General features: G+C 34.7%; 1 long non-coding RNA gene across 2 annotated transcripts; it reads right to left on the bottom strand.

Annotated features, from left to right (window-relative positions):
• Positions 1 to 7,139: 7,139 nt before the first annotated feature.
• Positions 7,140 to 55,718, bottom strand: LOC110743456. 2 transcript variants are annotated; one of them, XR_004183710.1, is made up of 4 exons: positions 51,054 to 55,718; positions 44,641 to 44,764; positions 24,019 to 24,174; positions 7,140 to 7,224 (listed from the first exon to the last, which is right to left on the bottom strand). It is a non-coding gene; the product is annotated as an uncharacterized LOC110743456 (long non-coding RNA). The 2 variants fall into 2 exon arrangements; XR_002522541.2 differs by lacking the exons at positions 7,140 to 7,224; positions 24,019 to 24,174 and adding an exon at positions 43,147 to 44,250 and having other exon boundaries at positions 51,054 to 55,713.
• Between the last annotated feature and the right edge of the window lie 16,371 nt (positions 55,719 to 72,089).

The following is a 72,089-nucleotide window of genomic DNA, read 5'->3' on the forward strand; positions in this document are numbered from 1 at the left end:
ATATTTCTGGAACATTAATAGTTGAAGCCATACTTAGGATTTAAAAGAAATGCATTGATTTTCTTATTTGGTTCACGTGCACTCTCATATTTTGCCAATCTGTATGGCTCTGTTGACAGAATTAAGTTTGCTCTGGATAAAGAAAGGGATAATTCTCTTTCTAACTGTAGGGTAATATGTCACCTCTCTTAGCATATTACCTCATAATCATCCTCAGTGACGGAGGAAGAGGGGCACGGCATACAGATTTTTTAAACAGTGGTGTTTAGTGTTTTATTATCGTATATTACACACAAAGGTGAAATACTTGAGATGAGGAATATTTCTTTAAGACTTCTGAAAAAAATACAAGAGAACAATCTAGACATTCTCTGTTTCTATACCTATTTCTATTATAGACTCAATCGTGTTCCCTAAAATTCGTATGTTGAAGTCTTAACCCTTAGTATCTCAGAATGTAACTGTATTTGAAGATAGGAGCTTTGAAGTGGTAACTAAGGTAAAATGAAGTCAGTTTTATGGGTGGACCCTAATCCAAATGATTGCTGTCTTTATAAGAAGACAGATTAGGACACAGAGACACACAGAAGGAAGACAATTTGGAGATACAAGGAAAAGATGGCCATCTGCAGAACTATGATTTCAAATAGATTATTTAGTACCATGTATAATACATTTTCTCATTTTATAGCACAGGACAATGGAAAAAATTGTGAAATAACATAGCACATTGCAAAACTATTACCATATAACATTAATGAAATAAATAAATCATAACATTGATAATAACAGTAGTGAATTAATCCAAATGCTCTGTGTAGCTGATGAAGATTGAGGGCCTATGCCAAATTTCCCAAACGTTATGTTGCTATCAAATTCAGCTCCATCTTGTTTCTTCAAGTTGACAATGAAAGAGTTCTAACAGTAATTGTTTTAGGAGGAGCCTTTTTTGTAGATAATTTTAATTGATATGCTTTCTATTAAAATGTCAATTAACCTTGATTTTCGTTCTTTATTATTTAAAATAGGTACTGAATACATTTGTTGCAGATATAAAACTGCAAACCTTTAATGAGGCAAATTGCTCATGGAGTTCCTGCTTAATGAGTTCAGTCACTTGCTGTCATTCCTAATTAGATAACTAAATTTCCTACGTTTGTAAAAGATCACATTTGGTATGAATTTAATGCTGAAAGGTATTGGTTTATATCCCAAGGCTATATCTGTGAATTCAGTTATCCAAACTCAGCTTTGTAAACATTTATGTTTCATTCACATTTCATTCCAACATGTAACATATTACTATTTTTCTTTAGTTTTCTGTGTCAATTTACGGTTTATTCAAAATTATCTTTATGAAATATGATTTTGTTACTGGAAAGTGGTCTTGATCTAAACCCCAAGAGAGGGTTCTGGGATCTCGCACAAGAAAGAATTCAGGGCAGGTCCATAAAGTGAAAGCAAGTTTATTAAGAAAGCAAAGGAGGCCAGGCGCGGTGGCTCACGCCTGTAATCCCAGCACTTTGGGAGGCCGAGACGGGCGGATCACGAGGTCAGGAGATAGAGACCATCTTGACTAACGCGCTGAAACTCCGTCTCTACTAAAAAACACACAAAAAACTGGCCTGGCGAGGTGGCGGGCGCCTGTAATCCCAGCAACTCGGGAGGCTGAGGCAGGAGAATGGAGTAAACCTGGGAGGCGGAGCTTGCAGTGAGCTGAGATCCGGCCACTGCACTCCAGCCTGGGCGACAGAGCGAGACTCCGTCTCAAAAACAAACAAACAAAAAAAAGCAAAGGAATAAAAGGATGGTTACTCCATAGGCAGAGCAGTCCCAAGGGCTGCTGGATGCTCGTTTTTATAATTATTTCTTGATTGTATGCTAAACAAGGGGTGGATTATTTATGCCACCCCATTTTAGACCACATAGGGTGACTTCCTGACGTTGCCATGGCATTTGTAAGCTGTCATGGCGCTGGTGGAAGTGTATAGTGAAGAAGACCAGAGGACACGCTCATCGCTATCTTGGTTTTGTTGGGTTTTGGCCAGCTTCTTTACTGCAACCTATTTTATCAGCAAGATCGTTATGACCTGTGTCTTGTGATGACCTATCTCATCCTGTGACTTAGAATGCCTAACCGCCTGGGAATGCAGCCCGGTAGGTCTCAGCCTTACTTTATCCAGCCCCTATTTGAGATGGAGTTGTTCTGGTTCAAACACCTCTGACAATTTGTTGTTTAAATTAAATGCAATTGATTGTTAGTTACTGAATTCGTTATTGAGATCTTTATCACACGATCACAAATTTTATAAAAATTTCTTATTGTTTTTTCAAGAAATCCCCTGGGATATTCACAATCTTTTTGCTAAGCACAAGTTTCTGTGTACCTCCTTTGATCTTCTAATTTCTGTCCTTTGTATGTATGCTAGATTCGAATCTCACCCTACCAACTCCTCTCAGACTCTTATTCATTTCTCTCATTCAATTTAGCTTTAATTGTCTAATGTAGCTGTATCTCACATTCTGGATCTAAATTATAGAAGAGACACATTAGATTAAATGCAACTCATAAAAGGAAATATAGAGATTGCTCTCTTATAGTTTTCAATTTTGGGATTTCATCATCAGCATAAAGAATAAAGAGATTACTTTTCAAATTTGAAGCTGATTTTTGTTTCTTATGAAAAGACAGAGAAAAACTTAAAAGTAATATCTTGACTGTTATCACGTAATTGAGAGTTCTAAAGACCCAGCTTATTCTCTCTAGCCATCATTGGTCTTGAGTGCTGGAAACACTATTCCTTTTCTCTCTAATTTTTTCAAATCGGCCATTTAATTACTTAGGTTTTTGAACTTTGAGTCTACATTATTTATCTATCTACAAAAACAAAAATATTTTTATCACTGCTTTACAAATTCTCACCCTTCACTTTGGTAGAGAAGCAAAATTGAGGATGGACAGGATTCCGCAATAGTGTGTCAAACATAGTTTATAAATTATATGATACATTTTATTTAATGATCTTAAATATGAGTTCTTCACTTTTAGATTACATAGTATCCTTATCTAATCTGGTTAAAGAGAAACAGTAGGAAAAAGCTATCTTTCAGAGTTAGCAATAAAAGTTTCAGATAAAGAAGTTTCATGTGTATATTTTTATTCCATATCTTATAACCTCAGAATAAGGTTTTTCTAAAATATGGCCTATTAGTTTTTAATTAAATATTTAAATACCTCTAAAACAACGTAGATTGATGTCATTTATATTTTTCAATCCAAATTCAAATAGAAGGGCAATTTCAAAATTACTTGGCATGGACTGTGCGTAACAAAAATGCAGAAATCAAAATTTAACTTTAATTTTCTGTACACAAAAAAGTATGTGGAAATGTTTGCATATTGTATTTGTTCCTGATCTCTTCATACTTAAAAATTCAATCCTTTTGTGAAACCATCTCCCTTCTGCAATCACATCAGGATGACTACCCTCTACTACCACTTTGAAAGCCTTTAGATTTAGAATGAAAGATTATGCCCAGGAAATGTATTCATTATGTCCATGCCCACCATTATTAAACAGAAGGAATAACATTTCTAACTTAGAAAGTAAAATTTTTTATCACAAAAAATACAGGTACATACTTATGTATAGTTATTTTTACTAAAATACTAAAAGAAAATCAGGGTTGTTAGTAAGCAGACAAAGTGGAAAATGAATTACATTATCAAACTAACTATTTTTATGGACAGTAATGAAACCTGGTTATAGTGATGAAAAAAAGAACAAAATATTTAAATGCAATCAAGAAAAAAAGGATTTTGATTATATCAATTAAGTGTTTGCCTTAGGAAAAGAGCTTAAGAGTTAAAAGAAATAATGAAAACCTAACTGACAATTCTTAGAATTTCATATCCCATCTCTGTGGCAGGATTTAGTCTAAAATGTATGTGTGAAACAACCATAATTTGGCATCATGATCACTGCCTGGCAGATTCAATTCCAACATCAGCTACTTACACTCAGTTTACATAAGATAATAAAGATTCGTCTTGGGTGTTTCCTTCTTTGGTATTGTGTTTCCTTTTTTCTAAACATGGATCTTCTCAGTAAATAGATTGACTTTATTGAAACAATGGATATTTAGTGAGCCTTAGATTTTAATGCAAGTATGAGAAACTCAAAAGACAGTTACTAATAACAAATACCATTTGATCATAATTTGTAAAACCAAATTTTGTTAAGAGAAAACTAAAAACCTAAGGCTCTTTTATTTTTAATAATCACATAATAATTTCCTCACATTTCTGCATTACCATTTTTCCCAAGAAATCACCCAGATGTATGAAACCTATGTGCAAGAAGCAACAATGCAAGTCCAATTCTCTGCTTACAGAAAATATCTACATATTTCACATAAAAATACCTAAAGTACTTCAAAAAAGTTAATGATAGTGTAAACAACTGACAATTGTGTTAAAATACAAAAATAAATGTAATCACTGGTATCAGAATTTTGATGTTCTCTATTAAATGAATGTTATTAACATTCTGTCATATTTTCCACCACAAAGCATTAATGCACTACAAAGACATTGGCTCATTGCAATTTAAAATTTCAGTTTAAAAAAAAAAATCAAAATATTGGCATTTTTATTGTTTTCTTAAAGTAAAGCATCATTAAAGTTTTCTCATTTTAAAGGATAGTTATTTTATTAGTAATAATCATTTAACTGTGATATATCATGCTTTTAAATATGTTTAGACACAATTTGGCAAATTTTGTAAAAAGAAAGTCTTTCTGCTGAGTAATAAATATATGTGGGAATTTAGTATTTTTTACAAACTTTTCCAAAAATAACAGTGTATATTTAACAATGTTAAAATACCTGTGTGTGTTTAAAATGTGTAAACAACTTTACAAATACATACATATGCATGTTATAAATATAAGCATTGTTAATTATCTTGCCATTTTTGTCAAATTAGAGACAGTGTGTATTGTGATTAAAAAGGAAGATATGTATAAAAAGAAAAACACTGAAAAGTTAAGCATCATTATTGTGGGTCTTTATGATTATGGGTAATATTTGTTTTCATTTTTGCTTCTTTGTATTTCAATATTAATGTTTCTCACATTTTGGACGCAGATTTTCTTGGAGAGACAATGGAAGGCACAGCAGATCAGGATGTCAAATTGGCGTTTAAAGGCGGTGGAGAACTTGACAATGTATGAATGAGGGACAGGTGATCTTTCTGAGGCAACTGGGCCTCATTTTGCTGGGTCTCATTTTGCCATGAACTGCAGCATTTACGTTGCACCACAATGCTGAAGCAAAGACAGAATCAAGGGATGCTTAAAATAAGAAAGTGAGGTGGGGAACGGCCTCCCATGAGAAAAGCTTTGAGGTTTTACTTGAATGAGCATACATAGTAGGGTTAGATTTAAGGCACTATGAATACCCCAGGGGAAAAAAGTGCTTAAGACCATTGCACTTTCACATTGGGATGTGATAGTTTGAGGATTTTGTTGCTGTTGTTGTTGTGTTTTTTTTTTCTCCTGTTTTAATTTGTTTCCCTCCTAATGTGGTAAAAGGCTTATGAATGAATACATTATACTTGCATCTATGCATATTCTTAATGGGGCTTAAACATGGTGAGGAGAGAATGGCAGGTAAAACACAATTTTTCATTTCCTGTATTATTTAAACAGTTGTGCATTTGATACCAATTTGACAAGGTCATAGTTGTGAAATAAGGGCCAAGTTTTCTTATTTCAACAATTCTGTGTACATTTACTATGAAATAAAAATTAGAAGATAATAATTTTAGTGACTTGTGTTTCTATACCATGCTATTTTGCTGTCACTGGAAAAGAATCTAACTTTACAAATTTAATATTAGTAAGTTATTTCTAAAATGAACTTTTAGTGCTTCTGAGAACACTCTTTCCTTCCATCTTTTATCTTAGAGGAATAATTCAGAAATTCAATACAAAAAAGCCCTTTTAAAATATGCATACATTATGTATATATTTAAAATGTCAGCCATTTGTAAACTACTTCAACACAAAATGATCACGACAAGACTGAAGGTAAATTGTTGGTATAGAGTGAAGGCTATTTTGAGGTCTGCAAATATGTACCGTGTGTCTGAGCTCAACTTTTGATCTAGCTTCTCTATACAAGTTGTATTTAACATCTTTGATCTCTGAGTTAGTGATCTAATCTGCTGTATAACTTAGCTTTTATTGATCTGTTCTCATGCTAAGCAAATCAAGTCTCACTTTTATGGGGTAGATTGAAAAAGATAGTAAAACTGCCTCTGAGACAGCAGTTTAAATCTGTGCAATAACAGTGAAAGCAAGAGATAAGACTTTTATTACACTGCCAAACTTCACATGAACTCAAAGTGTCATTAAATAGGTATGTGTCATTTGCCACAGATATTTATTTTACTAGAGATCATGGTTACCACCCATTTGGAAGCAATGTAGTATATTTTCTACTGTCATAGAATATATTGCTTGTCCAGGTACCTGTATTTATAGAGGCGTTTGGTGCACAGCATAGCATTCTTTTTGAATGAATTATTTATTCTGATTGAACAATGCCTGCATGTACTTCTTTTTTTCCTTTCAGTGTAGTGTCAAGAACAACAGAGAAGAGGTTTATGTTGGGTTGCCTTTGTAATATTGATTTTTAAAAACCATGTTCAAGAGAATAAAAGGCTAATAATATGCACTGGCTACTTTTAGTTATCCCCTATAATACTATTCCTTCTGTTCCAATTGATATTTTATCACAAAGATGGAAGAAAGTGATGTAAAAATTGAGGCTCAACTAACTGATATTGACAGATTATCACTTGCCCTGTAAAGGACACTTTTTCTATTGGAGCTGGAACTAAAAATTCAAAAGATGCAAATACAGAAATGATGGTAGTTCAAAGATACAATGTACTGTAAAAATAGCAGCAGACATATTTGAACGGCATTTTATGACTTTATGAATGTACTCTGACAATTATAATTCTACATTAACAAATTATAAAAACATGATTATAAAGCAGTAGCTATTATTGCATGGTGTACAATAAAAAGAAAATATTTAGAAATCAAAAAATGCAACCAACAGCAAAAACTATGCAACAGTTAGAACTTTATTCATTAGCAGTTGAAGGAAGGCAATAAAAGTAATCATGAGGTTTCACTCATCCAAGCCACCTATAAAGGGAGGAGAAAACAGAGAGAATACAGTGTAATTTTACCGTAATTATAAAACTCAGAAAAAACTACCATTAGAAATTTAACAGTTGAATTTCTGTTAATTTCCTATGATATTTAAAAATTAAAAAAATTAAATATTAAATATTTATTTTAATTTTCAGTTTACATTTGCTTCTTTAAACATTCAGATTCTTAGAAGGTCTATAATATTCTATCATATAGACACTAGAATTTACTTTATCATTAACCTTATGTTGGACACAATGATTATTTCCAGTTAGATACCGCTACAATAAACTTTGTCATGTCAAAATCTTTATTTAACTACATTTCAAGTTTTTACCTTAGCACAGATTTTTAGAAATGAAATTACTGAACGAAAGACTATACATTTTGATATATTTTGCCAAATTTTTTCCAAGTAAAGCTATATCAGTTGTTAATACCTTCAGGCTTTTGTAAATGCCCATTTTGCCCTACCTTTCCCTGTGTTGTACATAACCAGTTAAGCTTTCCTAATTTGAAAAATAAAGGGAAGTGTTTTATTTTCAAGTTAACATTTCTTTCACTCATATTAAGCTCAATATTTTTATATTTTCCTAATTACATTAGATATTTCTTCTCCTTTATGTGGATTACTTTAGTTACCTACTGGAATCTCATATGTACTTATGAATTTTTTGTTACTCTTATTTTAAGAATTCTAATTTTATTCTGTTTCAAATATTTTTCATTTTAATGTTTACCATTAATTTTAGTCATCTTTTTATTTGACAATTAGAAGTTTAAATATCACCAATATATTTATGAACAATATATTTTCCTTTAACACTTTAAAGCTAAGCAAGTATTTTTTCATCCAAAACCCAATTGTTATGGTGCCATATTTTTCTAGCTTTTATGCTCTATTTTTTTTCCCCAGTTACATTATATGATGTCATTTCAGTTTATTTTCTTGTATTATATGAGGTATGGAATCAACCTTCTTTGAATATTTAAAGAGTTAACCAATTTCCTAGTGCTAATTTTAAATCAAAATATTACAGTTAGCTTTGCTCTAACATAGCGATGTCCATAGTTTGAATATCATTTGTATACACTTTTTCATTTCCTATTATTTCAAAGCCAACAGTTTTAATGTCTATAAGGTGTTCTTTATAGATATAAAGCATATAACACAATTTAATAGACTCATATGTCTGGCCATTTACATTGCTTTCAGTTTTCTAACATTATAAAAATTATTGACATTAACAAATTTCTACATGTACTTTTTTCTCGGTTTGTGTTAGATTTATGTGCTAGCTTTCCAGAGGTGGTATAATAAAAATAAAGCATACAAACATTTTTTAAGATTTGAAAGATATTCACAAAATGTCCATGTAAAATGTTATATTAAATATATATATTGAAAATGCCATCAACAACGTAAGAAAATATCAATTTCACTGTATTTGCTCTTTGTTTTTTTCCCTCCCTTTTCAGGTTGATTGGATAGGTGAAACCTCGTGATTATTTTTATTGCCTGCCTTCATTTACTAATGCTGGTTATAATTTTTTACTTAGTTTATGTTGTTGGTTGCATTTCTTCATTTGTAAAATACATATGGCATTCATTTACTCATCTATGATTCAGTAGTTTTATTTTAGATCTTTTATGTATTTATGTTATGTATTTTATTTAGTTATTTATATAATCAAGCTATTAACTGTTACATTATAATAATTGTTCATATTTTCTACAATGTCTTCCTTTTTATTTTATATAGACATATTTGCTTTTGCATTTCCAAATATGTTCACCATTCTTTTAAACAAGGTATGCTATATCTGCCAAATAATGTGATAAGTATGCAATTCCATTCTCCATCTGTTTCCTCCATCAGGAGGAATTTTTACTGTGAGTAAAAATAAAAATGAGCTTTTAAACAAACTCTTGAATTGGCTAAAATTCTATAGTTTTCACATTTCTTTGATATAAAAATAATCATTGTATTTAATCTTTGTTATCAATGTGATGGCAAGCAAATAACCCAAATTTGGAATAAAATCAATAGTTTTCGTTCTAATGTAGTTTATAATCAACTCAATGTTGCTTAAAGTTTTTAACAATTAGGCCGGGCGCGATGGCTCAAGCCTGTAAACCCAGCACTTTGGGAGGCCGAGACGGGCGGATCACGAGGTCAGGAGATCAAGACCATCCTGGCTAACACGGTGAAACCCCGTCTCTACTAAAAAATACAAAAAAAACTAGCCGGGCGACGTGGCGGGCGCCTGTAGTCCCAGCTACTCGGGAGGCTGAGGCAGGAGAATGGCTTAAACCCAGGAGGCGGAGCTTGCAGTGAGCTGAGATCCGGCCACTGCACTCCAGCCTGGGCGGCAGAGTGAGACTCCGTCTCAAAAAAATAAATAAATAAATAAATAAATAAAATAAAATTTTTAACAATTAATTTTAGCTCATATACTTAGAAAGTCTAAAGGGATTAATGAATTAATTACTGAATTAGACATTTTAAACAGATTAAACTCCAGCTCTTGGTGTAACCTCTGGGGTCTAATCTCCTCTTGTTTTATTTCTAAGCCACGGGGATCACCCTGTAGTGATGATTTTATCTTATAGGAAGAAGTACCCCTTCTGGGCAGCCTGATTGAAAGTGCCTATCCCTGTAAGACAGATCAGCCAATCCTTAGGTTTGGGACAGGTCTAATAAGGAACCGATGTAGGACCCACAACATAAAGGATGTCTACTTCCAGTCAACACCTTATGTTAAGAATCACTGCATTTCTCCAAGACTCTGAGTTAAATTCATACACTTAGTTTTTCAATCTCGTATTAATAAGTAGTTATTGGTAAGTTCCACCACACTGGCAAGTCATAGGAAATAAAATTCAAGTTCAAAGTTCAATTTTAAGGTTGTCTAAGCCGAAGTAATCTTCAAAATAATTTTGTGGTGTTAGTACTTATATCACATTTTTGGTAGTCAATAAATGGATAGAGTGCACTACTTCAGAAATTCTTTATTCTACATTGAAAGTTTAAGAGAAGAAGCTTTGCCAAATAACTTGCAGCTTATAAGCAGTATCCATAATGCCACTTATGAGGTCTTGAAATTTTTAAGCATAATTGTCTGTTCTTAGGCTGCACAAGTTAATCCATTTAGAAATAACTTGCAAATATATTTTTCCATGTTTTTATTTTACTTTTAATGCTACAATCTAATTCATTTATTTTTATAAGGTCATCTGTATAGTCAAAAATATTTGCCAAGTAAGCCCACTTGAATATATTTCTCCCTATCAATGAGCTCATTCTCAATTTTATTTTTTATTTATTTTTATTTTTTATTTTATTTTATTTTATTTTTTATTTTATTTTATTTTATTTTATTTTTTATTCCTGCCTCAGCCTCCCGAGTAGCTGGGATTACAGGCATGTACCACCATGCCTGGCTAATTTTGTATTTTTAGTAGAGACGGGGTTTCTCCATGTTGGTCAGGTTGGTCTTGAACTCCCGACCTCAGGTGATCCACCCGCCTCGGCCTCCCAAAGTGCTGGGATTACAGGAGTGAGCCACCATGCCTGGCCTCTCATTCTCAATTTTAAAACAAATGTTTCAACTGTAATTCATTCTCATTTTAAAAACAAATGCTTCAACTGTAATCGAAGTAATTTTAGAGTTCTTTGTAAATAAAATGATCTTCTGTTAATATAAAATAGTTGTAAAATAACGAAATTATCATTCACTTGACCTAACATATATATACAACCAAAATAAAGGAGGACCTGGCCAAACTGAGGAATTGATGAAAAATTGAATAATTATCAATTACTCCATAAAGTTCTTGCTTCAAAATATTAAAGGGTGTCAGAAACACTAGAGCAGATGGTGTTATTTGACAGAGGCTTCGCTTTGGTGTTTTTTCCAATTACATTAAAGTATCTATAATTCCCCCCACCTCTCATTAAAAAAAAAACAAACAAACAAACAAAAAACCTATTTCCTCATCCCTTGAATCTGAGTTAGCCATGCGACTTGTTTTGACTAAGGGAATTAGCCAAGTAAAGAGAGGTTTGAAAAGACTTACCCATTGGGACTTCCCCTTTTGCTCTTCATATCCTACCACTGCTATGTGAGTGAGCTCGGTAGAGCCTACTAGACAGAGTTAATGCAAGATAATTGACCCAGTTACCCCTGTTGCTCCAGTCAACAGCTGGACTACTCTCAGACATTTAAGTGAGGCCATTTCAGAATATCCAAGTCCCGGCTGAGCCACCAGAGGACTGCAGACACATGAAAAAGCCAGCTGATACGAGCTGAGTCCAGTCCAGTTGAGAGAATCACTCAGTTCTCCTGTAGATTGATGAGTAATAATAAATATCAGAGATTTAAAGCCACTAAATATTGGGTGGTTTGTTGTATGTTTTCAGATAACTGATAGAATTCAGCCTCTGTACTAAGAAGTAAAACACAGAAACCATTTCAAGGGGACCTGGAAAGACTTTTCAATCACAAGATACTTTTCTTGCTCAATTAGTGAATAAACAACCTTGCACAAAGCTCCAGGACAAGATTCTTTTAATGGGATAAATCTCATCTCATCCTCTTTAGTAAGATCTTCTCTATCATAAAAATAATCTACACTTTCTCATGGACACAGTTAGGTTGTTCTTCCTATTGAATTTTCTATTTATCATTTATTTATTCAGAGACAGGGTCTCTGTTACCCAGGCTGAAGTGCATTGTCATGATCATAGCTCACGGCAGCCTCAATCTCCTGTGCTCAAGCAATCTTCCCACTTCAGCCTACTGAGTAGTTGGGACTACAGGCCTGTGCTACCTTGCCTGGCTATTTTTTTTTTTTCTTTTTTTCCCCAGACATGGGTCTTGGTGTGTTGCCCAGGCTGGTCTCAAACTCCTGGCCTCAAGTGATCCTCCTGCCTTGGCATCCCAAAGTGTTGGGATTACAGGCATGAGCCACTGTGCCTGGCCCCTATGGAATTTTGTAATGTTACTTGCTTATAAACAGTATTGATGATTTTGTGTTCTTTTGCGTTTTGTAATGCAAGTAAAGGACATACAAATGTAAATCTTACCTTTATCTTGACATTTGCCAACTAAGTTAGGCTGCTTTAAACAGATACTAGAGGTCAATAATTATTAGTAGGATATGTTTTCTTTTATTTTTGTAATAGGGAAGTATTCTAAACATCAAAGAAAAGAGATTGTGATTGGTAGTTACCTGGCTATGCATAATCGAGTCTCATACCACTTCTTATTTTTTCGAAGAGAAATAGTAATACCTTATTTGCATAATGTGATATAAACTATTTTTAACAAATAATTTTCTAACAAGAAGTATATTTGAGGGAAAAATATTTGAGGAAAAATATTTTTTCCTCAACAAGAAGTATATTTGAGGGAAAAATACTTTTTTGTTTACACGCAGTTCACAGATACTATGACGTTCAGTCATAGACCACAGGTAAAAAACTTACACTCAATATTTACCATTAAATAAAATGTTGAAAGTAAGTTTGAAATATGTTCCATCACAGAAGAGTAGGAAGATTAACTTAATATAAATTATCACTATTAACTTAATATAAATTATCACTATAATGTAATCTAAGATGGTAATATGGTATATTAATTTTATTTTTAAAAATGTAATATTTCCAAATTGCAAGACATCCTTAAAAATATAGACAAGGTCTTCCCAACTCATGATAATTTACTCTTTTGATATAGTTCATATCATATTTGTTAGTATTTTAATTACTATTTTACATTTATTACTTTTTCTCTATACATTTACCATCTTAGAATTTTTACATGATCAAGGCAATATTTGCTCAGTAAATGATCAGTTAGTTTTCTTTAATTTTACATTGACTGGAATGATTTTTAAGCATAATTATCTGTTCTTAGGCTGCACAAGTTAATCCATTTAGAAATAACTTGCAAATATATTTTTCCATGTTTTTATTTTACTTTTAATGCTATAATGGAATTCATTTATTTTTATAAGGTCATTGAAGTTTTCAAATTTATCAATATATAATTTTGCCAGTTATACAGGGTTCTTTAATTTTAATGATAAACCATACATTTGCTTTCATATAAAATTGCATTTTAAATTTGTTAGTTGCAGTTTTCTGTCTGTACTTCTGTATGTGTGTATTTCTTTCTACTTACCTGTATTTTTATCTGTTATGCATCAATCTTCCAACATATTTATTGATTTTGTTTGTATTAATTTCTTTCACCAATTTCTCCCCTCCCCACCTTCCTACTCTGCTTTTATTTTGATGTACCTTTTGTTCTTTAGAATTTTTTTCTTTATCTAGTGAGTTAAACATTTTATTTTATTTTATTGAGCTTTTAGGAATATTATTCTCTATACATAAATATATTTTTTTGATGCATAATAGATGTACATATTTTCAAGGTACATTGCTAATTTATTTATATAATTTATATAGATCAAATCAGTGTACTTGACATATCTATCATCTTAGAGAGTTCTACATTTTAGTTCATAAGTTTTTTTATTTTCCAATAGTGAAATCATAGTTGTCTGTTAATTTAAAGTTTTAGTATAGAAAAGCTTTCCAGAAAGTTATATGTTAATCAACCCATCTGCTATATCTAGCACATTTTCTTCTTTCTTCCTAGGAATACTGTGTTGCTGACTTTTATTTTTAAATGCAAATATTTGTTGTAGATTTTCAAACTTTAAAAATCTTTCCCCAACTTGCATACACTTTCCAGTATTTGTCATTCCTTTATGTTGGTATACATCCTACATTGTTTTCTATTACAAATGACACAAATGCATGAGCAAGAAGTGATGGTGACACCCTCCTGGACTATCATCTTGGCTCAGATTGGGTAATTTAATAGCTACAGTCTCATATGGTGGATAGCAGAAAGAATGGGAAAGAGGAGAATTTAAAAGGGTGAGAAAAACAATGTTTACAGAATATGAGTGTACAGTAAGAACACATTTCATGCCTATGAAATATGCAGAGGAAAAAGGTATTTATATCCAAGAGGAATAAAAAGTAGAAAGGCAAGGTGGGTACCTAATGATTACGTTCACCCAATTTACAATTTTGCATAGTCTTATAAACTAATATGCCTGTATATGGTTTACCTATATACAGGAAGCTGTGGTATGACAATAATATTTCAACTATAAAATATTCTACAGTAGCCTGTGCTATGAAATGACACATCAAAATGTTATGTTAATTAATAAATTAATGACACATTTATTTTATGCATTTATTTACTGATTTATTCTCACATTGACATGAATGCGTTAAAATAATTAACAAAGTTTTGTTGTCTTTCACAAGTCTCAAAGTCACTTATCTGGGTGTCCAAAGTGTCAGGGAAAATGGTTCCAGCTGTCGAATGTATAAATTATTCTGTGTTCCTGCCTGCTGCTGTTGGAGAGCCAATAAAAGTGTATGGCAACACTAAGTCTAGCTACTTTTATTAATCAATTATAAAGCACTTTCAGTGCTTCTGACACTTGACAAAGCACATGTAGGCTACAAACTTAATTGGCCTTCACACATTTTGAAGCAAATATTATGTTGTGTATCTTAAGCCCCTATAAGCAGTCCATCTCCTGCAATTACTAAAATAATGATCTATAGATATGGCATAGTAGGCAGCACAGTTTAAGAGAACAAAATGAAAATAATTTATTTTAATAGTGAAATGGAGTTTCATTTTGAGTTTACAAAGGTTAATGAAAGTGGTAGATTTTAAAGTTTATAATAATGTTTTAGTCAGACCAATATAGTGATTTTAATTCTAAGTACACATTAGAGTTCTTAACGAATTAATTTGCAAGTCATTCCTGTGAAGCACAGAAATATTAGAAATCTTATTTCTATTTCTAAGGGGGTTATAGATTACAATTCTTTCTGAATGAGATATAACTAGAATTTTCTCAAAATTCAGTATGTTTATTTATTTCTCTATAAAATTACCTAGTGACAATTTCTCACCCTCTCTAGCAAAGAAACATGTCAAGAGTGATCGGATTCAGAAAAGTCAATAATTCGTACAGAACACACTGATAAACCAGAGAGGAGAAGACTATTCTTTCATCTAACCATCTATCCATTCATATAATAAGACTAGAATCTGAGTTTAAGATTAACAGGTTTTCACCAGTACTATATCCAGGTGGAAACTGCAAATATCAAGGCAATTCTGAGCAAATATCAAGGCACTCTTTCCAGTTTTTGCCTGATGCATGGGTAACTTGCCAAAAATTTCCACTGAATGATTTCATTCTGATAATAGGCAACCCATATTCTTCATGCCAATAGTCAGAGACCTTATTCACAAAATTGTGCAGCAATTCTGCTCTTCTTCATCTCTCCTTGGCAGTTAATTTATCCATGCTCTAGTACTTGTAGTTCAAATGATCTTCCTAAAATATTACTTCCCATGTCAAATTCCTGTTCAAACATCACTATTCTAGGTGCCTTCATTTAGCTTTGAAATAATGAAAGCCAGCTCTCCTCTAGCTGTATGTATTATAATCTAGTGTATCAGTAGTTCATTCTTTTATATTGTTGAATAATATTCCATTATATGAATACATCAAAATTTGTCTATTCATTTTGCTATCACTGGCATTTGGCTTCTCCTACCGACACTTGAGTTCTTTCTATTTTTGGCTATTCATAATAAAACTGTTATAAATATTTTTGTACAAATGGTTTCATAAATATATGGATATATTTTAATTTTGCTTGGTATATAAATAGTAGAATTGCTTAGCAGTTGAATAAATGTATGCTAAACTTTGTAAAAAACTGCCAAAGAACTTGTCCAAAATGGATGTATCGTTTTACACGACCACAATCAATGTATAAGACTTTCAGTTGTTCCACATACTTGCCACCATTTAATGTTGTCCATCTATTTTATTTTTGAATTTTAGCCATTTATTGCTGCATAGTGTTTTCCATTTTCATTTATCTGGAGACTGATAATATTGAACACCTTTACATGTGCTTGTTGACCTATTCCTGTATTTTCTTTTAATTGTTTAGTACAGTTTTTTTCCATAAAGGGACAGATAGCAAATATTTTAGTCTTTGAAAGTGAAAGAGAATCTATGTAACATTTCCTGTTTAAATTTTTTAAACACGTTAAAAATGTAAAAATTATTCTTAATTCTTCAATCATATAAAAACAGACTGCACATCATATTTGGCCTGTGGGTTGTAGTTTACCAACACTTGGTCTAGTCCTTCATCTATTTTTATAATATTATATATAATATTATATATAATATATAATTTTATATATATATAGTCCTTCATCTATTATATATAATACATATAGCCAAATATTTGAGGATTTTATAGACTTCTTATTGTTATTGATTAAAATTTTACTCATAGACCTATTGAATAATATATTAAACACTCAAAATTTACTGCAGATTCTTAAATGAGCTGTCATATGTTCTGTCTTAGTAATTACATTTGTACTTTAAAAGAAAGCATATTCTGCATTTAGAGGTGTAATTTTTTGAAACATTAATTATATTAGGTTGGTTGATATTGTAAGTTCAAATTTTTTATATTCCTGTTGATTATTTTGTTAAAAAGGACCTATCTATTCAGTAAGAGAAAGTTGTAAACATCTCTAGCTATGGATATTAATTTCATTATTTATTATTTCTTCCATTAGTTTCTTCAACTTCTATTTTATTATTTTGAAGCTTTGTTAGTACACACATAAAAAGATGTCTTTCAGGGGAATTATCATTTTTATTAAGAAATGTCCTTCCTTATGTCTACTAAGTCTTAGTCTACTAATGTCTATTTTGTCTGATATTAATATAGCCATAGTAGCTTCCTTATACTTACTGCTTACATATGATAATGTTTATATTTTAATAGTTTTAAACTTTCAACCTGTGTCTTTATATTTAAAGTTTATCTCTTGTTAATAACATATACCTGGGTCTTGCTTTCATATTTAGTCTGACAATCTCTGACATTAATTAGAATACTTAACCCATTTATATTTAATGCAATTTTTGATATAGTTGAATATAAGTCTACCAATTTATTATTTATTTTCCCCTCAACCTTTCTGTTTTGTTTTTAAATTCCTCCTTTTGAGGCTTTCTGTTTCCTTTATCTGTGTGTCCATGAGTGCATACGTGTGTGTGTGTGTGTGTGTGTGTGTGTGTGTACAGGGGTGATAGGGTTAATGTTATTTATTTTCATTTCATTTCCTCTATTGGTATTTAGCCATACTACTTTGTAGTTTCATTGAGATTAAGGGATTACCAGATAAAACCTTAACATCACCTATCAAGTATAATTAGAGAAAAAATTTTAAAAGTCTTCAATTTATGATTCCATCCATTGTGCCATCATTGTTATCTTTTACTTCAACATACATTAATGACCACATAACACATTGCTACTATTTCTTTTCTTACATATTCAGTTTGTTCCTTAAATAAATTAAGAGAAGATAAACCTTAGTTTTATATTTACTGGCATATTTGCTACTTTAATGTTCCTTTTTTCTATTTTTTTTTGTGGTATTTATTTTCTTTAGCTTGTAAAATTTAAGCATTTTTTATAGTTCTATATCATCTGCGGCTAGACTCCCACAGTTCTTACTTATCAAAATACACTGTTAATTTTGAAAGATATTTTGTTTGATCTCCAATACCACACTGCCTTGATTACTATTGCTTTAGAGTAAATCTCAATGGAAGATAGTGTCAGTCTTCTGACTTTATTTTTCCCCATTGAATATTGTATTGAGTATTTGAGATCTTTTGCCTCTCCATATAAACTTTTAAAGCAATTTGTTAATATGCACAATGTAAATTGCTGGGATTACATTGGATCTATATATCAAGTTGGAAAGAACTGGCATCATGACAATATTGAGTCATCCTATCTATGAACATGGAATTGCTTCATTTAATTAGTTCTATGATTTACCAGAATTTTGTAGTTTTCCTCATTTAGATTTTGTACTTATTTTGTTAGACTTATACTTCCCTTTTCATTTTTGGGCACATTAAAGTCAATGGTATTGTATTTAAAATTTCAAATTCCACTTGCTCATAGCTGGTTGATATGGTTTGGCTGTGTGTCCCAACCAAAATCTCACATTAAATTGTAGCTCCCATAAGTCCTACATGTTGTGGAAGGGACCCAGTGGGAGATAACTGAACCATGGGGGCTGTTTCCCTCAGACTGTTCTCATGATAGTGAATAAGTCTCACAAGATCTGATAGTTTTATAGGGGGTTTTGACTTTCTTACTTCTCTCTCATTTGTTCTTGTCTACCACCATGTAATATGTGACTTTTGCCTTCCGCGTGATTGTGCGGCCTCCCCAGCCACATGGAATTGTGAGCTAATTAAAGCTCTTTTTCTATATAAATCATCCAGTCTCAGGTATGTCTGTATTAGCAGCATGAAAATGGACTAATACAGTTGATTGGTACCAGGAGTGGGGTGCTGCTGTAAAGATACCCAAAAATGTGGAAGCGACTGTGGGTCTGGGTAACCAGCATAGGTTGGAACAGTTTGGGGGGCTCAGAAGAGGAGAGGAAGATGTGAGAAAGTTTGGATCTTCCTAGAGACTTGTTTAAAGGTATGACCAAAATGCTGATAGTGATATGGACAATGAAGTCTAGGTTGAGGTGGTGTCAGATGGAGTGAGGAACTTGTTGGGAACTGGAGTAAAGGTGACTCTTGCTATGTTTTAGCAAAGAGATTTGGTTGCATTTTGCCCCTGCCCTAGAGATTTGTGGAACTTTGAACTTGAGGGAGATGATTTAGGGTAGGTGGTGGAATAAATGTCTAAGCAGCAAAGCATTCAAGAGGTGACTTAGGTGCTGTTAAAAGCATTCAGTTCTAAAAGGCAAACAGAGCATAAAAGTTTGTACAGTTTGCAGCCTGATGATGCAATAGAAAAGAAAAATATATTTTCTCAAAAGAAATTCAAGCCAGCTGCAGAAACTTGCATAAGTAATGAGAAGTCAAATGTTAATTGCCAAGACAATGGGGAAAATGGGAATGTCAGAGACCTTTGCAGCAGCACCTCCATCACAGGTCTGGAGGTCTAGGAGGAAGAAATGGTTTTGGGGCTGGGTCCAGGGCCCCCCTGCTGTGTGCAGCCTAGGGACTAGGTGCCCTAAATGCCTGCCACTCTAGCCATGCCTAAAAGGGGCCAAGGCACAGTTTGGGCCATGGCTTCAAAGCCATGACAGCTTCCATGTGGTGTTGAGCCTTCAGTTGCACAGATGTTAAGAACTGAAGTTTAGGAACCTCCATCTAGAACTCAGAGGATATATGGAAATGCCTGGATCCCCAGGCAGAAGTTTGCCACAGGGCAAGGCCCTCATGGAGCACCTCTACTAGGGCAGTGCAGAAAGGAACTGTGTGGTTGAAGCCCCTACACAGAGTCCCGACTAGGGCACTGCCTAGTAGAGCTGTGAGAAGGGTGTTACCATCCTTCAGACCCCATAATGGTACATTCACGGACAGCTTGCACCATGCCCCTGGAAAAGCTGCAGGCACTCAATGCCAGCCTATAAAAGCAGCCAGAAGGGAGGCTGTACCTGCAAATTCACAGGGGCAGAGCTGCACAAGAGCATGGGAACCCACCACTTGCATCAGCGTGACCTGGATGTGAGACATGGAGTCAAAGGGGATCACTTTGGAGCTTTGAGTTTTGACTGCCCCGCTGGATTTCAGACTTGCATGGGGCCTTTAGCCCCTTCATTTTGGCCAATTTCTGCCATTTGAAATGGGTGTATTTATCCAATGCCTGTACCCCCATAGTATCTAGGAAGTAACTAACTTGCTTTTCATTTTACAGGCTCATAGGCAGAAGGGACTTGCCATGTCTCAGATGAGACTTTAGACTGTGGACTTCTAAGTTAATGCTGAAATGAGTTAAGAATGTAGAGGACTTTTGGGAAGGCATGATTGCTTTTGAAAAGTGAGGACATGAGATTTGGGAGAGGCAAGGGGCAGAATGCTATGGTTCAGCTGTGTGTATCCCTCAAAACCTCATCTTGAATTGTAGCTCCCATAATTCCTACATGTTGTGAGAGGGATCTGATAGGAGACAATTGAATTGTGGGAGCAGTTTCCCCCATACTCTTCTTGCACCTCCACGCCCAGCTAATACTTTTGTATTTTTTTTTCTTTTTTTTTTAGTAGAGATGGGGTTTCACCATGTTGGTCAGGCTGGTCTCGAACTCCTGACCTCGTGATCCGCTTGCCTTGGCCTCCCAAAGTGCTGGGATTACAGGCATGAGCCACCATGCCTGGCAGAAGTTCTCCTATTTCTAGCTCACCGAAAATTTTTTAAAAATCATGAACGGGTGTTAGATTTTGTCAAATGCTTTTTGTGTCTACTGACATAATCAACAAACCATGTTTTCACATTTCAAATAAATCCCACTTAGCTATATAATTCTTTTTTATGCTATTGGATTTGATTTATTGATATTTTGTTGAGGATTTTTGCATCATTTTATGGGTGATATTGTTCTATAATTTTTTTTCCTTGTAATGCCTTTGGTTTTGGTAGTAGGGTAATGCTGGCCTCAAAATCAGTTAAGAAGTATTTCCTCTACTTCTATCTTCTAAAAGAAAATTATAGAAACTATAAATAATTTCATGCTTATATGCTTTGTAGAATTCACTAGGAAACCTATCTGGGCCTAGTACTTTCTGGTTTGGAAGATTATTAAATACTGATTAAATTTCTTTAATAGCTATAGGTCTATTCAGATTACTACTTATTCTTGTGTGGGTTTTGGTAGATTGTATCTTTCAAGGGATTAGTTTATTTCATCTAAGTAATCACATTTGTGGATATAAAATTATTTATATTATTATCTCATTATCCTTTTAATGTCCATGGGATAAGTAGTGATGTACCCTCTTTCATTTCTAATATTACCTAATTTTAGTCCTATCTTTTCAAATAACTAGCTTTTGATTTTATTGATTTTCTTTATTGTTTTTCTGTTTTCAATTTCATTGATTTCTATTCTAATTTTTATTATTTCTTTCCTTCTACTTACTTTGAATTTGCTCTTCTTTTTATAGTTTCCTAAGATAGAAGCTTAGATGATTGAATTTAGATCTCCCTTATTTTCTAGTATAATGCATTTAATGCTACAAATTTCCCTCTAGATTGCTTTCACTGCATCCCACAAATTTTAATAAGTTGTTCAATTTAATTTCATTTTTAATTAATATAAAATTTTCAAAATTTTCTCTTGAGTTTTCCTCTTAGACTTATGTATTATTTAGCATTGTTTGATTTTTAATGGTGGAACTTGTGGCATTATTTTTAGGCTGTCATTTTTTCAGATGAGAAGTCAACACTCATTTGGGTTGTTGATCTTCTGCACCTAATGTCCTTTTCTTCTAGTTGCTTTTGACACATCCCTCTTTTTTTTCTACTTTTCATCCATTTGATTGTGATATGCTTAGTTTGTTTTTTAAAAAATTTATATTACTTTGTTTACTCAGTTTCTTGAATATGTAAGTTGGAGTCTTTTTAGCAATTATTTATACAAATAGTATTTCCTGTATCATTCTCTTTTTCTTCTTAGACTCCAATTATACCCAGCTTATATGCCAATTAATTATGTTGCAACTATTAGTATTGTACATTGACTATAAGCCTCTGTTGATTTTTTTTCAATCTTACTACCCTTTTATTAAATTTATCTTCAAGTTCACTGAATTTTTTTTGTGCTGTTTAATTTGCTGTTAAGACTACCCAGTGAATTTTTTATTTAAGATACTACAATTTTTAGTTTTAGAATATTATTTATTGTTGCCATTTCACTGTAGAGATTACTTAACAAGCCACTCAATATATTTTTCTTGAATGTCTTAAATACATTTACATGGGTCACATCAAAGTCTTGTTTCAATGAACTACTATTTGTTTCTTGATATAGTCAGTTTTCCTTTTTTCCAGTGTCCAGTAATCTTTTGTTGTATATGTGAAAATGTGGATTAAATAACATAAGAGATTTGATTCTGTTACATTAAAATGTATGGAGTTTTGTTAAGGCTTGTTTTATTCTTTGTTAGACTAATTTTATGCATTTCCCCTTTCGTCACCTTTAGGTCTTGTTCCTTAATTTAGGACATAAGTTTTACAATTAAAGCAGTCCTTCGGTAGGGTCAACTGAGTGCCTGAGGTGCTGGAGGAGAAGGTGGGGTCTACATATGCTAATATCTCCTAGCCCTGTGCTATCTCTAGTCTTTTTATTTCTCAGTATACCTTTGCACATGTGCAGCTCAGCCTTAAACCAAGACGAGAGCACTATACTCCACCCTGATATTTAAATCTGCTCTCTGTGTAAATTTTTCCTCTGTTTTTCCAATTCCATCTGCTTCAGAAGCATCAAACTTAATATTTGCCTCTTCAGCACAGTGAGTCTATTCTGTTGGGCTTCATTGATTTGTACTGCATTTCAGAAAGAATCTTTAGACAGGAAATTGGAGCTAAGATATAGCTTATGCCTTGTGTTTCCTTTCTGTCAGGCACCGAAGTTCTAAGATGATTGTTTTCCAATGTCTGAAGATGGTAACCTTATATTTATTGTCTTCACATATTTCATAGTTGTATATGCCAGGAGAGTGAGTCTAGCACCACTCACTATCTCACACCTGAAGTAGAATTCTCTCCATTCATTCTTGCAAGAACATTTTCATCACTACTTCAGCAATAGACGTACTCATTCTTTCAACTTCCTTATGCCCCTAAGTAGTAATTCCTCTAGTTGTTAGTTTTAGTCACTGGAGTTGAGTTAAATAAACCTGATTAATTATTACAACTACTGATATTAGGCTATCATTTTTTCAGATAAGAAGTGGACACTCATTTGTGGTGTTGATCTTCTGCACATAATATGTCCTTTTCTTCTACTTACTTTTGAGACATCCCTATGATGAAAACTAATGTAGTCAGTTTTCATTTTTTCTAATATCCAGTAATCTTTTGTGGTATGTGTGAAAATGTGGATTAAATAACATACAAGTTTTGATTATGTTACTTTAAAATGTATGGAGTTTTGTTAAGGCTTGGTTTATTCTTTGTTAGACTAATTTTATGCTTTTCCTCTTTTGTCACCTTTATCTAGGTCTTGTCTCTTAATTTAGGACATAAATTTTACCATTAAAGCAGTCTTTCTCTGGTGTCAACTGAGTGCCTGAGGTGCTGAAGGAGGAGGTTTATTGTAGTTGCAATTCTAATATAACCTTGTTTCATTTTCATATACACTATTTCCTCACTAAATGTCATCAGTGGGTTCTTAGAAACTATCTTTAAGAAAAATAACATACAGCTGGTCCTCGAATGAAATCATTTTCTTCAACACTGTTTTGTCATAACATTGACAAGAAAAAAAAACTGGCTTCGTTATACATTGCAGTATTCAAGAATATATCAATGATGTTATGTGAGAACTTATTGTGTATGTCTATAGATACTAGTGATACTTATAGGCATACAAATTTCAATGTATAGATACAGATTTTAAGAAAGAGGCATATATAAAGAGAAATAGAGAGTGAAGAAGTAAAAGAAAATCAAGTAGTCTCACATATTAAATTACATCAAAGAACTTGTCTTATTTATCATAGTATCTTCCAAGAGATAGGACGATATTTACATAATGGAAAAGATTAAACAATTATTTATTATATTTTAACATATGCAGATACTCTACCTGAGCAATTCTCAAAAGGGGTGATTTTTCCCCCAGGGGACACTTGACAATGGTTGGAGATATTTTTAGTTGTTGCAACTGAGGAAGTTATACTGGCATCTAATGGGTGGAGGCCAGGAAAGCTGTAAAATGGTGTATAGTACCGAACAGAGTCCCCTGCAAGAAAGAATTATCCAGTCCAAATTAATAATAGTGCCGAGGACAGGAATCTGTTCTATTTTAATATAAATATCTGCTCTATGTACAAATATATACTTAACACCCACATAAATATATATTAATTCAAATGACATCCTGACCTATCAATGTAAAATAATACTGTGGAGTACACTCTATGCTCTTTCTCACACTTAATTTATTTTACATATACATAAAATTGTGGGTGCTTCTGTATCAAATGTTTTCAATATTTACGGTCTTTCTCCCCTCACTTAAAAGTAAACTTATAAAAATAGGGGCTTCAGGTCAGGCGCGGTGGCTCACGTCTGTAATTCCAGCACTTTGGGAGCCCGAAGTGGGAAGATCACGAGGTCGGGAGATTGAGACCATCCTGGCTAACACGGTGAAAACCCGTCTATACTAAAAAATACAAAAAAATTAGCTGAGCTTGGTGGCGGGTGCCTGTAGCCCCAGCTACTCGGGAGGCTGAGGCAGGAGAATGGCGTGAACCCAGGAGGCGGAGCTTGCAGTGAGCAGAGATCGCGCCACTGCACTTCAGCCTTGGTGACAGAGTGACTCCGTCTCAAGAAAAAAAAAGGGGGGGACTTCATATGTTTAGTCAGCAGCTACATTCTTAGTACCTTTCTCAGTGGTTGGCACTTGGTAGATGTTCAATAATGAATGAATGTGCAAATGCATTACTATATTTGTCAATTTTTATAGATACATTTTGTCGGTTTTAATTTCTATTTCTGAAGGGTTTTATTTAAAAAAATAAATTTTTGGCCGGTCGTGGTGGCTCATGCCTGTAATCCCAGCACTTCAGGAGGCTGAGGTGGGTGGATGACCTGAGGTCGGTAATTCGAGACCAGCCTGACCAACATGGAGAAACTCCCTCTCTACTAAAAATACAAAATTAGCTGGGCGTGGTGGTCCATGCCTGTAGTCTCAGCTACTGGGGAGGCTGAGGCAGGAGAATCACTTGAATCTGGGAGGCGGAGGTTCCAGTGAGCCGAGATCAGGCGTTGCACTCCAGCCTGGGCAATAAGAACGAAACTCCATCTCAAAAAAAAAAAAAAAAAAAAAAAAAAAAAAAATAAATTTTTAAATCCAAAAAATAAAAACTTAAATGGTTTGTGGAAACCTGAGTAAAAATTTTAAATATAGCAAATGTCATTCCAAACTACTTTCCATAACTTGCAACCTAATAATAAATTGTAGGCACATTTTAATAATCTCTGTATCTGCTATTCCAGTCTAGATGAAATTAAACATTACTTTTGTGCTACTCTTTAGAAAGCAGAATTATCTCTTAACTGCATTTGGCTAACTTTAAGATCATGGGTTTATATGTATATAAATACATACAATCTACAGATGCATGTGTGTGTGTGTCTGTGTGTGTGTAAAATTGCTCAGTGCCTTCATTAAAAGCTATCTCCAATTAAATAGGTCAGAGAGGGTTCATATTACACTACTGTTAAAGTGATGCTGATTTAACTGATTATTTTCTTGAAATACTATTTAAATATTAAATGTTAAAGGAGAAAAAGCTAAAAGAAAAAAAGGCCCTCAATGGGAATAGCTATGTGAAAGAAAAATCATCATATTTAATATGCAGGTGTGCTGATTTCATAACTAAAAATATTGGCATTTACAAAAAGGGATTATATATTTTCCAAGTTATAAAAACCTATATCATATTAATCACAGATAAATTAACATCAGGACATGATAAAGCAGCCAAAGCAGAACTGAAATTACTAAAGGCTGCTTTGTGTTTCATCACCTTGGTCTCATTTGATGAATTCCATCTAGACCAAGAAAGTAAGAAGCCTTGAAAGGACTGTCGATATGTCTTAGTTTTACCCCTTAAAATATGTTTTAAAATGAATTGACTGAGGTGCAAAGTGTTTCATGACATGTTCAAAACTACACTGCTAGCTAGAATCTTCTGATTTCATTCAACTCTTCTACTTCATTAAATTATATTTGTAGAATATATTCTAAAGCACAAATTTTATTTAAAGAATAAATAACTGCAAAGCTAAGGCATTTTTGTTCAGTGGAAAGTATAAATCAATACATGCTTTCAGAATATTTTTTCTTTTAATGTGACAAACACAAATAAAATGATCTGAAACTATCTATTTATCAAAATAATTTGTTGACTCTTTCCACAGACCTTTTTATAATTGTTTGTTCTGTGTTAGGGTAGAGAGAGAAAGACAGGGTCTAAAATAGAAAGTGATCTAAGAAATGTCTTTTTGCTAGAACAAAGCAAAACAAAAAAGCCCAAGTCCTTTAAATTAATGAAATTGATGATCTACTCATTTTAAATTACAACAGCTATAGGAATGATAAACCAATCGTCAATGTCTATGTGAAAGAAATCTTGTTTTACTGGATTTATTTTGTTTGCCTAGAAGCTAACCTCCCTTGGTGTGTGAGTGACAGCTTGGAAATTGAATTATAAATGTAGGGGTGAGGATTATTTGTGGCAGGAGGTTATACTTCCCGAGGAGCATAACTGAATGGCATATCCCAGTTGGATACTTTGAGGTGACATGTAAAAGCAAGTTTCAGGATTATACAAACATTGGCTATAGCCATATTTACTTCAGAGACATTATGAACAGGTGGTTCAGACAAATTTCGCTCCGTCTCCAGAAGAAGCATTCCATGAAATCCACCAACTTTGGATAAGTGAGATACTGAAAGTCTTCTCAGAGAAATAACATATTCTTCACAGAGAAATCTACCAAGGTTCACTTAAAAATTCTAATTCAGTTGTAACCAACAACTGATTACTCCAGCTAGCTTGAGTTCCTGATTTTCCTAAATCAGAATTCTTATAGTCTAGTAATACAACTTTTGAGGATGTCATTTGGAAACCTACCGATATTCTATTATAGCACCCAGATATTTGGTCTCTTCTAGATGGCATAGTATTTGATTTAAAACGCCAACATGACAAGGAGCTTTTCAAGTTCCTCTAAATCATGCAGGTAGAATCTCTGACTTTAAGAATAAAGCTGTTTATTGAAAGTATCAGTTAAAAGAACAAATCTCATCAACTCATTAACTCATATATACCAAGTACCTAGAGAGTATATACACAGCATTATTATAGATTTTGTGGGATGTTGCAAAACATCCAAGATAAATCTCTAAAGGCACTTATCTACTTTTGACAAGACAAAAGGACATGCAATCTCAGTAACCATGCATACGTAGCCGGCTCTAAAAATATCTGAATGCAGGTTCTCCAGCTCAATGGTTTGCTAGTGAAGCATGTGGAACTTCTGTCTGAGTGTTTTGGTGTTATTCTCCAAGGTAGTCTGTACATTCATCAGTGACAACTCATCTGAAGGGATATTTCAAGGCTTTATACACAAGAAACAGCCCTGCCTCTTGCTAAGTGTATTCAAATGCTACATTGCAGCTCTGCTTTGCCTGGATAAAGGAGTTCCTTTTTTTATGTTAACAAAGGTATGTGAGTTTCAGGGGTAATGTTAAAAAGGGAAAGGTCAGAGTGGGATTGGAATTTAGGAGCCGCAGTCATTTAAAACAGATCAAGAGGATCTTGATCTTCAGAAGCACTAACATACTTTGGAAAAGATGAGTGGAGGAGGAAGATGCAAAACTTTAGGAATAACATCTTGAAAAGAAGATCTAAGCCTAGCACAATCGTTTGTCTAATATTCTAGAATTGATTTTAGGGAGCAAAATATTTTGGCTAGCAAAGACACACACCTTATCAACTGGGAAATGTGAGATGTTAATGAGTTTGGTTCCATCAAAGTTTGAGATAAATAAGAAAAGTATTATTTCCTGAAGGCTATTTTAGTTCATTCTGCTTAACTCTTTGTTTACACTCAGTCTACCATTGTGATTTGGAATGCTCATTTTCTTTTTTTCCCTCTGCCTGTAAGATCATATCTCTGTACTCTGAATCTGGTAAACAGTTCCTGAAGTACTAGTTAAAATACCCTTGATCCTACTCTGAGACAGTCCTGAAAACTTAAATGAATGGTGTTTGGCGATCTCAGCTCAGTCCCCAGTAAATGTCCACATCACAAAACCACAACCCTTAATTTTCAGTGATTGATTATCTCTGCTTAGCTTAAACTCAGGCTTGAGTCAGCCAGGGACTTTATTACCCTCCATTCCTGTGAGGGTGGTCCAGCCAGGTCAAAGTCGAGGTCAATAATAGGGCAGGAAGGTACTGCCATTGTCAGTAATTAGGATTATTCTTCACCAGAACAAAGAACTTCACTCCTCAGAGATGCTGTTTTGCACAAACAGATGTAGTCTTCACCAATGATAAAAGGCTATACTAAACTCAAATAGCATATCTGATCAAATAAAAATCTTTTCACGATCCAGGATTTGTTTATATCTTAATCTAGGAAATAAAGTATTAAAAGTGATTAATTTATTGGATGGTTTAAAAAACCATTGAAGTTGCAAGAATTGATTTGTCAATTAAAATATCTATATACTAAAATTGAAGATATAGTTTAAAAAGCAGTTTTTAATTTAAAAACTTAGTTATCAATAATAGACTCAAATTTAAACTTAACTGCTAGTATTATACTGTGAACCACAAATAGGTTTATAGATTTTTATAAAAAGGAAATTTTGTATTTACAGCTAAAATGCAAAATCAAAACATCTATACAGTTTAATTTTAAGAGATGCATTTTAAAGTAGAAATAAATACTACTCATTGTAGGAGATTTCAGATTTTAGAACTGCAGCAAAATAAGATAACCCATTAGCACTGAAGATATATAATTATTTTATGTGATTTTAATGGAAAATTATGACGAGAAATAATGATTTTCGTAGTAATATTAAAACTAGACACTAAAATATGTATAGCAAGTTTGATTCAAAGAAGTATATTTAGCTCTTATGTATTCTTAAATAAAAACTTTCACATGAATTACTTCACTAAATTATGAAGAGTAAATGTTTCAGTAGCTTTTTGAACCAAAAGTCATATTTTACACAAAGCATGAGTTAAACAGAACTGGATTAAAATTTTTAAAAAATAATGTATCAATAGAGAAACATATATGATAAGAGTTTAGTGGGCAGCCAGACCTTTATTTAAATACCACTGTTACCTTTCCTGACAGTGTGGCCTTTGAGAAGTTACATAATCTTTCTGAACATTCCCCTCAAGATGGTGAGTTGGGGTAGAGAACGTATAGGAAATAATTTCTACCATATAGCATTGTTGTAAAGGATCAAATTATTTCATATATCTAAAACGTATGATACATGTTTGTTCCATAAATATTAGGTTTTTTGTTCACACAAAGCATTCATATAGATAGATGGCTTTACAAAAAAAGGAGGTAAATGTAGTGAATGTTTTCCAAGTTTATAATCTCATCTCTTTCAGTAGTTCATTTTCTAGGTAACATTGACTTGAGTGAACATAATTTTAATTTTGTATTATCCATCAATCTGAAGCTTAGTTATAATAAATTAAATTGGCTGGTAGGCTGTGAACATTTTTTCCTGTTGCTGTGATATGAGGTAGTGTGGCTGTTTCCACAGTGATAAAGTGAATGAACCCAGGACTGCCTTCACAGTTCATCTCACCATCTTAATCTGTGTAGACCACTGCAAATGCAGTTTAGGAGCAGCAGTGAAGGCATATACTTGTGACAACCAAAATGGATCAATAATTTTCTGATTCTCTTGAGAGACCTACAGAGAAGATTTTTTAAATCAGAAATAGTATAGAATATCTATTTGCCCAAACTATCCACAACTCTAGCTAATGTCAATAATTTTAATATTTATAAATATATTAAATGAATTGAAAATAAGTTTATTTTATTATTAGTTATATCAAATATCTGTTCAGGAATGTATTAATAATAGCCAATTGCCTTTTTATCTTTCTTATTTCCTGTTTTTCTAACCCATTTAAATCCTTTGCCTCTTTTTTCCCTTTAAGATTTTTATTTTTGAATTCTTAGTAATTTGTCAGAGCTTTTAATATACTACTTATCCTTTAATTTAAAAAATAATAATCTTGACAGTATTCTCAGTCACTTCTTTCCTCTAACAATAGTTACAAATCAATTTGAGGCTCCCAATTTTAAAATATTTCGGCCGGGCGCGGTGGCTCAAGCCTGTAATCCCAGAACTTTGGGAGGCTGAGACGGGCGGATCACGAGGTCAGGAGATCGAGACCATCCTGGCTAACACGGTGAAACCCCATCTCTACTAAAAAATAAAAATAAGAAAAAACCTAGCCGGGTGAGGTGGCGGGCGCCTATAGTCCCAGCTACTCTGGAGGCTGAGGCAGGAGAATGGCCTAAACCTGGGAAGTGGAGCTTGCAGTGAGCGGAGATCAGGCCACTGCACTCCAGCCTGGGCGACAGAGCAAGACTCCGTCTCAAAAAAAATAAATAAATAAAAATAAATAAATAAATAAATAAATAAATAAAATATTTCATATGTGCATGTATATATTTAATTAAAATCATAAGACTGTGTTTTTTATATATATATATTTTTTTTTTTTTCTTTTTTTTTTTTGCCTAGAACTCATCCATTATTTCTTTGGTCACTTTTGTGATATCAGTATGGAAGACTTAAGGATTCCTAAGTTAATAGTTTTATTTAGGCTTATTTAATTTTTTCATTTGAGTTTCATAAGAGGGCTAACTTATTTTGCATTTGAAGAATTTGATTTTTCTCTGCTTTAGGAAAAATGTTTTTTACTGTAGCCAGGGTGACCTTTTAAACCACAAATATGATTTTTGTGTACAATCCTTTAGCCAGTTACATTTGCAAATGCTTAAGACAGCTTACAGCGTAGCTACCTAAAGTGCTGTACGAGAAGGGGGCAGCGACAACATCATCTGAGGCTTTATTTAAAATGCCAGTTGTAGAGCCCTAGGACAGACCCACTGAATCAGAATTGATGTTGAAGTTTCAGAAGCATTCAGCAGGATCTTGAATGAACTAAATGCCCAGTCTTTTTTTCTGGCTTTGTTTCGGCTTGCTTGCTTGTTGATCACTGTTCTCCAATGATACTGGTTTTCTTACAGCTAAATATTCTCTTCTATTTCAAGTATTTGCCATATTTTCCCTTTGCTGGAAATAATATTTTTCTCCTTTTGTTTTATTAAATTTTACTCCTAATTTAGCTTACAACATAAATGTTACTTCCTCATGGGAATCTTCCTCCACCATGAATCCATGCCCTTCTTTATTCTGTGCTCTAGTATTTCCATGTACTTTTGATTAGTATTTGCTTTGGGGATTCTTAAATCTACCAACATCCGACCCCCTGCTAATTGTTAATCATAGGAGACTGTGCCTTGTTTTGGTTGATGCTTAAATCCTCAGATTCTATCTGAGTACTTGACGCATATTGAGCCTATAATAAATATCGCTTGAATGAATGAATGAATGAATGAATCCTGCCCAAAGTGTTTACTCACTATTTTGGGAGTTATTAAGCTCAAGGGTCACTTCCCCGATAAAGTATTTCCTGGCTTCCTCCTTTTTCTTAGGATGTTGGATGCGTCTCATTGTCTGCCTTTTTGGCATTCCTTGTTCTGATATTTTCTTTTGCATCTTATTTTAACCAGTTGTTTAACCACTTTTTCTGTTTGTCCTTGAAAGTAGAGAGACTCTCTCAGTCTCTTTCTCTCTCAACTCCTTTGTTTTTATTCTTGATAAAAGATTGGAGCATATCAGACATTCAAATACAACATTATAAATTAAATACACTTTAAGCCAGACTCTGTCATAAACCTGTTTTGACAGTTAACCCCTGCATTTTGATTTGCTCACTTTTAAAATGGAAGCAATTAGAGGGAACTTTTTGGAGGCAGATGTTCTGTTTTTCAGTTGTGGTTGTGGATACCTAATGTTACAGGATGAACAAAACTCATCAAACTGTGTACTTAAAAATGGGTGAATTTTGTGTAAGCAAGTTACAACTCAACGTAGTTAGAGGAAGAATAAAGACAAGAAACTAAATCATGAAATAGTGACCCGATGATTATTTTTGGTTTGAGCTTAGAGTGGGTTTTAATTTTTTTTAAATTTATTTTAAATGAACCTGAACACCTTTAAGCCCAGTGCTCAGTTCTGTCTCCCACAGAGCCCCCTCTATGACTATCTTACACCAGATTAGATTCTCATTCTTAATTCGCAGACTCAAAGCTCTTTTTTTCCAGTCTCCTATAGAAGCAAATTTTTATGATTTTGCTTCCACAAACATTAGATCACAATCAAGGGTCACTGCTGAATATTATACCCACCTAAGGATGATGTAAATCAATTTTCTAATTAAGAGACTTTACTAAGGTTATTGCCCTCCCCCACTTGCTTGTATTTAGTCACTGTGTTCTAAGTGCAACTTTGAATAAATGAACTGTATTTTAAAATTTAGTGGCGTGTTCACATTATTTTTGTACATTATAGAAAGACCATCAATATATTTTTTCCTATGATGATTAAAGCATAAATCGTGTCAGGCTGAGTGTATTATATACATAAACATATAGCCTTTTATATATACATGTTTGTATATATACATATATAAGAATATACATATATGATACTCTTGTGTATACTTTTTATGTATTATATATATTCACTCTAACACAATCTATTTCCAGTTTATATTAATCTTTTATTATTAATGTAAGAAGTTTATTTCACATTGAATGTGATATTAGAACTCAAGACACACCTGTCAGGTTTTGCAGGTGGGGTATTTTTAATTTTATTAAGCCAGGAAATTGTTTTTCCTTCCACATGTTTGTCTCCTTATCTCTCATCCCATCTTACACTTCCAAATCCATCCTGACTCTAATAGGTTGAGATGATTAATCATCATAGAAGCGGGCATGTAGAACACAGAGCAATCAAAAGAAATGGAAACAAAGGGGCCAGGGTGCTTTGCAGCCACTTTTGATAAATACAAAAAGAGGACACCTCACATTTCAAATTACAAAGAAGAATTTTGTTGTAATCTTATAAAAAGGTACTCTTGCCCTTATTTATTAATTATCTTCGGAAAATCATCTCCCGTGACACAATCTGGGTAACATAGATAATAGCATATTGCATGTATTATAAAAAATTAAAATATATATAATTTACAAATCAGTCTTACTTTCCTTCACAGAAAAGCCAAATAGTAATTTCTGTGGTTAATAATATAAAACATTCATGCTACATTAAAAAATAGATTACTTTTTAATTTTACTAAGAAAATTATGTAAACTCAATTTATCCTATAAAATATCTTGAAACATTTTTCTATTAAAGATACTAGTGTTAATTTAAGCAAAAACAAGAGGCATTTCCTGCCTCTCTAAGATATTGAAGAAGTTATTCTAGTCAATAACAAGTAATTTCAGTTCTGAACTTTAAGTTACTTATCTGGAGAATAAAAATATTGGTCCTATTTTCTCTAGGAGAGTATGTTATTAACTTCACACTCTCTCCAGGACTGGGTAGATTCAGATGTCTTAAAAGTGATTCTTGAACTTGGCTGCATGCCAGAATCAAATGGATAATTATGAAGAATGCAGATTCCTGGGTTCTCTCCAGCCTCACAGAATCAGCATTTGAATGAAATAATATTTTTACACAAACCCAGCCATTGATAACGAAGTATCCTTGGCCTCAGACTAAAACTTATAAACCACTTTCATTTTGAAATAAGAAATGTAAAGACCTGATCTCAACGCTCAAATTTTGGAGTAGTAGAAGAGTGAAAAAGAGGAAAAAAACACATATAAGTGAAATAAGCCAGACACAGAAAGACAAATATCACATGTGGTCATTCATATGTGGGAGCTAAAAAAAAAAAAAAAAAATTGATCTTATGGAGATAGAGTGTAGAATGATGGTTACCAGAGACTGGGGAAGGTAGTGGGGAGGGTGATAAGGAGGAGACGGTTACTGGGCACAAATATACAGTTAGAAGGAATAAGATCTAATGTTCTGTAGCACATTAGGTACCTATAGTTAACAATAATATATTTCAAAAAAATTAAAAGAGTGAAATTGGAATGTTCCTAACACAAATAAGTGATAAATGCTTGAGATGATGTATATCCCAATTACCCTGATTTGGTCATTGCACATTGTATACATGTATCAAGATATCAAATATAACCCATAAATAGGCACAACTATTATATATTCATGAAATTTTAAAAAATGAAGCGAAAAACAGAAAAAATTAAAAAGTAGGAAAAATAAAGAAGAGTAGGCACTCAAAATCTAAATTATTAAAGACATAGGTAATAAGGACATTTTATCAGCTATTTTTAAATGAGTACACTTGTCTCCGTTGGCTGCTTTGCATTCAGTGACAATCATCTGTAAAGGTAGGGTCACCTGTAAGGCAATACTACTTACTTCATCTCTTCTCCCTGATGATTCACAAATTTACCAGCAGAGATTTTAAAAATAATTTTCTAAAAAGAAGGGAAGGGGAAAAAGAAGATAACAAAGAAACAGTCCCACATGCTCAGGAAAAAAAGAAAAAAAAAAAAAAAAACAGTTGAGAAAAGCCAAATACTAAAAAACCCCACCTTATTCATCAGTGAGTATGGAGCATTCTAATCATTGATTTAAAATAAAAAAAGTTAAGCCAGGAGGTGAGTGAGTGAATGGATGTATAAGGGGAGTATGTTATGTGAGGCCCGTGTGAGTCGGTGTGTGTTCATTCAGTGAGTGTGTGAATGAACCAAGAAGCCGGAGAAGCTGGAGGAGAGAGAAGAGTTGAGAAAATGAAAAACCAAATGTAAAAAGAAAGCAGGAAAGAGAGACAAAAGAGCTACAGCACTGTGAGAATGCATGGAGAAAGAGATATTGGTAGATAAAGTGAGAAGGAAAAGTCCAGAGAGTAAGAGAAACCTAAAGAGAAAGAGAAGGCTTCAATTTCTGTCTGGTGATGGTGGTGGAGGTGTGGTGAGCTCCTCACAACTCCCTGCCCTTGACTTAATTCATACCAGTCTGTATCTTCTTGGGAGAATGTACAACACAGGGCTAACCCTGAATTTGTTGTGTCAGCAAAAACCAAATCTTTCTCTTTTCTTTCCTATGTATGTAAGGGACACCTGGACACTACCTTACGGACCATTATTGGAATATACAGTATGTGGCCAGGAACGGTGGCTCATGCCTGTAATCCCAGCACTTTGGGAAGCTGAGGTAGATGGATCATGAGGTCAAGAGATTGAGACCATAATGACCAACATGGTAACTGTCTCTATTAAACTGTCTCTATTAAAAATACAAAAATTAGCTGGGTGTGGTGGCATGTGTCTGTAGTCCCAGCTACCCTGGAGCCTGAGGCAAGACAATTGCTTGAATCCAGGAGAAGTATGTTTAATTAACTCATTCAACAAATGTTTTATTGAGCACTTACTAGGTGCCAGGGACTGTGAAGCCATAGGGTATGGTGTGAAGAGAGGACAAGTCCCTGCCCTGCTCTGAAAGTTAGCCCACCAGGACAAGCTTGCAATCTGGAAGGTCCTTGCTAAGCAGTTACTGTTGCTGAATTTTCATCTGGTTGTGGTATTTTTTTCACAATCTTGATTAATATTCCATGTCTTTCAGCCACAATTCAGAAATATATAGACCATACTATTGTGTTCTTAAAGCCTTTCAATTTAAAGAGAGTAACATAAAAAACAATGACTCAATATAGTATTTATCTTGTGTGATACAAAGACTCTAAGTGGGAAGTTTATGAAACCCACAGATTGAGTAATTTGTTGACAAGGAGTAAGTCTATATAATTCTGTGACTTTTTTAAAGCACTTGTATAATATGTCATAATGCTTGTCTATGATAATGAGAGTTCTTAATTATTGGGTCCTAATAAATGCCCAGTATTCTCCCAAACATGCTTCATTCTTTAAATTTTCTTAGCAATATAGCTATTATGGTCTCCTTTTTTAAAATGTAGAAACTGAAATTCAATGATACAGTAATTTGCCTAAGTGAGGTAGCTAGGAAGTTACAAAGTCAAAATTCAAACTAAAGTCTGACTTCATAGTCTGTGCTCATTCCATTATATTAAGCTTTCTGACCAAGAGAGCTCAAAAAACTAAGATATTTATTAACATACTCAGATAATGAAGGTTTGCTATTTCATGTTGACATAGCATCATATATGACCATATACTTATTGATTCACAGTTAACAAGTTGTGTACCTAGAAAATTGTTTTGTAACTTTAGCAGAGAAATAATTTCTGTGCAAATCTGTCATCTAAAATAGTTTACTAAGTTGTTATAACTAAATTTCAGGATAAGGATACGGCTTTCCAATTTCCAGCCTGGCAGTTGATGGTAAATCAAGTAATGCTAGGTTGAAGCAAAATCAGAGCATAACTTGTGTTATTTGCTTATTATTATTATTATTTAGTGTGTGCTAATAGTGTGTGCTAATACCAGTATCCCACGTAAATTAAAACCAATTAGAGGCCGGGCGCGGTGGCTCAAGCCTGTAATCCCAGCACTTTGGGAGGCCGAGACGGGCGGATCACGAGGTCAGGAGATCGAGACCATCCTGGCTAACATGGCGAAACCCCGTTTCTACTAAAAAATACAAAAAAAACTAGCCAGGCGAGGTGGCAGGCGCCTGTAGTCCCAGCTACTCGGGAGGCTGAGGCAGAAGAATGGCGTCAACCCGGGAGGCGGAGCTTGCAGTGAGCTGAGATCCAGCCACTGCACTCCAGCCTGGGTGACAGAGCGAGACTCCGTCTCAAAAAAAAAAAAAAACAAAAAAACAAAAAAACAAAAAAAACAATTAGAAAATGTTAAAGACCAAAAGCTGGGCCAGGCACGGTGGCTCACGCCTGTAATCCCAGCACTTTGGGAGGTCGAAGCAGGAGGATCACGAGGTCAGGAGATTGAGACCATCCTGGCCAACACGGTGAAACTCTGTCTGTACTAAAAATACAAAAATTAGCAGGGTGCGGTGGCACGTGCCTGTAATCCCAGCTACTCGGGAGGCTGAAGCAGGAGAATCACTTCAACCCAGGAGTCGGAGGTTGCAGTGAGCCAAGATCACTGCTGCACTCCAGGGTGACAGAGCAAGACACCATCTCAAAAAACAAAAAAACAAAAAAACAAAAAAAAACCCAGACCAAAAGCTTTCAAATATCTCACACATTTTACTTTTGTTTTCAAAAATAAAGGTAAAATATACACCTATTTTTAGTTGACAGTACCGTCATCTTTTAAAATCCTAAATATTAATAAAAGATTACGCTGCCCAGGCATAGTGGTGCATATCTGTAACCCAACACTTTGGAAGGTCAAGGCGGGAGAATTGTGTAAGGCCAGGAGTTTGTAACCAGTCTGGGCAACATGGCAAGATCCATCCCTAACCAAACAAACAAAAAAATTAGCTGAGTAAGGTGGCGCCTACTGGTAGTACCCTAGCTACTTAGAAGGCTGAGGCACGAGGATCATTTGAGCCCAGGAGTTTGAGGAAACAGTGAGGTATGATCATGCCGCAGCACTCCAGCTGGGTAAGAAAGTAACACTACCTTGTTTCAAAAATATGAAAAATATAGGCTGGGCACGGTGACTCACGCCTGTAATCCCAGCACTTTGGGAGGCTGAGGCGGGTGGATCACCTGAAGTCAGGAGTTTGAGACCATCCTGACCAACATGGTGAAACCTGTCTCTACTTAAAATACAAAAATTAGTTGGACGTGGTGGCGTGCACCTGTAATCCCAGCTACTCAGGAAGCTGAGGCAGGAGAATCACTTGAACTCGGGAGGCAGAGGTTGCAGTGAACCAAGATCATGCCTCTGCACTCCAGCCTGGGAGATAGAGTGAGAATAAAAAAGTATATGTATATATACATACACACACACACACATATATATATCTATCTATATACATATATATGTATATAGATAGATAATCTTTGATCTTTGAGTCTATAAAAACTTTCCTATTACTAAGGAACAGTAGATGTTAGCCTAAAGGAACAAGATTAAATTATAATTAACTTTTAGTATTTTTATGTCAACTGCAATGGTTATCTTGTTGAATCAACTCACAAAGTTATTAATCAAAATAAAAAATGTTATTACAGAAGACATTTTATGAGATAGTTGATCCATAAGGAAGATCATGATCATCTGTGGTACCTTCAGCCTTTGAAGTATTAACTAAAATTTTGAAGAGTGTTAATGTTGTAATCTGCTTTGAAATGGGCGTCCAGCAAAACTCATGTTACAAAAAGTTAATCTGTATCCAAGTCTTTAAGAATGTATTCCACCCATAATTTAAAAGTCTCTATATTAATGCCAGTATCTTCCTTAGATTTGTTAACATAATTCATTAGTTGAGTTTCTTCAATATCATTCTAATTATAGATAATATAGCAAAAGGTATAAACTGCCTTTTTATATTTCAAATTCAATATGAAATTTGGGTACAATTGCATGTTTAGGATTTTCTGTACCTGTTTTTTAAAATTGCATTTAAGGATGTGACTTTGATCCCAGTTTTCCAATTTCCAGCCTGGCAGTTGATGGTAAATCAAGTAATGCTAGGTTGAAGCAAAATCAGAGCATAACTTGTGTTATGTGCTTATTATTATTATTATTTAGTGTGTGCTAATAGTGTGTGCTAATACCAGTGAAGATTTAAATGCCCTAGATTTTAGCAGTGGGATTTAATTTAATAAATGCTAGATCTCTATGTTTGAAGACAAAAACAAATTCTCTCTTTGCTTTATTCAGTTTGAAAAGATAGACTTTAGTAATTTGTTGTAATGTGTATGAAATATATTTCAGAATGTAGATCAAGCTTCCTAAAGAAATGTTTTTAATATAAGGATTTTAAGTAATACAGTTTCAAATTCATTTTCTCAGTACTGATTCATTTCTCAGCACCAGTACTTACTGGTGTACTAGCTATCTAAAATAAACTATGTGTGGAGAACAACAATACTGCATTCAGGTGGTTTGTATCAATAGTAGCCCAGTCTAAAGGTGGAGCAGCAAGGAGGGACCAATCTAAAATGTGGTGGTCACGGAAGGCCTTCTGAAGAGGCGACACAGCAGTAACGCCTGGCAGGAGGTGAGAGAGCAAACCACAGGTTGGAAGTAAGTTCTGATATAAATTGTTTCAACAAGCTTAACATTTGATACACAGAAGGTTGTCAAAAGCAAAACTTGTGTTGTTTTTTCTTTAAAGGAATTAGGTATTTTCATACCGTTTGTACTTCTACAAACATTTTCACATGTATACTTTCTATATTAAACACATTTTAGCAGTAATCGCCATGTATGTAATATGTATAAAATGTTTACTAAAAATTAAGTGAATAGAATTCCATTTATAAAACAAAATAATTGGAATATTTTTTTCAAATAGTTTGGTGGCAAAAAATGCTTATATTGACTATTATTTATTCTTGAAATATTTAACATATAGTACAGCATACATGTTTATATGTATGAGGAAAATATATATATCCTATATATATATATCCTAATATATATGAGGAAAATGTAGGGATACAAAATGTCTTTTTCATGACATGAACTTAGAGGTACAGACTATATAATTATTCAGACCTGGAGCAGCATGTAAACATTTGTATATTTGTTCAACCTCAGAAATCTAGGCTTGTGTGTCTGATGATTTAAGACTTCTTTTTAACCTCTGACTTTTAATAGCATCTGAAAGTACTCTGTAAGGCAAGAATCTACTATAAAATAGGATTACATGGGGCTTTCACACAGCAAATGAAAGAAAGAAATGAGTGGTAAGATGCAAGGAAGATCAAATACTGTTTTCATTCTAAATTTTACTCTCCGGTTAAACATTTCTTTCCTGCTATTTGGTAATTCTAAACGTCTAGAAAGTCTGTTCAGTAGATCTTTGAATAAAAACCAAAGTGGATATCTGTATAATTTTATATTCTTTGAAGAGGGTTTCAATGCATTCTCAAAGAAAACCTGAATTTGTAAGAATTGAAACAATTAGTGAAAATAGGAATTTCAAACATAGGAAGTCAAAACTATTACGTTGCTATTTGTTTATGTTGTTTAGTTTTGACTTGATATCTTTTCCAAAGGCATGGCTAGATAAAATGAGAATCTGACCAGAGTCTACGTGCTCACACTTCCTCTTTCTCTTGTGTTGGAGTAGGGCAAACTGAGCCTTTCTTCTGACAAATCACTCACATGGTTTGCAAAATAAGCTAAAAAGATGTTCAATAAGTATGGTAAGGTTATCATATTAAATATTAAAGTCACCATATTAAAACATTAGTTTGAACGTCTTTTAACTAAGATTTCAGAAATTTTAAGTGTACTACCAAAAAATGTAGCCACGATTCTCAATCTGTATTATGGAGGACTTTTGCCAGATGACTTTTAATGAACACTTCGAAATTCTTAAATACATAGACTTAAGGAAATCAAGGAATGCCTTTTTTAGCTTACTATAAACTTTCTAACAATACGAAAACAAATGTACATGAGAACACCATAAAAGGAGTAAAGTCCTCATTATCACTGAGCTCCAGGTAATTCCACTATTCTTGTTTCATGCTTTCTGACAACGTGGCGAGTTAAGAGTCAGTATTCCCTTTTTATAGATGAGAAAACTGACAGGGAAAAGTCAGTAACTTGCTGTATTAGTTTTCTAAGGCTGCTGTAACAAAGCACTACAAGCTGGGTGGACTAAACAACCGAAATTTACTGTCTCACAGTTCTGAAGGCTGAAGTCAAAAATCAAGGTGTCTTACTTCATGCTGCTGTAACAAAGTGCCATAGACCAGATGACCTTTCAGCAATAGAATTGATTTATCCCCATTCTGGAAGCTGAAAATCTGATGTGAAAGTACCAGCATGATTGGGTTTTGGTGCGACCCCACTTCCAGGTTGCAAACTGCTGACTTCTCCTTATATCCTCACATGGCCCAAATGAGCTAGCTCTCTGTCTTCTTTTAATAAGGGCGCTAATCCTATTCATGAGGGTTCCACCCTCATTACCTAATTACCTCCCAAAAGTCCCACTTTCCCAAATACTATCTAATTGGTGATTATATTTCAACATTTGAAGTTTGGAAGGACACAGACATTCAGTCTATAATGCAAGTTATCTGCAGGATTGGGTCCTTCCAAGGGCGGTGAGGTAGGATGTGTTCCAGGCCTTCTCCTTGGCTTGTAAATAGCCATCTCTTCCCTGGGTCCTCATATCTCCCCTCTGTTCATGTTTGTGTCCAAATTTCCTCTTCTTATAAAGACATCAGTTATATTAGACATCCAAATAACCTCATTTTAATTTGATTACCCCTGTGGAGACCCTATCTTCAAATAAGGTCACATTCTGAGTTAGAAGGTCAACATAGGAATGGGGGATAGGGGCCACAATTCAATCCATAATGCTTGCCAGAGTTGGTTTAGTAAATGGGCCAAGAAGTTGTAAGTTCAAACACAGGTATGACTAATTCCAAAGCCTATGGCCTTCACGCAACAGAGAACTTCTTATGTGAAGTATGATACATGCAGTAGATAGTTATGCATTCGGTATATAATTATTTGGTAGATAAATAATAGTCATTTATGAGTCCTAGAGCCAGGGAGCTTAGTTCTCTGCCAAGGAAGGCCGTTGCATAAGTGACCTGTGATACAACCTAAGAGGACCAAGAATGCCAATTTCTCTTTTTTTTTGGAGACAGAGTCTCGCTTTGTCTCCCAGGCTGGACTGCAGTGGCCGGATCTCAGCTCACTGCAAACTCTGCCTCCTGGGTTTACGCCATTCTCCTGCCTCAGCCTCCCGAGTAGCTGGGACTACAGGTGCCCGCCACCTCGCCCGGCTAGTTTTTTGTATTTTTTAGTAGAGACGGGGTTTCACCATGTTAGCCAGGATGGTCTCGATCTCCTGACCTCGTGATCCGCCCGTCTCGGCCTCCCAAAGTGCTGGGATTACAGACTTGAGCCACCGCGCCCGGCCGTTGAATACCAATTTCTTAGATAGGTCAGCCTAAATACTACCTTCACTTGTATGGACTTTCCTAAGTCCTTTATTATAACTAATAAATATTTTTGTGTTTTATTCAACTTATAACATGAATAATACTTTCTGTCTGATTATACCAACAAATTATGAGCTTTTTGAAGGCTTGTGTTCCCATAAAATGGAAAGAAAACGAAAACCGAAGAGAATGAAAAATGAAATCTAAGGAAAGGTACATTAAATCCACCATAGGTTACCACGACTCAACTACTGGTATGATTAAGATTTTAAAATACTGACATTCCCAACTGCAAGTCTCACACATTGCAGATGAGAATGAGAAATTTCATAGCCACTCTGGGAAATAGTTTGGCTGTTTCTGATAACATTAAATATACACTTACCATATGATCTAGAACTCCAACTCCTGGGTATTTACCTCAGAAGAAACAACACTTATGTTCACACAAATATCTGTACCAAAATGTTGATAGTAGTTTTATCTACAATAATAAAAAACTGGAAACAACCCAAATGTTCTTCAATAGGTGAATGAATAAACAAACTATGATTCTTCCATACAATGTAATAATACTCATTAGTTTTAAAAAAAAAGAACTACTGTCACGCCTGTAATCCCGGCACTTCGGGAGGCCGAGGCAGGTGGATCACGAGGTCAGGAGTTCGAGACCAGCCTGGCCAACATGGTGAAACCTCATCTCTACTTAAAAAAAAAAAAAATAGCTGGGCGTGGTGGGGGGTGCCTGTAATCCCAGCTACTCAGGAGGCTGAGGCCGGAGAATTGCTTGAAACCAGGAGGCAGAGGTTCCAGTGAGCCGAGATTGCGCCACTGCGCTCCAGCCTGGGTGACAGAGTGAGACTCTGTTTAAAAAAAAAAAAAAAAAAAAAAGAACTACTGATACATGCAACAACTTGAACAAATCTGAGTAAAATATGCTAATAATAATAGTTTATACAGTTGACCATTGAACAATGTGGGGGTTGGGTGCCAACTCTCCAACATCAAACATCAGTGGAACATCAGTCAAATATCAGTGGATAACTTTGGACTTCCCCAAAACTTAACTTCTAATAGTCTATTGTTGACTGGAAGCTTTACCAATAACGTAAACAGCCAGCTAACATATTTTATATGTTATCGATATTCTGTACTGTATTTTCATAACAAAGTAAGCTAAAGAAAGAAATGTTACTAAGAAAGTCATAAGGAAGAAAAAATACATTTAGTATTAACATTAAGTGGAAGTGGATCCTCATTAATGTCTTCATTTTTGTCAACTTCATGTTGAGCAGACTGAGAAAGAGGAGGAAGAGGAGGGATTGATCTGGCTGTCTCAGGAGTGGCAGAGGTGGAAGAGGTGGAGAAGGTGGAAGGGGAGGTGAATGAGGCCAGCACACTTGGTGTGTAACCGAAATACAGGTTCAGTAGGTCACTAAGGTCTGGTATAAAGAATGTGTTATTTTATTCCAAAGCTGACTTAGGGAAAGTGAGACGGGAGAGTTCCCTTGACCCCTTCGCGGGGCTTGCGACAGGCGTGTGTGCTTAAAACTTTTGCTGGCAGGGGAGCACACAGCTGAGCGGGTACAGGAGCTGGGGTAAGTGCCTAGAGGGGCCAGAAGGAATGAACCCTGTACCAGCTCCCATCAGTGTCTAGGGGTTGCCCAAGACCTCCGGAGCCCCAGAGGGTGTGTGTTACAATGTTTTTTTAGCTTTGCTGTCCATGGATGGCTTAAGTGTTACAAAGCTCGGAGAAGAGTCAGTGTGACAGCCTTTTTGGGTTCCCGCACCCAGTGTGTCCCGAATTCTTCTCTGGTGTCCAAGAAGAATCAGGTCACATGAACAGATTGAAGGGTGGTGTATGCAGAAGATTTTATTGGGTAATGGAAGTGACTTTTACTGAGATGGGGAACTGGAAAGAGGATGGAGTGGGAAGATAATCTTCCCCTGGAGTCTGGCTGTCCGTGGCTGACCGCCTCTCTGCCCATCCCTGGCCAAACTTCTCTTGATGTTCAGATGCTTGTCTTCTCTCCTCAGCTGTGCTGAGAAAAGTATAGGGTGAGGGGCATGGCATGGCAAAAGGCAACATTCGGGTGGAAAAACAGGCATGTGAAGTTCTCATTTAGGGCTGTGGGCCCAGGCTTGAGGGTGGAACACTGCCAGGGACCCTGCCCTTTTTTACCCAGTATTTCTCTGCCTCCTGTCCATGTTAAAAGGAGTAAAGGCTTCTAGACCTAAGGGTACCACTTCACTTTTGGTGGAGAAAGCATGCGCTTTTAAAGGTAGGGGTGGAGGATGGCTGGCATGAATGACCTGCAAGGGAAGAAATGAGCTGGTGGGGTCCACCCACTTGCTTCAGTGCCTTATCTACTGGGTGGTCACATTGGCATCTTTATGGGCAGAACTAGGTTGTAAAGGTGGCTGAAACTCACCAGGTGAAAGAGTTTCTTAGTGGGAATACTTAGGTTGCAAACTGGCTGTTATCTCTCAAGGCATTCTTTTGGTAAAAGAGAATTCTGCTTGGAGCTTCTAAGCCCGTAGTTAGATGAATTTGCCCTGTAAAAGTGTCGGTGAAGGGGAGATAAAAGGTTATAATTACATTTCTAAAGGGCTAAGTAGGAAGTGGGCAGCAGGGGGAAACAGAAAAGTAAAGAGAAAATATAATAATAGTAACATATTTTTTTTCTTAGGGGTACTCAGTTACAGATATAATTTTTATTTTAAAAGATATGCATAAAAGTAGACCCACACATTTCAAACCCTTGTTGTTCGAGTGAATGGTATACATATGATTATATGTATATGATATACTTCAAAGGGAAAACAACATTTTCCCTTTAAATAACAGATTAACAGTTTCCAGGCTTTATGCGTGGAGGTAGAATGTGACTATAAAAGAAGAGAATAAGGGAGTTTTTTGGGTGATGGAATTTTTCTGTATCTTAATTGTAGGGTTAGTTACATGAATCTATATATGTGTTAAAATTCACAAAGTTCTACACTAAATAAAGTCAATTTCAATTATATAGTAATTCTTAAAATAAAATGTCTCTCTTCTTTCAACATTGAGGGATTAAAAAACACTAATTAAATCATATTCCCTTAGCTTCATTATAAGCCTGAAGATTTCATATTTCCTACATGTACTTGGTATTTGTCTTTTTATAAAATGAATATATTACATCTATATGAGATTGCTAATAAAATGAAGGGATATGATTAATTTTGTAAAATATTCGTTATAATTTAAAAATGGATGCTTCTTTTTTGTTGTTGTTGTTGTTTTTTGTTTTTTTTGAGATGGATTTTCACTCTTGTTGCCCAGGCTGGAGTGCAGTGGCGCGATCTCAGCTCACTGCAACCTCCGCCTCCTGGGTTCAAGTGATTCTCCTGCTTCAGCCTCCTGAGTAGCTGGGGTTACAGGTGTGTGCCACCACACCCGGCTAATTTTTGTATTTTTTTAGTAGAGATGGGGTTTCATCATGCTGGCCAGGCTCCTCTCAAACTCCTGACCTCAGATGATCTGCCCGCCTTGGCCTCCCAAAATGCCGGGATTACAGGTGTGAGCCACCATGCCAGGCATAAAAAATGGATTCTTTTAGAAAAAATTTATTTTGTGAGTTTTTTTCTCAGGCATTGACAAGGTTCTTAGAATCGTATACTCTTAGTCTTTGTGTAGAATAGCATCTTATAGTTCATTTCATTCCCCCTTGTATTACCCAGAGAAACACAAATACCCAGAGAAACACAGTGTTCTTATAGTTTTAAGGATATATGCTTGGAGGTGCTCAATAAATAGCTTTTCAATGAATGATTATGAATGAAGATGTCTAGGATATTGTACACTGGTGTGTGGAGTATAAGTCATCAAAAATTTTCCTAATTTTTGTTTATGGTGGAACAATTACTCTATTTACTGAAAAAATAGATACATTAAATTCTTTCCATCTGCCAAATATCATAAATCTTCAAAAGTTTACAATCTAGTGCAATGCGTGTTTGTGTGTGCGTGTTTGTTGAATCATAATTCCACCAATATGACACATGCATTCTAAAACCCAGGGGTGTAGCAGTCATTGTAGAAACACAGAATAAAAATACCCTTGACCTTCTCAGATAATATTAGTGAAGGCTTCCTATAGGCAATCACATTTGAACTGAAACATAATGGATGAAAATAAAGCCGATATTCGGGTGATAGTCAATAAGGAAAAACCATTTCAGGCTATGTATGCAATAGCAAATGAAAAGGCAAAACCGTTCGAATGAGGAAGAAAGAAGTAAATACACTGGAGAAATGCATATTTGTTTTGGGGTGAGAGATGATCTAAGAAGGCATTGTGGGAGGTAAATTTTAAAACATTGGCAGAGTCAGATCATGAAAGTCATGCTGTGTCATCCTAAGAGGTTTGGATTTCATTGTGTAGGAGACACCATGTCATTAAAGGATTTTAAAAGGGAAATGATATGATCAAATTAGGGATTTATAAGGCATGTGCTTCGAGCAACATGAAGATTATTTGGAGGTTAAAAAAAAGACTATTTAACTGCCTGGCAAGAAATTGGAAGGCCCTCATCTCAGGTATTAGAAGCAGGCCAGTGTGGAAGAGAAAGATTACAGAAATAACTAGGTGGCCAAATCCACAGGGCTTGCAAAATCTGGAGTATGTGAATGGACTGAAAATAACAGTTCAGTCAACTACAAGTATTCAGTCCACGTAAATTGCTTATTCAATTTGGATGGCATCTAAAAATTGGAATTGTCGATTCTATGCTGAAAAGAATAATAGTTATTCACCCAAGCCCTAAGGTATTCTTTAGCTAATACAAATATATTAGCTAATACAAATTAGCTAGAGTCTTTAGCTAATACATTTGTACAATTGTCTAAATTTTCTAAAAGAGGCCATACAATATGCCCAATTTAGCATACTGCGTAGTCAACTTTTCACCTGGCCAAGACAGTTTTCTCCTGCAACACTTTTTAAATGGCAAACCAAATCTGAATTATGGGACATATTTCTTTCACCAAATTCAGGCAACCTCATTTACAGTAGCAACATCTGTGGAAAATATTTAATTACTTCTTTTCAATCTAATTGAAACTACCTAGTATAACTTTGAAAAGAAAGAAAGAGTCAAAGCAAGGCATAGAATTTTAAAGCAGCTTTTGTAGTAACATTTTGAGCAATTTCTAGCTGGTAAAAAATGCTGATTGGTTGCCTAGAGGGTTATGCTAAGGAAAACAAGACAGAAATCTAAGCTGTAGAATTCATGAAAACCTTTATCATGGCAAACAATAGTGAAACCCAACATTGCCTGGAAGGGGAAATTTGAGTCTGCAATCTGTTAGACTTTATGCACTGATAAGTGATAAGGTTCTGTGTTGCATTTGAAAAGAATACAGTAAACACAATTCTAGACAGACCTGCCTCAGGCTTAACATGACACTAAAGTGCTCTGTAAGCAAAAAAGAAAAAGCACTTCTGGACATTATAAACTGCTTTTATTTTCCAGCATTAAAGCTAAAATGTCAAATAATACCTATTAACAGGAAATAAGTCCTCTCTACTGTGTTTCACCCAGTCTGTATCTGATGTGAACAGAGAAAATAATTATTGCTTGAAGTAGAAATATATGTGAATATTTTAAAATCCTATCACAGAAGCCCTTTAGTTTTTTCATGTTACCACTCCCCCTGCCACAAACAAACTAAACGAAATGCCATTAGAGTAGAATAAGTAAATGCCTGTTGCTAAATCTGAATTGAAATTCATTTTCCACAATGAAAAAAAACAATAACTAATAATTATGTAATCATTAACATTAATAATCATACTTCTTTAATACCTAGGTTTCCTCTAGGAATTCTCAAACTGAAAGGGAGAGAAACAACAGTATATTTTATTATGTTGGGTCACAAATTTGATAACCTAAAACAAAAATTATTTGGATTTCCGAATGTAAAGTATTCTACCAATGCCTTGAAACTGTTACCAGAGATCTGAGTTATCCCGTTACTATAGTGTATCCTTATGTGTCCCTCGCAACTTCAGTTCTTGTCTCCTCAGAAAAAAGAACTAGACTGAGGGCATAAAGCAGAAAAAGAGAGGCAGGTTCCAGAGCAGGAGTGGAAGTTTATTTTAAAAGGCTTTAAAACAGGAGGGAAAGGAAAATTCGCTTAAAAAAGACCCAAGCAGACGCCTGAAGCTCCAAGAGAGAAAAAAGGACAAAAGAAAACAGAAAAAAAAAAAAAAAAAAAGAGCCTTTAACCTTGATCCTAGGACTTAATAAGCTTGCCTCTTTCCCATGATTCTTTCCTTAGGGTGAGCTTCCCACATGCGCAGAGCCCTCCTTACCCTTGGGAAGTAAGCAAACACAGTGTGTTCACGGAGTTATACACATGCCCATCTGAGGCTTTTTCCAGTGGAGTGTACCTGGAATACCATACTTCACCATTTTTGTCTCTTTACAGGCATGCCCAGAAGCTGTTTCTCCCTGACATCTGCATTCAATTAACACTTCTGATGTTAACAGGTGTGGACCATCAGGAGATTTCTCCCTGGTAGGCGAATTATCATTTTTAAGAGAGGCAAAGCAATAATTGTGGAATCATCACCTGACATTTCTAGTGGGTTAGGGGAGAACCCTCTCCTGCCCCGCTCATGCCTAATGGCCTGTTACAAAACTAGGGCAATCTGTGAAAATGTACATGGCACTTATTTAAAAATTACACTTATAATCCCAGCACTTTGGGAGACCAATGCAGGAGGATCTCTGGAGCCCAGGAGTTTGAGACTAGCCTGGGTAACATGGTGAGACCTCATTCTACAAAAAATTAAAAAATAACTGCACGGGTGGTGTGCATCTGTGATCCCGGCTACTGGGGAGGCTGAGATGGGAGGATTGATTGAGCCCCAGAGGTTGAGGCTGCAGTGAGGTGGGATCATGCAGTAGCACTCAAGCCTGGGTTACAGAGCAATACGCTATCTCTAAAGAAATTAAATAAATAAAACACACAAATTACAAAGAAGAAATAGAGTGATTTATGGACATTTACTAAAGTATTATTTACTATTAGAGCATATGAATTTCCATATAGTGAAATATAATATGAAAGTCATAAGGCATTTGTCTTAAAATTATGGAGTGATTTTGGGTTGGAGAAGAAAATTAATTTCTAGAGTTTGATACTGGGGCACATTTTCTTGCCTTCTGATAATCCTACATATGTGGTATTATCCATAAAATTTATTATTAAATATACATAATGGAAGTAATATGAGGAGTTTATCTGTTACATGGTTTGAGTTTAAAAACACAGAATTATAGTTTTTCTCTTATCTTGAATTATATAAGCTTTAACACATTTTCTCTTTCGTACTAGCTTTAAGGGCACATTTTCTAATTATTAACAAATTTGTATTTTGTTATTTGACATTTTCAGATGTAAGATTTAGAAACCTGTTAACAAAATCTTTACTTTTAATATATTAAAAATTATTAAAGTTGTCTTTCCTTATCCATGTTTTCACTATTCAGGGTTTTACTTTTCACAGTATCAGTTACTCATAGTCAACCATAGTCCAAGCACAATAAATGGAAAATTTCAGAAACAATTCATAAGTTTTAAATTGCCTGCCATTCTGTGTACATGATGAAAATCTCATGCTGTCCTCCTGCTCTGTCCTGCCAGGGATGGGACTTTTCCCTTGGTCCAGTGTATCCACACTGCCTATGCTCTTCACCTGTTATTCACTTAGTAGCTTTCTCAGTTATTAGTTTGACAGTCATTGTTTTGCAGTACTCGTGCTCAAGTAACCCTTATTGTACCGCATAGTGGCCACAAAGCACAAGAGCAATGACAGACACTATGCAAAGTGATGGAAGTGCAAAAATTAAAAAAGTGTTCGTTGTAAAAAGCCATAGTGAATCTATTAAAAAAAAATAAGCACGTATATAAACAATTATTGGAATATGGAAAATGCCAATAAAGAGAAGAAAGTATCAAGGATTGAGCAAACATTTGTCAGGTGTAGGAGGGACTATTCAGGATGTAGGCGCTTGAAAGAGAAATTAACAAATAAGAATAGAGTGAAAAGAAAAATGGAAGTGAAATGGGCTGGTGATAGAGCAAGATAATCTTTCCCATCAAAACCCAAAATGTATGAAATTATTTGACCTTTCGAGGAAATTTCTTCAATGTAGTATTCAATATTTGATAAGATGGGGTTGAGAAGAAACATAGGGCCAAATCTGCCATGTTAAGAATTTGAATTATTTTCTTTTCTTTGAAGGTGATGGAGAATCAATTATGAGTTTAGCCACAAATTTTCACATAGAAAAAAAAAAAAAAAACACCTGAAAGTGGTGTGGACAACGAAAGACAAAAGCTAAGGACATAAACTGCAGAAAAAGCTAGGGGCCTATATTTATGTAAGGGACGGCAAAGATACTTTTAAAGACTGTGAAGTGAATTCAGTTAGGAAAGAAAAAGTGTTTCATTTCAATTTACCAATATCAATATTTAAAATCTTGATTCTTTCTTCTACTCATAACATTTCTTCACAATGAGAAGAATAAAAATGACACTAATGTTTAAAACAGCCTATGATTTTCTTCAGTTTAAGGCATAAAAATGTAAGTACCTTCACTTGTTCTAATTTTCTTAATTAGCTAGCTAATTACACCTTAATTTAAAAAGTTTCTAATTATAAAAGAAATTTAGTTTTCTAGGGAATATTTGAATATCAATTAAAGTAAGTCATATAAAAAATAAAAATTTTCTGTATCTAATCATAGATAACTGATATGGTTTGGCTCTGTGTCCGCACCCAGTTCTTACCTTGAATTGTAATAATCCCCGTATGTTGTGGGAGGGACCAGGTGGGAGGTAAGGGGGCAGGTTTTTCCTGAGCCGTTCTCGTGAAAGTAAATAAGCCTCATGAGACCTGATGATTTCATAAAGGGGCGTTCCCCTGCACTCGCTCTCTTGCCTGCTGCCGTGTAAGACGTCCCTTTGCTCTTGGTTTGTCTTTGGCCATGATTGTGAGGCCTCCTCAGCCATGTGGAACTGTGAGTCCATTAAACCTCTTTCCTTTATAAATTACCCAGGCTTGGATACGTCTTTATTAGCAGCATGAGAATGGACTAATAAAATAACCACTATTTCCAATTTGGTATATTTGGTTTATAAATGCATAGGACATTGTGTTCATGGGTGTTAAAGCATTTAACCAACCAATTTCTAATTGTGCACTAAGACTTATTTTGATATTTTGAAAATGCTTATAGTAATATGGGGAGCATACTTGTGTAAAAATCACTGGAAACATCTCTGATAGCTTCTTTGTGATAAATTCTGCAATGTGTGAAGGCATTTTCAAGACTCTTGAAGCTGCCTTAAGGAAAGCCTGTACCCATTGCATTGCTCATTTTTGTCGTTAATGATGGGTATTATGTTTTAAATATTTTAAAATATAACAGGAAATAACCATTATGTCTTTATTGTTTAAATTTATATTCCTTTAATTACTAAAAGGGTAAAAATGTTTTTTCATAGAATTTGAAGAGACAGAAATTATTTGTTATCTTTTTGAAACTTCAATATACAAAATATGATTATTTTTTCCACTTACGCAAAACATCCAAATAAAACACTGCCAATAAAAGTACAAAACTGTAAGGCAAAATATTTTTATTTTTCTTTGTATTAAAATTCAAACAAATACAAATTAGCTTTAGAAATAAATCTTTTTTTAACTAAGGAATTAAAATTGTGAGATAAATTAACTACACTTAGTCACCACTTTTTAGGCCAAAAAGAGATTCGTTGGGAATAGAAGGAAATTAATGAGACAGTTTCAGATTTTCTTGCTATTTCATTAATAAACAAGAACATGGGGCAATTTCTGTCATACATACTTTTAAGAAATAACCACAAATTGCTATCTACTATACATAAGTCTAAAATTAAGATTGTGAATCCCCAGCTTAAAAAAAAAAAATACAGAAGGAATTAGGCTGTATACAATTAAGGACCCATGACACCAGGTGTCAAGACAAACTTTCACGATGCAGACCACACACAGCCACATTGAGTTATTCAAAAATATGATTTCAATTTTACAAATTGTGTTTAGAAATTGGCATGATTGTCTGTACTTGGTCAATGAGGTTCTGAGAAATTGATAACATGTAAGTTCCCAAAACAGAGGAAGTAAAGAGAGGAAAAGTGAAGCAGTGAGGGAACTTGTTGACAAAACGACAGTGTTATTATACCTACTATTTGAAGATTTCCAAAGGCCTAGAGATGTTATGATAATTTTAAAATGCTGAATGTGGCATTTATTTTCAAAAAATAAGAATGTATCTGAAAATTACAGTACACTTAGAGTCATTTTTATATCTATAAACCTTCTGAAGTTGTGCACTTAATTATTTTGTATTAGCAGAACAAAAGAGCAGCATTTCATTCCCTTTGTGGGTCCTGCTATCAAATGTTGAATTGATAGAATTAAAAAACTTTTGATAATTTCTGCCCCTGAATAACGCTAAATTTAAATAGACTGTCTTTCATTTAATAACCGTTCAGGTAGTATTTGTTTGAAGTCAGTTGAATTGAAAAGCTTATTATTTTGTGCTGAAAGTCTAAGCATGCATTTTCTGCTGTGCAACAAGGGAAATTCAGGACTGATTCGGTAACATTCTTTCAACATTTATATTCACTCCTAGGTTATCCCATTAATATTGCAGAGATTATATTATTGTTCTATTCTATTAAATTTTTATATAAAATATAGCTTTAAAAAATCAAATAAGAACTTACCACCATCTGTATATTAACTTTAATAGAAATATCATTGAAGAAAAAATAAATTACATCTGTAATTCACTAGCAAACTTCATAAAATACTTACTTTAATGCAACCTTAATGTAGTTTTTAGCCTCAAAAAAAAAAAAAAAAAAAAAAAAAGCAAGTAGAAGCTTGAGGGAATTTCAAAGCTGTCTTGGTTATCAGCTTATCCTTGTAAGCTTCTGCTTATCTTATCAAGTAAGGCATCACTTTTGCTTCCTTCTGCTAATAAGGTCTGGAGCAGAGCTTTCCTCTAGCAATTTAGTAATTCCTTTTGCAGACAGAAGTGTTCAGTCTGTTGGCTCTCCCCTCACTTATCTCTCTATTTAGTTGCAGTTTTTTTCCCAGGGCAGCAAGAGATCCAAATTCATTTTTTCCCCTGGATTTTTAAGATTCTAAAGATACAAAAAAGTATATTTTTCCCCAAAACATTGATTCTAAGTAAATTTTGGTTTTCTCAATGTCTATACTGGAATATAGATTCTGAGGAAAGTCATGAAATATGCTTGAATCTTGCCTGAATTCACTGTTATACAAAACAATGAATAAATTACTTAGGTCTCAGTACCTCAGTTCCCCTTTTAGTAACCTTGTGATGCAAATGAGTAACTCACAGTGTAGTTGCAAAGATAAATGAGTTAATATAAACACCACAGTTGCATGTTTATTACTACTACTATTAATATTACTCTTAATAGTGATAATCTGTTTAGAGTATTTAGCATAATAATTATTAGTGTTGCTATATTAAAGAGTAACTATCTCAATTTGCAAATGGCAGCTTTGGAAGACAAATTTCCAATTCAGTATTACTTCAGTAAATATGAGGGGCAGTCAGGTATAAACAGATTATGGCTTCATCAGGATAAAGTGAAATTAGAACAGTTGAAGACGATGGAAGCGAAAGGAGGAGGAGGCATTAATTGATTATATTTGGAAGCAATGGGGAAAAAAAAATCAGTACAAAAAGGAAACCAAAGTGCAGTGGATTGGCAGTGTAGGCATCATGGTTTGAAAGGTGAAGTTAAGGCTGGGGTATAAAACGAAGAACATAATGTGTATGGACTATGAGGTAATCTTCTTAATGAACAGACAACTTGTCAAACCCTTCCTGGAAGTCTGCAGCATGGCAAAGACTCCTAATCTTAAGAGGAATGTGAAAACTTGAAGAGGGTTCAGAGGACAGCCACAAAGATAATGAATTGGTTGTAAAGTAAGACCTACAAGAAAAGGTGAAAAGATCTGGAATTATTCAATTTGGAGGCAAGAACTTAGAGGTTATTTAAATCTTCCAGTTAAAAATATACGATCTCATCTCATGCTTCTTTGTGAATTAAAAAGATGAAATAAATTTAAATCTCAGAATAGAGAATTTATGGAATTTAAACAATAATTTAACAAGCAGGTTTGTTATACATCATTAAAGTCTCCTGAGTGGTCTACAAAATGTATGTGCTCCTTGAAGTTGTATAATTTATTTACGTATTTATTTTAGTTAGCTGCAAAGGTGCAGTCTTTGAGGAAGAAGAGAAATGGCTCTGATGACCTAGAAAGGGTCTTTCTAGCCTTAAATTTCACTGAAATCCAGAGTTAAGTATTAATAGTCTACTAAATCATTGCCACATTTCTAGCCTTACCTTTAACTCATTTGTTTTAGGACTGTAGGATTGAAATGGAAGTTGAGGTGATTTGGACCAAGGTGAGGCTGGAAGAAGGGGCCAGGGTCAGGGAGTAGAGAGGAGGAGGGAAGGTGGAACAGTTGAGAGAATGGCATTGCAGACAAAAAGATAGCAGTTTAAAGGCAGGGAAGTGTCAAAGAGAGTGTTACACATTTTGGTCATGGGGCATAATTTGGGTATAATCAAGAAATATTATACATGGAAAGGATGGTAGGAGATGGCATGCTGAAGAACTTAGCTGACAGAAGACCATGCAAGGGTTTTTGTTTTAGAGTGAAGCTCATCTTCAACTCTTAGGAATGGTGACTTGCAGAGTACTTAAGAGGGAGAGGCTCTGATGAGATTTCTGTTTCAGGAAAATCATGGTGGCAAAGACGTGAATGATGAATTATGGACAGGAGGCATTGGAGGCAGGAAGAGCTGGTCTATATTCAGCCGGTCCATTTGAGAGATAATCCATTATCTCTCAATAATGGATTGGAGAGCCAGTCCATTTGAGAGGTCCAAACTGAGCTCTAGTGGGCATAGGGAAGGAGAGCAAAACGGAAGGATATTTAGAAGGTTGAGTTTGAGATAATTGTTAGTTTGATGTCACCAGCATCTAGGAGAAAAATTATAATAAAAAAGAGAATAGTTAGTGAAAAAGAGCTTTCATTGAGTCATTTTCTTATCAATGTATTCAACAAATGGATGATTATTATGAATCAGGCATTATATTAGGTACTAAAGGTAACAGGATTTTTCTAGTATGTAGACATAGGGCCTGGTGTTCTCGGGACAGTTTTGGTTGACACTGGTTATGCTCATCCACTGATGGATAAATGGCTAAACAAAATGTGATATATACGTAAAATGGCATAGTATTCAGCCTTAAAAAGGAAGGGAATTCTGACACATACTACAACATGGATGAATCTTGAGTCTTTCAGTCTCTACAGATTTGAATCCTTTAGATACTTCGTATAAGTGACATTGTGCAATATTTGTCTTTTTTGTGATTTACTTATTTTACTTAGCATAATGTCCTCAAGAGTCATCCGTATTATATGTCAGAATTTCCTGTTTTTAAGGCTGAAAAAGTCATAACTTGAAATTCCTTTTTAATTTTTTGAGATATGAAATAATGAATGAAAGATTATATGTTGGCATTTGTCAGTTCCCCAAATCTTTCCTGCAGTGTTTGTGGTTAATAATGCCCAATCTTGTAACTTTGATGTTCTAATGAGCTATAACGTTCAGTGTGGTCTAAGAGTAATTTTATGTTGGTATCATTTTCTGTCATCAGGTCTCCTGGCTGCAGAGGATTTTCCTTCGTTGTATAGATGAGGATACTTCAAGAAAACCAAGCCATATGTAGTTTATACTTTGGAAAAGCCACCTGAACCTATTAATGATAAGCATAAGTAAAACACATAAAACTTCTACAATGTTTGATCATATCAGTTTCTTAAACAGCAACATCAGGAAAAGGAGTTAGGTCCCCAGACACATGGGCTATCTGGAGCTCAGTTCATGTGGATATTGTTTATGAATTCGTGTTGGAGTTGACCCAGTGGCTATGAAAGCTAATAGAAAAGCCTTTGGCCATAAAGTTTCTCAGATAATTTTGACGGTTTCAGTTTTGATGAGTCAGTCATTCCTTGTTTAATCTGAGGACTGAGAATGGCAAAGGCAGTGATGCTTCTGGACTATAGCATTCCTTAATTACCCTTCCCGTGAAATGGCCACCCCTATTATTAGACCCATAGGAGAGTCTTCCCCAAGTGTGAAATGTGAGGTCTGACATTGCTTTGCTTTAGTCAGAGCAGTTGTTTTATTATTAGAGATTCTAGGCAAAGGACAGAAGGAGCAACTAAAGGCTTCTGGTCAACCAGAAAATGGGCAGACAATATTAAGAACGTATTCCTAACCATATGAGAGAAGGGCTGGAATAAGCATTATTTGTAGATTTTCAAGTGAGCCTATTTTTTTTTAAACTTATTTGTTTATCTCATTTTAAAATTTTCTTGGGATTGTGGGCTTGAAAGATAAAAAATAAACATTCTGTGCAATCTCATTGAATTTTCTGCCAGTAAAACCCATTTAGGATGTTTATGAGGTTTTCCTATACACAGTGGAGTAAACCATACACCAATTTTCATAGACTTTATTTCAACCTATTTGGAAAGACTATCTTATTGCCACTAGGTGGAACAAAGATTGTGATGTTTACCAAAGTTGTATTTTTCCCCCTATAATGAAGTGCCCAAAACTCGAATCAAGTCAAGACTTGATGACCACAGTAAGGATTTAGTTTTGGTTTTGATTTTTGAATTAGTTAGCCAGTATGGATGTTTTTTATAGGCATTCATTTGGCATTTGAATCTGCTGAAGCATCGTTCCTTACTTGTTGAGTCTGCTTTTTCGTATATGTGTCAAACTTAGTTATAATGTATTCCTTTGTAAGAAGCAAGACACTTAGCTGGGTTTTGAAACAGTTGTCATGTTTACCTGTTGTACCAATTCCAGTGAGAATCTGTGTTGCTTCTAAAGCACCAAAACCATTAGGACTCAAAAAGAGAACTGCTATTGGCATTGGCATTTCTTCTCCTATCTATAGCTTCTGACAGGGTTTAGTAACCCCAGCATCAATTGGAAATAAAACATTCTGTTTCCACCACTGTATGGTAATTTCTCCTTATTTTGTAAAAGAAAATTTGGGTCAAGGAAGAGGTATCATTTGTCAGACAAAGTTTTTTTTTTTTTTTTTGTCTTTTCAGATTTTATTTTTCAAACTAAGGCAGAGGAATTGCTCTTTCAATGTCTTTTGCACTATCCATATTGACAGGTATGTGTTTTTTTGTTGTTGATTTGTTTTGTTTTGCTTTTCAAGAGTCATCTTAGAGATGTCCTTGGTCTTTGGTTTATCTAATGCTTAATCTGAAGGGTTATTCTTCAAGACGCTAAAGGAGTTTTTGTATATTAGAGAAGGGGAAGTCTACCATCCTACTTTTGTATTTCTTACTAAATCCTCCACTTCAGGTTTAAGATAATGAACAACAAAGGTGAACAGGACAGTAGTAACATCTTCTTCCTGATTGGAACCAGCATATTTTCTGAAAGTGTTAGTGAGATAGTCCCTAATATCTGGTGCACACTTTTCCCCCTTCCTTATAGGCTGAATTATTGGCTGATCAATTTTTACAGGAAATACCTCAGTGACAGCTTCTGAGAGGTCTTGTTCTATTTCTATACTCTTTTCATATGCATCCTTGGACAAATTTTGAATCATATCAAAATTTTGATACCATTTTAGTAACCAATTCACCCTCATTTTTCCAAGCAAGTTTGAGCATCCTCTGGCCCCAAGAGGATACTTCAGGACTAAATGTCTCAATGGCAATACGAAATTATCAGCGAAACTTTGTCTTTACTTTTGAAAGTTAGGAAAGTCTTTAAATAAAGCAACTTAATCTTGATTAAGGCTTAAAACCATAAAGCCAGCAAGCCGGGTCATTGCCTGCAACTATGTTATAAGACACTGTGAGTGGGTGTTGACCTGGACAGTGTGTGGGAAAGACTGGTGGAGAGAAAGGAAGAGGGTTTGGAGAAGGGTCGGTACAAGGAGAAAAAGCAAAAGGTGGTGTGTGGGCGATGGGGGTCAAAGCAACAGAAGAGGCCAGAAGAAAGGAGAAATGTCAGTGACCTCCTGTATGCTCTGTTCTTGTCAAAGTGGCCTGGCCTGAGCAGCAGGCTCATTCCAAAACAACAATCATATTGTACAAGATAGCAAGATAAATTTCTGAATATGCCTTCTATAATTTTCTGTACTTTAAACATGGAAGTAAACACATTTTATTCATCCAACATAAAACATTGCTGGGCACTGTGGCTCACACCTGTAATCCTAGCACTTTGGGAGGTCAAGGTGGGAGGATCCTTTGAGACCAGAAGTTTGAGACCAGTCTGGGCAACAAAACAAGATGTGGTCTCTACAAAAGATAATTAGCTTGGTGTGGTGGCACACACCTGTATTTCCAGTTACTAGGGAGGTTAAGGAGGATTCATTGAGTCGAGGAGTTTGTGGCTGCAGTAATCTATAATCTCACTACTGCTTTGAAGCTTGGGTGACAGAGACCCTGTCTCTTAAAAAAAAAAAAAGTATTGTGAGCTAATTAAACTTTGCTGTCATTGGTTCACAAGTAATCTCTTTAGAGCTGCCTAGGTGAAAGTGCACAGAATTTAATCATAGTATTGTTTACAATGCAGTGCCAGAAAAGTATGGTAACTACTGCTGGTGCCTAATAATTGTGAGCTGTTGTCTTGTATTCATTTTCAAATATACTCCAGGAAGGTAGTCTTTTGGGATATGAGAGAGAAACACAGATTAAAAAAAATTTTTTAAAGACTGTTTTTCTTCAGAAGAATATTTTAGAGTGAGATTATTACATTTTATAATTTGCATATGAACAATGAAAATATTATAATTTTAATTTGATTTTATCAATGATGCTAACCATACTATGCATTAAAAGGCAAATGTCAATAAAATTAACAATGCACTTTTTAAATTTTGACAATGTCATGAACAACTATATAATTATAACACTTAAAAACAGAAAATTTGACATTAATGATATTTTCAAAAAATATCCCATTGAAAAAAATCTGATCTATAATACAAAAAGATAATGTAACATAATGCTCCATAAATCTATCTGTGATATTATAAAATAGATACTAGGCTTCAACACTTATCTCCTGCTTCCCTCTCACATGAAACTCTTAAAATCCTTAGAATCTCAAAAGTGATGATTGACTGATGGCTGGCAGAGGCTAGGTAGCTTCAGGATGGGGATGGTCACCAGAAAGACCAAGGCAGGTGTGACTTTCAGCCCCACTCCTCAAGCACCCAGGAGGGGAGAGAGGTTAGAGGTTAAGTTGATCACCAGTGGCCAATAGTTTAGTCAATTATGCCTATGTAATGAGGCCTCTATAAAAGCCCAAAAGGACAGGGTTCAGAGAGCTTCTTGAGAGCTGAACACATGCAGGCTGACAGGACAGGATGGTGAACTAGAACTCAATCACACTTCACATGGACAGAAGCCCCTGAGCTCAGGGTGAGATCTGGCTGTTTTTCTGTATCCTTGAAAATATCCATTGGAATAAATTAGTAAACATGTTTCTCTGAGTTCTGTGAACCGCTCTAGCAAATTAATCAAACCCCAAGAAGAAGGTTAAAGGAAACTGAACTTGAAATTGGCTGATCAAATGTTCCATAGGCTCAGACTTGTGACTGGTGTGAAGGAGGAGGCCTTTTTGTGGGCCTGAGCCTTCAAAGTGTAGTTTGTGAACCTGTCGCCTGATAGACAGCATCAGAATTGTATTGAATTGAAGGACACTGACTGGTATCTGCTGCAGAATTGAATGATTACTCGCTCTGCAGGCAGAAACCCCTATACATTTCATAGCAGTAGTCTTTTTTTTTGGAGACAAGATCTCACTTTGTCACCCAGGCTGGAGTGCAGTGGTGCAATCTCGGCTCACTGCAGTCTCTGCCTCCCGGGTTCAAGCAATTCTCTTGCCTCAGCCTCCCAAGTAGCTGGGATCACAGGCACACACCACCATGCCCAGCTAATTTTTGTATTTTTAGTAGAGATGGAGTTTCACCATGTTGGCCAGGCTGGTCTCAAACTCCTGACCTCAGGTGATTCACCTGCCTCAGCCTCCCAAAGTGTTGGGATTACAGGTGTAAGCCACCATGCCCAGTCTGGTAATAGTAGTCTTCTGGTTTGATTGTTGTAGTGGTTTGAGAACAGAGGAAAACCACTATTTGATTTTTTCCTACTATAATGCAGACATCCTAAAAATATGAAAGAAAACTATTGAAATGTATTTATTATTTATTTATTCACATAAATTTTTACTTTTTTTCTTTTTTTGTTTAGAGACAGGGTCTCATGAGTGCAGTGGCATAATTATAGCTCACGGCAGCCTCTATCTCCTGGGTTCCTGTGGTCTTCCGTCTCAGCCTCCCAAGTAGCTGGGATTACAGGCGTACACTACCAAGCCCAGCTAATTTTTTACTTTTTGCAGAGACAAGGTCTCACTATGTTGCCCAGGCTGGTCTTGAACTCCTGAGCTCAAGTGATCCACCCACCTTGGCCTCCCAAAGTTCTGGGAATACAAATGCGAGCCACCGCAGCCGGCTAAATTTTTTTCTTGAAGTAAGAATTTATACTTTTCCTAGTGTAAAAGATAATGAATATAACAATATTCAATGAGGTCAATGCCTTAATATAACACAAAATAAGTTTTTACAAGTTGAATAGAAATCTCCAAAATCAGATATACCGTAGTTAAAAAATACATAACAAAAATAAAAAATAACCGGAAATAACATATATATTAATATTCATTGTCACTAGAAAGCAGTAAGTACAAAATAAAACATAAGTTAATTCTTTTCTGCATATGAAATAGCCAAGCACAGAAGGAAACAGGCTCTCTTTTTACTTTTGGTGTTACTTTTTTCTAAGAAGAAATTTAGCAATACGCATTAAGAACTTTAACATATATCTTTTGTCCCTATAATTGGATAAATCTACTTTTAAGAATTTATCCAAAGAAAATAATAAGATACAGAAAAACTGTTTTCTTAGAAATGTTTATGCTGCAATATAAAAAATGTTTTTGAAATATACTGAAATATGTAGAAATATCCTCATGAATCTAACTTAAAGAACTTTAAGTTAAAATCAGAAGACAAGTTCTATGTTTTATAGTTCCTCAAATTTTCAAAAATACTTCATGTAGTTTTAGAATAGCCTCTAAAACAAGATATTAGGAAGTTGAAAATAATGATTTTTGTTTTAGTTTGGCACCATTGCCTATTTAAAGTTTTTATTCATACCTTTATGAACTTTCTAAATTATTCAAACATGTCACATATTATTTATTTTAAATTAAGTTCCATCTTTCTTTCTTTTATTTTATTTTTTATTTAATTATTTATTTTTGGAGACGGAGTCTTGCTCTGTCACTCAGGCTGGAGTGCTGTGGCACAGTCTCGGCTCACTGCAAGCTCTGGTTCCTGGGTTCACACCATTCTCCTGCCTCAACCTTCCAAGAAGCTGGGACTAGAGGCGCGCGCCACCAGGCCCGGCTAATGTTTTGTATTTTTTAGTAGAGGCGGGGTTTCGCCATGTTAGCCAGGATGGTCTCAATCTCTTGACCTCGTGATCCACCCGCCTCGGCCTCCCAAAGTGCTGGGATTACGGGGGTTTCGCCATGTTAGCCAGGATGGTCTCAATCTCCTGACCTCGTGATCCACCCGCCTCGGCCTCCCAAAGTGCTGGGATTACAGGCGTGAGGCACCGTGCCTGGCCTTCTATATATTTTAATTAGGTGCCACGTATGATATATAATAGTGCAAAATTCCCTTGTCTTCAAATTCTTTGTGACATTTGTCAGCCTGACTGATCCTTTAGTATTTAAAAGATATAGTTACATATGTTACACATATATAATTAAATATGTATATACATGTACATAAGCGCATATACATGTGCATGTGTACGCAAATATATACACACATATATGCATATATATTTAAATTGGAGGCAAATGCCAAAATGATATTGTGACATCAGCATCTTAATAATGCAAATGGCTATTATGTCATTCATATTTCAGAATGCCATTCAGTGATATCTATAATTTCTTTTTTTTTTTTTTTTTTTTTGAGACAGTCTTGCTCTGTCACCCAGGCTGGAGTGCAGTGGCGAGATCTAGGCTCACTGCAAGTTCTGCCTCACAGGTTCAGGCCATTCTGCTGCCTCAGCCTTCTGAATAGCTGGGACCACAGGCGCCTGCCACCACGTCAGGCTTATTTTTTTATTTTTATTTTTATTTTTTTTAGTAGAGACGTGGTTTCACTATGTTAGCCAGGAAGGTCTCCATCTCCTGACCTCGTGATCCATCCGCCTGGCCTCCCAAAGTGCTGGGATTACAGGCGTGAGCCACCACGCCCGGTGATATCTATAATTTCAAAATCACTGACATGTCGTATATTTTTAAATTACAGCCAGAAAAAATGTGAACAAAACAAAACAAAGCAAAACAAACCAACAAGCAGCATATATAAAGTCAACATATATAATGGAAGTGTTGTTCCATGAACACTGTTCGTTGTTCCTAATTTTTCTATGAAATAATGTAAAGCAAGGCTCCATTAGAGTCCAAAAACCAGAACAGTCTGTGGTATCATCAAATGTTATATGGGAAAACATAAAACCTCTATACCAAATAGCTAGTAATTGATTGTAAATTTTACCTCTAAAAATAGAGAACATCTTAAATAAGATATATAGCAGTAAATAATTCTGCCAATATCCTTCAGAGTAGGGAGACTCCTCCAGCAATTTTTGCTGTTGATCATGGTGGCAAATATTTTCATAATCTGATGTTAACTTTGCAGCATTTGGATTAACTTGGCTCTAACACATTCCTTAATTTCCTACTACCAGTAGGATGAACTAGTTGTCCAGGTCATACTGTGTGAAAGTACTTAAGTGTTTATATGTACACTGCAAACAACACCTATCTTAAACATGCTTTGTATTTTTTTCATACACAGTAGAACACATACAATTATTTTATATAAGAATGTGAGCCGGGCGCGGTGGCTCAAGCCTGTAATCCCAGCACTTTGGGAGGCCGAGACGGGCGGATCACGAGGTCGGGAGATCGAGACCATCCTGGCTAACATGGTGAAACCCCGTCTCCACTAAAAAAATACAAAAAACTAGCCGGGCGAGGTGGCGGGCGCCTGTAGTCCCAGCTACTCGGGAGGCTGAGGCAGGAGAATGGCGTGAACCCGGGAGGCGGAGCTTGCAGTGAGCTGAGATCCGGCCACTGCACTCCAGCCTGGGCGACAGAGCGAGACTCCGTCTAAAAAAAAAAAAAAAAAAAAAAGAATGTGAAAGGAAGAAACACATATAAATTAAAAATTTCTAATAATGGGAAAAATGAAATAGTTTTGTTCAAGCATTGTTTGCTATTATGACATTAAAACCAATTTATTTTCCTCGTCCACTACTTTCCCTCTTTCCACTACATATAGGTAGAAATTTCAATTAGTTTGTGTTTTTTTCCAAATGCTTTAAGAGTAACAAATTAGTTTCACTCTTTTTCTCAATATGAACATTGAAAGCTAAAATAAAACTAATATACTTTGGTTTTATATATATATATGTATAAACAGAATCTAGATTTTCTTCATTTGTAAGGTAATTAATATTTAGGAATTATCTAAAAGTGGAATGCATAACTATTAATAAGCTCTAATATTTCTGACCCTAACCTGTCTGATGAATAAAAAACAAGTTTCATTTATGCATTCTGTTATATTTATTTTTGTGAATTTGAACTTTAAAGCAATTTTTAAATTTCAACTTCAGATATATTTATATGAAAAATATGTCATTTTTCAGTTCTATTAAACATGATACATAACAAAACAAAGCAAGTTAGTGTCTTTTAGCTCTTTCAGTGAAAATGTTTAGTAATTCTAATACTTTGCAAATAAATATAAAATAAAGTTCATTCCAACCAGCTGTATAATTCTGCTACTGACATCAAAAAATTCAGCCTGGAATAAACAATATTTTTCTAATAAATTAAAAATGTTGCAATTTTGATGAATTATGAACTGTAAAATAGAAGATGGTAAATATGTAAAAATGAATCAATTGCTTTTTTAATGTGGGTAAATTATTAAAAAATAAAAATTGACCCATTAAAATATAAGATGATGCTAAATGTTATGGTCATTAACTTTCATTAATGTTTTATAAGATAAGCATCTTTTATTGTGCAATGTTAAAAACTTGTTAAAATTTTAATTGTATAATTATGTTTTCAATTGCCATTCACTCATTTTCTTGCAAGTTAATAAGTTTATGCTGAATGCTACAGCAAACAAATGCCTTACAGTGTTACAAGAGAATTGGGATTTGCTAAAATGCTGTGGATTTCCAGCGTGAAACAGGATAGTCTGGAGACTAACATAAACGCTATTCTTCTGAGAGTTTAAACTGTGCAACTAAGTAGTTAGAAAAGTATTAGACTTTTTTTCAACATAACACTGTCAATTGATTTTTTTTTTTTAATTTTATGCCTTGGTATAGTTGAGATAGACTAAGAGAGCAAGACGAAGAGATAAACATACGCAAGGCTATACATGTAATACACTTGGTAGCAGGCATATGCTTGAGGGCCGACACTGGGCCCAGGGTAAGGGTTAAAGGGCTACCATATGGAGCCTGGAGTACTGTAGAGCTTTTCATCCTAAGTGGTACCGTGGGGCTCATAGTAACCTTCATTGTTGAAATGGAGTCACCAGCTGGATCAAGATTTCTAACAACATTAGAAGCAAGTTTTCTAGTTGTTAGTGCTTAGGGCAAAAGATTGTAAGAAGTGAACAGCTGTGTCCTTAGAGGAAAGAGATCAACTATGGTGAATTCTGTGACAAGTCTGTCACTGATGGAAGGGTTGATAGGGATCATACAAATGAGGATCTTAAAATGTAGCTTCAAGGTCAAAAGGGAAAAATGAAAGTAAATTTTCAATACTATTAGGATTGTTCGGTTGAAGGAAACTGATGTAAAAAATAATTCTTTCAATGTGTGTTTGAAGAAAGGCAATGGCACACAATTTGATCACTATTTGATTATGATGGCATGCAATAAGTCGTCAGGTAGAGCCAAAAGTCAATTCTTTGTTTTAATATGTGCAACCAACCACCACTTAAGTAATACATTTGTCAGTCTGTCTCTAAAATTATAAACTAATATTCTTTGTACTAATATAGCTATGTGCTATATTCATAGCTTTACATGAAGGAAAGAACAATATTGTAAGAATATACATCTATAAAAGCATGTGATATAAATACTATGCAATTTTTAATGATATTTACTACTGCATACTCGATAGAGTGGTAAAAAATTTGGAATAGGATCAATTAACATACACCTGTAGGACAGATAACCCCATATTGATCACATAATTTTTTTTTTCATTTTGTATTGCCAAATTTATGACCTAAAAGAAGAGCATGAAAAAGGTAAATGTAGGCAAGATAAAGGTTTAAGAGTTCCTTTGAAGCAAGTCAGAAATAATACATGAAAGATGGAGGTGGAGAGGAAAGAGAGAGAGGGAGCATGTGTGCCCACATTGACTGAAGGAACTGAGAGATGCTGAGAAGAAACAATATGAAAGATGCAGCCATTGAATGTTTGCTGCTGGTATTACATTTTTTGTCACTTTTATCCTTTAAGACATTCATTAGCAACACGCATACAAGTATGCTATGACAGATCTTCTTACATCATCTGTTTTTTTTTTTTTTTTTTTTTTTTTTTTTCAGACGGAGTCTCTCTCTGTCGCCCAGGCTGGAGTGCAGTGGCCGGATCTCAGCTCACTGCAAGCTCCGCCTCCCGGGTTCACGCCATTCTCCTGCCTCAGCCTCCCGAGTAGCTGGGACTACAGGCGCCCGCCACCTCGCCCGGCTAGTTTTTTTTTGTATTTTTTTTAGTAGAGACGGGGTTTCACCGTGTCAGCCAGGATGGTCTCGATCTCCTGACCTCGTGATCCGCCCGTCTCGGCCTCCCAAAGTGCTGGGATTACAGGCTTGAGCCACCGCGCCCGGCCTTTTTTTTTTTTTTTTTTTTTTGTCAAGGAAAACACTATATATACCTGCATTAAGCAGGGGTTATTTTCTATGACAAAATGTTCCATCAGTACTGATGAGGTGCTCTGAGTATCAATGTTGTTGGCATTCAGTAAATGCTTAATAGTAGTAATAATACCACAGATAACACGCAGTTTAAGAAATAAAATTGGGCTTTATATATTTTTCTCTTCCTCCAAGAAGAAAATGTCTTCCCGGCCCTTTTATCTCTGATGTTCTGTGAACATTTTTCCATTAGTGTGAGGGTAGCGCTACTGTGGTGAATGCTTCTGCTACATTCAGGAAGATAAAAAAATAGGCCAGATTAGAGTCACTTGAGTTGTATTCATGGAGAGAAATGCTATAGGTTCTCAAAACATTTTACTTATAATGTGTAATACAGCTAGCTTTTTATGACATTTTCTACAGTCCTTGATGCTAGATGGAGTATTTGTTACGTTCAATCATGTGGCTAATTTCAGATTGCTGAGAGAGATGGAGCCAGACAAATTATATGAAATAAGATTATTACCTAAATGAATATATATTAAAGATATGACAATATATATTCATTGGCAATTTTTTACTTTTTATAAAAGTAGCTCTAATGGTTGTTAAATAGGCATCTAAGTAATTGAATATATGATATACAAAAAATAGTGATAAAATTAAAACAATAACGTGGAATAATAGGAGGAATACGAGAGTAAGTTTATGCTTTTGCAAATCACACTTGGAACTTATATACATAAAAACAAACTCGTTGTATAGTATGTATATAATTATGACAGAATGTTTGAAAGTTTCCTAAATTATGTGTATAATTATAAAATCAATTTATTTGACGTTTTGTGAAGTTGTGTCAAGTTCTTTCACAGTCTTCTAAGATAATTTATCCTAAATTACCATTACTATCATCATTAAACTTTAGTGAGTTATAGAGGACAATATTTGTATGCCTGATTTTTTGTTTGTTTGTTTTTTAAGAATATGACACATTCTTAGACATATTTGCATCTGTTTGATTTCCTTCTTAGGGTTCTTTGTCTCTTGTGATTACTTGCTTGAATTTCTCATATTCAAAGCCCTAAGAACTCCTATGGGTATTCAAAACACATGATAAAGGGCAGTGATAAAAGAAAAGGCTCAACCCCTGTTTATGGCACTCAATGATCTACTGCAGGGGTTAGAAAACTACTGCTCCCAAGGACAAATATAGGCTTTTGTTTTTGTAAATAAAGTTCAATGGAAACTTAGCCATACTCATTCATTTACATATTGCCAGTGGTTTCTTCCTCAACACAAGGGCAGAACTGTGTCAATGGGACAGAGACCTTCTGTCTGCAAAGCCAAAAATATTATTTGTAATTTGAAAATAAAAATAGTAATTTGGTCATTTACAGGAGTTTTATGACTCCTGATTTATTGTCATAAAGTAGCTTGATCATTGTAAATCTTACTCCACATAACTTCCTCCCAGTATATTTCTAAAATTTTCTTTCTCCCTAGAAAATACCTAGATCTAACTACCTTGTTATTATTTAATGACTAATTAGATGGGCTTTAAATAAGTTTTCATTTGAAGAGCAGTTTTTCAAAGGCCCTAAATAATATTTACATTGAATGACTTTCAGAGATAACCAATACATTTTAAGACCTATTAATTTTGAATAATATTTTAAAATGATAATAGAAAACATGTGTATAGCACTTACTAAGTGCCAAACATAGTACAAAATATAGTGCTTATATTGATGTATTTAATCTTCACCACAAGTCTTTGGAGAGAAGTATCATCAGCATCATCCACTTTTGGGCAATGAGGAAATTTAGGCATAGAGTTTAAATATTTTAACCAAAGTAACACACTAAATGGGAGACAGAAATGGAACAGGAACCCAGGCCAGCTGGATAATCAGTAGGCTATCTGGCTTCAGCGTACCTCTGTTGGCCAATGACTGTGCTTTACCATTCAATGAACACTATTATTCCCTTGAAAAGACTACTCTCTCTCTCCCTCTTTTTTTTCTTCTTCTTTCTTTAGAGGCAGGATTTTGCTCTGTCACCCTGGCAGAAGTGCAGTGGCCTGATCATAGCTCACTGTAACCTCTAACTCCTGCACTCCAGAGGCCCTCCCACCTTAACTCAAGTATCTATCATTACAGGTGTATGCCCTCATGCCTCGCCAATTTTTCAAATTTTTTTTTGTAGAGAGAGTTTCTAGCCTTCTCTTTCTGGCTGGCCTTGAACTCCTGATGTCAAGCAATCCTCTCACCTCGGCCTCTCAGAGGGCTGGGATTACAGGCCTGAGCCACTGCCTGTATCTCTTGTTTTTGCATATTATCATAAAGCTTTAATGTAAGCAGGTAAGACATTAACAATTCAACAAGAGATTTTCATCTAATATAGGGAAATATCCTATAGCTCTTACTTTCTAGTGCTTAGCAATTTGATGAAAACATTAAAAGAGCACTTGAATGTGGCAAAGTAGGAGGAAAAGATTGGTGATATTTTGACCCTTATGTAACATGGAATTGAAATTGAAAATATTAAATATTTTCCAGATAGTGAAGAATTATTTTTTTTTGAGAAAGACATGGGGCATTTCAAATTTTTTCATCACACATCTTACTAGCAAATGTTACAAATAATTTTACTTTACATGCAATTTTCAGATGGAGGCATAAATAGATAGAAAAATAAGCAAATCTGTAGTAATAGATAACGGAATCGAATTTATTTTGATGGTGGCCAAGAAAATCAAATGAGAACAAATCTACTAAGCTACAGAAAATAAGCAATCACTGAAAAAAAAAAAAAAAACCACTAAAACTTAAAAGAAAACATATTATGCAGACATCATTATTAATTGGCATAATACTGAGATCAGCTTCGAAAAGTGACTCTCTTTCTAATTTTAGAGTAAGTTACATTATTTAATAATAAGTAAAATAGTTGGGGAATCATTATGTAAGACGTGAATTTCGGTAAGACATCTTGAGAATTTCTCTAGTTTATCAATTTTTCTTCCTGTTGGCAAGAATGCACCTGAACTATTCCAAACATGTAAAATTATCTCACCTTTAAATGTACCTAATTAATTTTGATTTTGAACCTTTCTTCATAATTCATTGTTCCTTTTTACTTAGTCATTAACTCACAAAAATAAAATATTCCAACAACTTTTTTTTCTAGGAAATTACTTAAAGAACTAAATGGAAAGAAATAATGTTTATTTTGTGAAACTAAGCTCTGAAAGGAGCTGAACTGCTCCTGTCTGATTTGGCTAGTACTCAATGAATTTTATCCTGTATCACTGAGCAGTCATCTTGAAAATAAGAAATGATAATTCAAAACATTATTGCACTTTACATTTAATGAAAAATATTGGCTAGTTAGATCAACCCTGGAACAAAACAAGTTTTGCAAGATTAAAATATTGTTACAATAGTTGTTTTTATAATACACATTCAAAAATACTTAAGCATTCACATCTGATGGAGGATAAATCTGTTTAAAGGGATTTAAAGTACAACCACTCACCACTAAGCTGGCCTTTGTCAGCATGTACTTGACATCTGAATAAGTCTATTCTCTGTGTGGTGAGGGGTCAACACAATAAAATGTCTGTTATTGAATCATCAAGTGGTTTGGGAGAATACTACCAAAATGCTGTCTAGGTGTTCTAGCACTGATCTGTGCAGAGGTCACTTTCACCTGAGCTACCTATGAAATCTTATGTTCAACAAGACACAAGGAATAGTTAACAAGCCCAGAGACAGTAAATATTGAAGCAGTTCTTCCTTGACCAGTCCTCTCTAGGAGCATTGCTAAATCTGTTTTAGAACTAGAGAAAGAATGTGAACTTGACACCTTTGGATGCATGGGAATTTCCTGTCTTAAATCCCATCCTGATTCAATCACAGAAACATTATTATGATCATTATTTGTATTATCATTACTGTTCTTGTTTAAAATTGGATCATTTGTAAGATTTCCAAATCTTGAAATCTTAAAGAGATCAACCACCAAAAAACAGACTAAAAAGCCACCATAATAAAGAAATAAGTCTATTACTGAGACTATCTCAACATTTCACATGGTTATATGCTAAATAAATTTTTTATATTATAAGGTTGTTTGACACAACAGGGTAACTTCAAAAACAAAATATATCTTCAAAGGTTCATTTTAAAAATTAGGCGATGTGTACTAAAAACCATATATAATTTCAGAAATACAAATCATTGTTATTTTCTCCTAATTTAATATAATTATTTACATTTCTGATTTTCACAAATTACTTCACTTAAGTATTACTCTGGGTATGAAAACATGTGTATTACAGATAAAAAAACACTAAAGACCATCTCTAAAAAACATCCTGTAGAATGGACTTACTAACCAAAAACTATGTGTAGTAAATATGGGCCTGTTTTACCAAAAAGTGAGGTAGATTAATTGGGTGTACTCATGAAGAATGACTTGCAATTAATTCCTAATAATATTCTTAAATTCCAAGTATATGTAAATCAAATGCATGATTATTTGGAAGCCAGCGCAGTTTCCATAGAGTGAAACATACTTTTTCTATAATGCCTTGATATACTTTTAATCAAGAAGAGCTCTCATAGGGATGTCAGATATTTAAACCAAGTTCTGACCTCTTCCTAAGTCTATTACTTTGGCTTTCTTACACAACATGGCTCTGTATTCACTGTTTTTAAAAAAAAAATTTTTAATTACTATGGGCACATAATAGGTACATATAATCATTGAGTACACATGATGTTCTGGTACAGGCATACAGTAATTGCATTAGGGAAATTGGGGTCTCTCTGTCTTCATTCTTGAGTTCAGTGTTACAGTTATGATTAAAGAAAATATCTCTTCACTAGTTTGGTCCTGCTGAAGTGAACTAAATATGGTCTAAGAAGGTCTCCATACTTCTCTATTTGAGTTCTTGTGGATGAACTATAGTCTAACTTAATAGGTAGACAAGATTGAAATCCTAACTTAGGAGTATGTGCCTATAACAATAGCTGAGTCTTGGCCAATCCCAGCAGCCGTACTTCAACCACTCATCACTGCTGAGTGTTCAAACTGTGTTCACATAAGGCAGATGCCAACCTGTAATCAATCCAGCTGTTTCTGTACTTCACTTCCAATTTCTGTATGTCACTTTACTCTTTTTGTCTATAAATTTGTTCTGACCATGAGGCACCCCTGGAGTCTCTCTGAATCTGCTGTGATTCTGGGGGCTGCCTGATTTGCAAATCGTTCATTGCTCAATTAAACTGCTTTAAATTTAATTCGGCTAAAGTTTTTCTTTTAACAGATGGTGGCAGAAGTGGGATCTGAAGTAGAGCTTCTAACGACCCCCAGGAACGCTGAGTGAACAAGCAAGGTACTTGCTGGATTCACTTGTGTCCTTTGATCTCTCAGAGTGGCTGGGGGTTGTGGTAACTTTTTTCTCAGATTTCAGAGCTCCCGGATTTGTGTTTTGAGGTCTCCAAGATTCTTTGAGAAAATTTGTGTTCCAAACTGGGTTTGGAAGTCACAACAGAAAGTAGACTGAGTTCAGGATTAGATTTGATCCAGTAATTAACTGGCTTGGATCCAGTTAGAGGTCT

This window comes from Papio anubis, chromosome 5 (genome assembly GCF_008728515.1).
Source record: "Papio anubis isolate 15944 chromosome 5, Panubis1.0, whole genome shotgun sequence".
NCBI classification, from domain to species: Eukaryota; Metazoa; Chordata; class Mammalia; order Primates; family Cercopithecidae; genus Papio; species Papio anubis.